Raw genomic sequence first — 60,948 nt, 5'->3', positions numbered from 1 at the left:
TCTAGAGTTTTACATGATTTAAAGTTGACATTTATGAGGCCTGAGGCTGATTGGAAATTATCTCAGGATGGAATTATCTTGCTTTCAGGTCTGTTGTGGGTTTGAGCCGCTGCTGCCATCTACTGGGAACATAAAAGACAATGTTGGAGTAATTTTCCTACACACAGGACAGAGTGTGTATTTTAATAATAAGGTGATACTTCTCTGCATGAGATCAAGAACTGGCAGGGATTCAGTGTCCCATTTATGACCAGAAAATGTTTGGTATTTTCACTTGAGAAATGATTTAAATGTCTAGACATGTCTCAAATCTCTTGTCCATTTAAAATACTGTCTTCTCATTCATATCATAATTTTCTGCACATGAAATGAAGCTCAAATCTCTTTTAACAACTTTAAACTGTTTGTGAAGACTGCCAGAAAATCAGATGATACATGGACCACCATGAGCAGACGTGTTAATAAAGCATCAGAATCACTGGAGATAAACAGATGCATGATTTTTAACATGATAACAAACATTGATTTTTAACAATACAGAACCTTTTAACTCCTTTCCTGACAACTTATCTGTTAACTGTCAGAGACAAATGAAGCACTGACGCATATTATTAAAATCAGCACAATTAGTGCAGCACCAACGACCACTTTATTCAGAGAGCCTTTCAATAAGAAAGACCTGTTGAATACAATAATAATAATATCTAATAATATATTAACAGTATTGCATTTATTTGTCTTTCCTCTTCAGAACATTAATGAAAGCATCTTTGGGGACGTCCACATTGCCGATACGCCTCATCTTCTTTTTGCCCTCTGCCTGTTTCTTCAGTAACTTCATCTTCCGTGTTATGTCACCTCCGTACTATCAAGAGAGAAATAAATAATTCATTTGGGCTTCAGTGGGAATTCAGAGGGTCTGTGGTATATTTTTAGATTTAAAACATTTGAGAGGAAAAAGAATTACTTACACATTTTGCAAGAACATTTTTTCTGTACGCCTTGATCCTGTAAAAGCCACACATGTCACTTATTTACACTGAACTGTATTTATTTAGCACATTTCACACATAAAGACAATTCAAAGCGCTTTATGTATTCATTGTGTTTTTTCATCTCATCACATTCTAACAAAGCCTTTAGCTCAGTGAAGATCTTGTACTTACGTCTCTCTTGCGATGACTTTACTTCCAATAGCTGCCTGTACAGCAATCTCAAACATCTGCCTTGGTATGGAATCTTTGAGTCGTTCACACATGGCTTTCCCTGAACTGTATGCACGGTCTCTGCAATGAAAACACGCCTGTCAGAACCAAACACAACTTTTAAACCACCACTGACTGAGTGGTGGGCACAAACTGCTCTTCTGTACCGTGAAGGAAAAAGACTGTTATCCATTAAATTACAGTACTCACATCACCTCAAAATACAGAAGTTAATGACATGTATATGTTTCATCCCCAAAAGATGCAGGTACCAATTCAGACAGTCAGTAACAAATACATGTTTCATCAAAGTGAGGTTGGAGGTGGAGTAAATATGGCTTTTTAAAGTAGTGTTAATTGATTGTTCGCTACTTGCGGACAGCACAACAAGCTGTTAACACAACACTGACTTATAAACTTTATCAGGTGATGATACATCAAACATATTAGCAAACAGTTTGTATTTACACATTATTCATTTGGAGTCATGTTTCTGGCCCTCTGTCAAATCTAAGTCCAATATTCACTATCAGCTCTGTTTTGGTCTCCACTAACTCCTGAAAGCTAGTCGCTAACTTTGTCTGTTGTTTGGTGCCAGTCAGGTAGCTAACAGTGTTTTTTTTCAGAGTTTTTTGGCTAAAAATAACTGCCTGCTGCAGCTGGAAATGAGCTTGGTGAGAACAGTAAAGTTGTGGGCCGTAAAACCAAAACAATGAGCTTAAAGATGCTAAAACGCTCCATAGAGCTGAGGGGAAATGCAGAGTGTGATGATAATTTCTCTGTGTTCATCAATCTTGATGACACCTTTCACATTACACATTGTTTATGTACATTGACCATGGTAGGTTCATGTTTGAAGGTCAGTAGAGGGCCACATTTTCCACTGAAGAAGACCTTTGCATGTTAACCAGTAGAACAACACACGAACACCAGATTTCTGGTCTCATTTCCTGCTGTGGACACCCACCACACGCACTGTAAGCCACTCTGGGTAAAATCCTTCATATCAACCAGGTGTAAGTGGCTTCTCTGCTTGACATGACATCCTTGTTTCATTTACCTCCGGTCACATACCATAAATTTCTGTCGCTCTGTATTGTATCTCTTGTTCAAGATATTCTGCTCTGTGATTGGCGTGTTGCCTTTAAAGAATAACAGACTAAAGCCACGCTCGGCTCAGCTCCAAGACGTACAGTATGAATGGTCAGAGAGTGGCCATCGTTGGTGAAGCGTAGCGCCCTTCAATTACCAAGGCCTGTACTGACTCCTGCACCGGCTTTGGTAAGTACATTAAACACATATCCGCCGTCCGTCATCACTTTTGGCCTGCGAAGTTAATCTATTGTCCTTGTCACAACTGAAATGAAGTCCTTGACCGGTGTGTAAAGTCATCGTAATAGATAATGTTAACACTGGCTGTCAAGAAGCCATTTTTTAATATTATCCTGGATGTTGAATATATTTCATGCTCCATAGGCTCAGAAGAATGACTCTGAGTAATAAAGGACCATGTAACCTTGAAATTATGTAAACTCGTAAGAATCTGCAAATTCTTTTCAGTAACAGTCATAATTTAGCTGTGGGAGACTGTAGTGACAAATAAGAAGCCTCTTAACTTCTTATCCAAAAAAAAAAGGAAAATTAAAAATCAATTACTTTTACTTTACAGCATCTAAACTCTATTATTTGAAACATACCTGTGCACAATTGTGGTGAGTTCTTCCACAGGGCGTCCATTCAGGAGAATGTCCATCTTTATCAAATCAGCAGCCTGGTAGCCCGCGTTCTCATAATCAAAACTATGGAAGTGAAGCAGTGAAAAGTGACAGAGTGTTTCATTTAAGACATTTCTCCAATACTGTTAAATGTAAGAGAAGGTGGATGTTTTCATTTACTAGATTCTTTGACAGTTTTTACCTAAGAATGTCTTTCATCCATTGACAGAGGATACAAATACATTTGACAACGAAAGTCAGTAGTTTCAAATCTACTTTAAAGCTGTGAGAATTCCCCTTTTGGCATTTTCAATGTAGTTCATGTAACTTTATTTTAATATGCTGCATATAAAGCTGCAAGGAGATCATTTCCACCAAAGTAATTAAGTATTTATGACTGACAGTGGACTATGATCTCACATGGTACCTGCTTAATTTTACCTGGCGTATCCAGAAGACAGCGATTTGAGGAGGTCGTAGAAATCCACAACAATTTCATTTAGAGGGAAGAGATACTTCATCATGACACGCTGGTCATCTATGTACACCATGTTCTTCTGGATGGCTCTGCGATTCTTTAAGAACACAAACAGCATGATATTATTGTTGCTTCCACCAGTCTTGCATGTATTAACTATACTAACTATTGAAGAAGGGCTCCTTTGGTTAGCTTCAGTTAATCAATGAATTGAAACTGAGGGGGACTTCTTGGAGATCTTGAGAAACATTTGGATGCCAAGGCACACTTCTGTTGTGTGAAAAAAGCCTGAACATGTAAAGTAGCTTTAGAAAAATAAAGACATTTACCAAACAAAAAAGATAATTTTCCATGTTTTTTTTTTAAATGTTTTGGCTCCAGACCAGTTTAGAAAAGGATGGATGGATGCACTCTAGTATCTCCTGTCAAACTCCATTTGCTGATAGGCTTGAGAATAAGGCCAACTCAAGTATTCAGAGACAGCGTCCCTCTCCGACATACAAAAAAACTTTTTAAACACAATGTTTCAAAGCCAGATATACACGTCAAATGTATACAAGCAAATGAAAATAAACTGCATATGTTGCAGAAAGTACAAATGCAATATAGACAAGATATACCAAGAAATTCTGTCCCTTCGTTTCCATTTTCCTCAGCTGTCAAAAACGTTGCTGAAACGAATCAATCAATCTTGTGATATAAGAGACAGTCTTACCAAGCAGAGACTCATAATCTTGCCAATGTAGGCGTCTGGGGCAAGAATGGTCCCCAGCACCATAGGCTCCAAATACTCTGACACAACTGATCTGTCAGGGAACTGAGCCGGGTTCACGATGGTTATCTCTTCACTGCCGTGCGCCTGTAAGAAGAACCGGTGAGATTTCAATCTGCACATGAAAAGTTAAGACTTTTATGAATTTAAAGGGATTCTCAGTTCCAGTCTTAACTGAGAAATAATGTACATCTTAATGATCCATCATAAAATAATCACCTAAAATCTTCACGTACAGATAGTCGCTGCCAGGAGTTGGGATGAGAAAGTGTTGTTTCCAAGAGAAACTCAACTTACGTCCATCATGCACTCAAATTGGCTGTGATTTTGCCTTTGCAACAGAACATTCTGATTGTCATTTCACAGGGAAGCACGCCAGCGATACCAGAGAGCCTCCATTTATCTTCAATTTCAGAGTCAGAAATTTGCTTTTTTTTTTTGCTGAAATTACAGTGTGAGCACGGCTCTACTGTAAGAACAGGACAATATATGAGCAGAAAAATGGCTCTTACTTTGATGAGTTTGGCTGAAGACAGAACAGCCTTGTAGGGCACGGTGGGCGCTGTTACAATAACAGAGGCATTATACTCCTGCTCCAGCCTCTGATTGAACACCTCCATATGAAGAAGTCCCAGGAAGCCAAGTCTGCAGAGGGGGGGGGGGGTCAAGAAGGTTCACTCAAGTTTCACAATTGCTAGTCAAGCTTCTAATTACAAAGAGCCTGTTTGGAAAGAGTTCAACAGTGAGTGAAACTCATTTATATTCCAGTGTCATCTCATACATCCATTTGATATGAGTAACTGCCACTAATAAAATAAAATTTACATCCACCGGACTCATAATATGACCTGCAACTCTTTCTTGGCTCCCGATTTTGGCGCCATACATTATTGTCCAAAGAGAGTTGTTTATTCACCTATCAATCATAAAATATGATGTCGAACGAGAGAACATGCACCTCGGAAAAAGAGGGTAACCGATCAACAACAGAAAATTAGTTGAAAAATGTCCAAACATTTTAAACTCCTGAGGGGGGTCTAAGTTTTGAGGTTGCACTGCTCAGCATCTTTAAAATCTTTAGTTTTTATTCGTTGCTACAGTGTTTGCAATGACGCCCTCCTCTGTTGGGGATTGTAAAGCCAGTTTTTTTTATTCTAATTTAAAGAAGTTTCCTGACCTCCAGCCTGCTCCCAGGGCCAGACTGCTGTCTCTCTGCACTGTGACACTTGAGTCATTCAGGGTCAGCCTCTCAATGGCGCTGCGAAGGCCTGGGTATTCTGACTGGTCCATTGGATACATGCCTGGGGGACGGAAACAAACAAACCAAAAAAAGCCAGAGTGCACATCAACAATCAGCAAACAGGATTCTTGAGCACTGACTGCAACTGACTGAGATTCAGCACACTGCGCTTACTGTACCAGTGAGTGGAACAAGGCATGCACTGGAGGGCTTTTATGTTCGACTACATGTCCAGTAATGCTGGAATATTCAAGGTCCGTGCTCTGTTATGTGCTGAGTAATTTATGTATGTATGTATTTATTGGGACCATGTACAGTGTTAAACATAAATGTCACTATTTGATGTACTGCACCAGACTTAGCTTATAGCTAACTTTCATCTGCAGTCCCTTCAGCAGGTCACAATTAAAACATGTAACAGCATAACAACTAACAGTACACAGCAAAAAACACACAGGACACATAATACAAAATAAAAAGCTACACACAACAGCACATCACATACACTCACAATGTCAACCAGAAATAACTAATGTAAGCTTGTCAAATTAAGATCAAATTAAGACTGAGTTCATGAGAAGAACATGAGATGAAATTTAGAGTCAATGGTTACAGAGCTGTGTAGTTTTTAGCAATTTTTTTAATTTAGTATTGAACGTACTGATGGAACTGCAGCTCTTCATATCATGTCACTGCTGTTAGGTGGTGTAATAGAAATACTGTATTCTCAGTTACAGTTTTTATTCTCTTTTTTCAGAGAGAGTTTTTAATTAAGAGCAAGATAATAAACAATAAGTGACAGCAGAGGAGGGTAGTTCTTACCAGCAAAGACCATGGCTTTGGCCGGTTTAAACCCTGGGAGAGCCTCCACCGGCTGCTCCAGGAGGTGAAGTGTGTCACCGATCTGGGCCTCCTTCACATCCTTCATGCCGGCTATGACGTAGCCCACCTGGCCTGCAAACCTACACAAACAGTCCATCTCAGAGAGTCACACTAATATAATGTAAACAAGCATCTCAATGGACAGTTGGACAAATGTTGACAGGATTCTGGTATTTATCTACTGTGTGGACCAGTGCTTATTAAAAGGAGGCCACACAACACACTTACAGACAAACAGAAGGCGGCTTATTGTGCAAACATGGCTGACGTCAGAATCTGATTGTTAATATATTTTACAAGTTCATTATAGTGCTGAAAATATCTATTATTGTCATTATCAAAGACAACCCAATTTTCAATAAATCAATTATTAAATTAAATGTTCAGTCTAGAAAATGTCTGAAAATGGTGAAAAATGTCATCATCACTTGCTAAAGCCCGAGGTGGCTTCTTCAAAAAGCAGCAAATCTTCATGTTTGGCATTTTTTTTTAAAGATAAACTATTAAGTTATTATTACTATTAAGGTCAAATTAAGTGACTACTAATTTTTGGTCAGTTAAAAAATGTATTTTAATTTGTATGATTCTTGTTCATACACCTGATTAAGATTGCATAAAATAAACCAGAATGCAAGAAAGCAAGACAGCTTTTTCTCAAAAACAGTAAACGTAAAATTTCGTAGAACACTTTCGGTGTGTCCAAACTTTTGACTGGTACTATATATGTATATATGTATATATGTATATGTGTGTGTGTATATATATATATATATATATATATATATATATATATATATATATATATATATATATATATATATATATATATATATATATATATATATATATATATATATATATATATATATATATGTGTGTGTGTGTGTGTGTGTGTGTGTATGTATATATATATATATATATATATATATATAGGCTATTATTAGGCCTCAACTAATTTTCATATAAAGCTGATGATTTTTCTCAATTTATCTTTTGGTCTTTGAATTGTCAGAAAATAATTAAACTGCCAGTCCAATTTTCCAAAAGCCAAAGGTGATGTCATTAAATGGCTTGTTTGTCTGACAAACTTAAACAAACCTAAAGATATTCAGTTTATTATTACATAATATATTTGCCATTTTTGCTTAAAAAAACAATTAATTAGTTGCAGAAAATGTATCTGTGGATTTACAAATTAATTAATTGACTAATTGTTTCATATCATATTAAGTGGACAAGATACCAAATAGGAGAAATGACATGAGATGATGACGAGTGCAGCATACAGTTTCTGTGTTGGATGCTCATCTGGCCGCAGGAGCCCCAGCTCGTTGACCTCGTAGGTTTTGCCGAGATGCGCTGACACGATCTTGTCCCCCTTTTTGACCTGACCTCCAAACACAGCGATGTTGGCCACCACTCCTCTGTAGTGGTCGAAATTGGAGTCAAACACCAGGGCTTTAAATGGGTCGTCTACACTTGCCGCAGGCCTGAAAATACAAGTACGGAAAAAAACAGCTTCAGTTTTGTGCCTCAGACATTGTCTCGTGTGAGAAATGAGACCAAATGTGCCTTCTTACGATGGAATTCTGTTCACAACAGCTTGGAGAACACTTTCAACATTTGTTCCAAGTTTAGCCGAAATCTGAAAAAAAGATGAGATCAGAAAATAAGACACATCTCTCAGAAATACAGAGCTTCTGTGGATCACAAGATACAGCTCACAAACGCTCCAACTCACCTTGATGCATTCCTCGCGTGGAATATCAAACACCTTTTCAATCTGTAGCTCCACTCTCTCTGGATCAGCATTTTTCAAATCGATCTGAGGGAGGAAATGTCAGAATAGAATTACCTGCCACGTCGCAGTCAAGTGGAAAAATAATGCATATGATTAAACCAAACACTGGCAGGTCTGAGTGTACCTTGTTGATGACAGGGATGATTGTCAGCTGAGCTTCAAAAGCCAGGTAGAAGTTAGCAACCGTCTGCGCCTGAACCCCCTTCACATGTCAAGAAAATATTAACGGTTGCAGTGCATGCTGCATCTGCAGCCACATTCACAAAGAACAGCAAGAATTCTGGTTTTTTACCTGGTTGGCATCGACAATCAACAGTACACCTTGGCATGCAGAGATCGATCGAGACACTTCATAACTGAAGTCAACGTGACCCTGAGAGACAGATGAAACAAAAGGTTAAAAAAGGTTGAGACACATGAGTAATGCAGCATGTAAACAAATGCAAGTATTTTAAAAAAAAAATCCTAAAAAGCATATTTATTTTTTCCCTTCACATAACAAGTCAGCTATTTTTTGCTTTTAAGATTTTGGTCTGATTTTTATTGCAATTATGAATTTAGACAAGAGAGCTGATGCTGTGCTAGAATCAGCGCATATTTCACATTATCAGTCTGTGTTTAAAGGATTCCTTCACATTTTTTCAAGTATGTCTTGAAACAATCCTCTCATGTTCAAGTGTTCTTATGCTCCTTCTGTCCGTCCCTGATACAAAAAGATTACGTCTTAAAGCAGTTACTAATAACTAATAACACATGTACATACGAGCATGTGGGTGTTGCTTTAAGACAGATTTTAGGCCTGAATTAATTAATCTGCTTGCATTAGACTGTGTTAATAATCTAATGGAAGTAGTAGTGACAACCAGGAGATGAGAAAACAAATGAGAACAGAAGAGGGCAGGATTAACTTACCTCATCATCAAGTCAGATACACTTTACAAGGCACATGCTTCCACCTAGTGATCCAGAAGCACGTTGCACCAAACTAAAGTAGTACCTTTTCATAATTCATGTTTAAAAACAAAACATTGGATGCCTCTCCTTTCAGACATCTCACCCAGCTGAGGACTTACTGGTGTGTCGATGAGGTTCAGGAGGTACTGCTGGCCCTGGTGGTTGTAAAACAATGAGGCTGTCTGGGCCTTCACTGTTATCCCTCTCTCTCGCTCCACCTGGAGTTTGTCCAGCACCTGTTTGTTCTTCTCCGTCTTTGCTATGGCACCTGTTTGTTAAGCAACACCTCGTGTCAGGCATTTTATTAACAGCCAATTCAGGTATAATACAGTTTACTCAGTCAGGACTATGTCTGAGCTTCAGTTGTGACCCAATCGTTAACATTATACGTGTGTGTGTGTGTGTGTGAGAGGCAGAGAAAGATGTACTCATTTTGATAGTAACAATGCTCCTGATTAATGCAGGGGGCATACAATCCAACTGCAGTGTTTCCCCTATAATTGTACAGACCTGGTGGGTCACCAGGCCAACGAGGGGCCCCACCGCGCCAAAAAAATCTTTTCTTTAATGCCAAAAATAATGCCAAATAGCCAATCATTTAGAAATCAATAATCATTTGCGTTTGGGAGCCTCTGTGCGGCGCTGTTCTGAAACGTGAATCAACCTCTGTGTTGTTGCCTGGGAAACTCTTGGCACGATGTGAGTGCCACAGCTGTCAGAGAGCCTTAAAATTACTGCAGAGTAAGAGTGCGAGCGTATGCAGGTTAGCTGATGGCGCCACCTAAAGAGAAAAAGCTCTAACACAGGGGACAAATATAACCAAATATATTAAAGTTTTTCTCCAAAACTCTGGAGCCAAGCAAAAATACTAATGAAGGGAAAGTGACAGAAGTGGGAGAATTGAGAGGGGCAGATGGGGCTCAAGCTTATTTTTATGCAATGAATGCAGCTTATTAAGTGATCCTCTCCTTGTGATCTGACCGCACGAATACGCCATCCTGCACGCCTCGTCTTTTGTTTTGGTGCGTACCACCTGGCCTGAAAACAATTCTAAGGGAAACACTGAACTGTATTTCATTATCAGTCCTTAACAGCAAAAGAAAGACTAGGACAGCACTCCAAATGGACTTTTTTAATTGACACATGGACGTTTCAGGCAAGACATCCTTCTTCAGCGTGTGTACTGGCAGTTTCACAATCAATAGACACAGGTGCAGTTAATTATAGATGTCCACAACTGACACAACAGGTCTGTCACAGCAGGGGGAGCCACAATCATATGATGTAGGTTACTAACATAAAACAATTTATAGAAAATAATGAATTAAAGATAAAGAACAAACAAAAAACAACACAAATTGCATTCACTTTATAAGAAACATGCAAATGAAATCTCCTCATTCAACCTATAGGGAATGAGATTATCAAGAGTGTATCCAACACGCCTCCCTCAGTTTATCTTTTGTTTTTTTTATCTTTAATTTATTATTTTCTATAAATTGTTTTATGTTAGTAACCTACATCATATGATTGTGGCTCCCCCTGCTGTGACAGACCTGTTGTGTCAGTTGTTGACATCTATAATTAACTGCACCTGTGTCTATTGATTGTGAAATTGCCAGTACACAAGCTGAAGAAGGGCGTCTTGCCCGAAACGACCATGTGGCAATTAAAACAGTCAGTTTGTGGATCTGTCCTAGTCGTTTATTTTCTATTTAGGCCTGATAATGAAATACAACTGGTTTGTATGCTTCCTGAATTAATCCAGAGCATTGTTACTGTGTCTTATTTTTCAGGCCTAATTGGAACCATTAAAATCAAACAACTTTTTTTTTTTTTAACACACAAATACACATATGGAAAAAGAACACTGATATAAACGAATTGTTACAAATAAAAGCAAAGTAAAATAAAATAAAATATACATAGAAAAGCTGGAGAGATAAAACAAAAATTAAACAGACAATACAGAGGGTTCGCCGCCACCAAATTGGATCTCTGAATATGTTTACACGCACACTAATATAATATTCCGCTTGGATATTCTGAAATAGGCCTTACTCCGAATGTAGCATTTTCCAATTAAGATGTGGGACATGCTGATATTATTCTGGTTTTAGGAGCATTCTTTGAACGTGTATACAGCACGTTCAGAATATGTGTCTCAGTTGGGGTTTTTACTGCAGTTTGCACACAGCCCTCTTGCCTGTTCACCCCTATGCAGCCAAAATGACATGTGCAAGAGCAGGAAGGCAGACATAGGAGAGGAACGAGAGGAGAGTGGAGAGCTGTTCAAGGCGGGCTGGAAAAGCAGAGCACTTCTTCTCCACGATGGGGACGGAGCAGATCTGTTATTATCCTGGCTGATGGTGACGACTCGATGTGATGCACCAAAAACACTCAGAAGTGTAGTAAACATCATGGGACAACCTTGGTACTGGATGTGCCTGTAACCTTAAATTTATAATATCAGTCATATCAATATAACTTATAAATATCAGGCAGCTGCTCACTAATGTTTACTTCACTGCCTGCAGAGATCTTGTGATTCTCGTTCCCACTGGAGCAGAAGGAAACCCTGTAAACCCTCTGCTTGTAAACGGAAATATTAGTGCAATATTCATTTTCATTAGCCATGTAAACAGCTTAGTAGGAATGTTGTCTTTTTTGGAGTAGGGATGGACAAAAATAATATTTTGTGCATGTAAACGTAGTCATTGAGCTACGGAGCAGTGGGACTCCATGAAGACAGAAACACCAAAGCAATACACCATAAACAAACAGATCAATTAACATTCACAAGATACAGTTCTGGCCTGACTCTGTAAACCTGATTGTGAAAATTCTATATTACAAATACATGTAAACCATAAAAAAGGAAAAATCCAGCATGATGAACAAACATACCTGTCATTTCCAGCAGCCTGTCAGCCAAAGTGCTTTTTCCATGGTCAATGTGAGCAATGATGCAAAAATTCCTGATTCTGTCCACAGGAAACTTGGCCAGGTCGATGGCGTCCTAAGAAAAGGAAAGGAGTTGTTATGTCTGTTTCTGAAGAACAGGACCAGAATTTTGAGCTTAATGAACTTGACATCTCATCCCTTTAATTGGCAGTTTAACTTTCAGGCTCCCAATCACAACAAATAAAGTGCATTCAGCCTTTACTTGTATCTGTTTTTGACTGAATCAAGCACTTTGACAACTAAAGGAAATATTACAGACTTATGAACGAGAAGCAGCACACACAGTGACAATAACTTGTCCTGACAGTGCAGCTAACATACCTTTCTGTTTTCAAACATGTTTCCTACCTTGTCTGTTTGTGTGCTCATCATGTTGACGCTGCAGGACAGAGCAGGCAGCCTCTTCATCCAGTGGTGTCTCAACATTGAGTAAGTCATGTTATAGTTTTGGATTTTCCTTCTGTGCATTTTGAACTGCAAAACATGCCTTAACCAAGGCGTTTCACAACACCGTCTGACTAAAGAAAACCACATGTTTTCGCAGGTAACCTCACAGCATGGTGGGAAGAGGATGAATCGCTAATATAGTGCAGGCTATTGTCACATTGGCAGACTATTGGTGGACTGTCAGGACGATCAAAAACTCACGAATCTTTAGAGTAAATGGTCTTAACCCCCGGTAACTGAGTTCCTAGGGTGCAGACATTTTGGGTGACAGGTCATTGGCAATGACTTCTGGGAAATGTGGTTGATTTTTTTTTTCGAAGCAGAGGTGATGTAAAAAAACAAAACAAACAAGATAAGTCCCTATAATGACTTCCGTTTTCGTTTACGCCAGCAGGATGTATAATAAGAGCATACCATGGATGTATTATAAGAGCATACATGGCGAAAAAGCGATAATAATGGACGTAGCCACCGTGACGTCACCCATTGCTGGGAGACGGTGGAGCTAACTCTAGCACTAGCGTTAGCTGCTAGCTTGGTTAGGACGGTGCATTTACACTCTATGGTTAACTGTGATATTGCTAATGCTAATGCTAATGCTAATTTTGGCTAGCGAAAAACAGGCTAAAAACAAAATGACTCAACTCACTTTTACTTTTAATGCTAATGAGATATGCAAAGCTAAATACATTACTGTACGCAGCCTTTATTTCCAGGGATTTTAAACTGAGAGTCATTGCAGCACAGGAGCCTCATGTCTACTGATAGTGTAGAAGGTAATTCAGTAAAGGACCAGCCAAATAGCATATAAGGGACAACAATTAGATTAATAGAATAATATACAGAATTTAAAAAATCAAAAAACGTGAAAGGGAGATAACTATCTTGTCAATAGTCATCTTTGGAAATACTTGCATAGCCGGAAGTCCCGCCTACTCAAGCTGTCAGATCAATGATAAAAATGGATATCAGTTGCTATGACAACGAAGCTGCCTCCTGCACAAGAATAGATGACTGCTTCTCCTCTTTGTACAACCAGAGATAATAAGCCTCTATTAGCCCCGGTTTCTGCCTGTCATGTAATCATCTGTTTTTTTCATTTGAGACTTTTTGCACTGAGGATTACAATCGAGTCACAGAGCTGCCATCTGTTTTCTTACAGATAATACACCCCTCACAGGTCTGTCTATTTAGGATTATTAATCAGTATATAAGCGTTTATAAATGGTTTATAACACACTATAATGTACTGTAGCTGACATATGCGTCTGTTAATGCATTTGTCAACAGCTATAACTCCTCCTGCATGTGGGCAGCCACAGGTGGATGCTGGTGTATAAACATTATGTATGACAGTTATAATAATATAAAATATGTCTTTGTAGGAGAATGTATAATTGCTGACAAATAGGCTACTAATAATAAACACTTACAAGGTTGTTATATATGCTTACAATTACATTATAGTGTGTTATAAACCATTTATTAAATGTATGTACTGCTTGTAAATGCTAAATAGGGGGACTTAAAGTGTTACCAACATTTTTACTAAATTTTCCAAGTTGTAATTTGTTTTTTAAACCAAAGATGGCAGCTGGAAATCTGTTTGTTTTATTCTATGCATAAAAATATGACTGTATTATAGTATACTTTGAGAAAATATGAAATAGTGAAAATTATCATTAACATAGATTAATGCTTCTAAGCATGAAACTATGGATTTGGGAGATTCTGGTGTCCAACATGAGCAAGAAGATGATCTGTCACTTCTGCATCTCTGTTCAGCTGAAAAAAAGAAATGAGAAACTTCAGAAATAGGTTAAAAAGTCAGGAAGTCTGGAGGAATCAGGAAATGTCCTAAATATCTGGCTTATATTTCAGAAAAATACATGCTCAGCCCTGTGACAACAAAAGTCTTGAATGTAAAACAGTGAGAGGCACAAACTGTGCATGTGCCTCTATTATCTCAAGTAGCTATTAAAATAATTCATTTTCACCTAAGAAACAGTTATTTATATTTGAATCCTTTAAACTTGCAGGAAACTCAAGATTTCAATTTTCTTTGCACTTCTTGCCATTAGGTCCTAGAAATGTCATCAACTGTTTATTACATCACTGTTTCAACACCAGTTTTGTAAAATCTTGATTTACTAGTTCAAAAGCTGAAGTCTGAATAGTTGTAAATAGTTTCGTCACATAAAGCTTCCAAATATGCTCTTTCCTTGGCACCTTCTTCACGTATTTACTTGTCATTGCAGGAACAGCATAGGTGTAAATAACAACAAGGGCTCTGCTACATGAACAGTCTCAGTTAGCCAAAAGCAGCTATCAGTTAATGTTATTAATTACACCTGTGCTGTTCCTGCTACTGTATGCTAATGCTAAAGGTCTAGTCATTAGACTTGAGAGGACGGCCCTTGTCAACCTGAACGTCAGACTAGTCATTGAACAGTTACCATGCTGAACACTATTTGTTAGTTTTTTTACTGTATTGCAAGTGACAGTGAAGGGGATATTTTTTATGTATTGAACATTTCATGCAGGAATCAATACAAAACCAACTTGTCTTGACAGTGCACAGGCATTTCCTGCATTACTGCAATCAAATAAATCTCATTTAGACAAAGACCTTTAAGTCACTGTCCAATTTAAACCAGTATAGCTTGAAGCATCGCAGATTAGATTTAAGGAAATTCTTGTACTTTTGTTTAAAAGTTGTCTGTGGTCACAGTTTTGAGTGCTGCAGTCTGACATTCTGAATAATTTTTAAATGATCCTCAATTATGACGATTTCTTGACATGTAAGCAGCTCTGCTGTGATGCTGCCAGGCCATCTACTGTAGATCCCTCACATCCATCAGTATTGATTTCTGTCAGCCGGGAGTGTTTGAGCGCATGAACGGGGTCGGCTGTGGATGGAGGAGATAGGGCTCAACGAGGAGAGGAGACCTCACACTGCACTGTATAGCGTGTGAGTGCTGGAGAGATCAGGCCAGAAAATGAAACTTCAGCGAGCTGTGCATCACAGCTCAGTGCCACAGGGCTTTTTGTGGGTTTAACCAACACGCTCATAAAGATAGTCCCTGGCAGCACTGGAGCATTGGTTGATAGCATCCTCCTTTGCTGAAGAAGACTATTGAGCTGCCTCAGTTATAGTCTGTACAGTAGTTCTGTAAACAGGTCTTGGAGTCAAAGATATCCTTGAAAAAGTAATATTATTGTTTTAGCTGGCGAGCTAACTATCTTATTTGATGGAAATATAAAACAGAGCCAAAAACCTGCCTGACTTGCTGGATAGCTTTGTTTCCACCAGCTTCTCCATCCTACATGTAAGCTGACAGTAGCTCCTATGTGTCCAACGTCATGGAAGCTCTTACTTCTGCAAATGTTAAAGTAATCATTTTATCCTGGCTTTATGACATGTAACTGTGCAGTAGAGATAACTCCGGTGTCTTGTTTCAGATTTTTAAAAAGACAGAAGGGAAATCCTTCATGGTGATAAACACTCACAGAGCGCTTTATTAGGAACACCTGTGCAGTCTAATACAATCCAATACAACAACTCTGCTATAAATTCTACTTTTACGAAGCTTATACATTTTCAGTTTTTGTTGACATTGTCAGAAAGGTGATAATTTTACTTTATGTAGAATGTTTTGAAAAGTGTTCCTAATATTTTGCCCCCCTCATGTACATTATTGGGGTGGACAAAATAGCAGGAACACTTTTCGATGTAATGCCTTCCAGTACACCAACATCACCCACTATGACCTCAATAATAAACATAAACTGGATTGGATTGCATTAGATTGCACAAGTGTTACTAATGGAGATCTATTACTATGATTAAATAATAAAGTTGAGTTGTTTATGTATCTGCTGTGGCAGCTAGATGAACAGTTGATGAAACAAGCCTGAAAACAGTGTACTTTTTTATCTTAAAGCCTAAATAGCTAATTAAACAAACAGCAGTTGTCAGAACCACCAACACACAGATTAGAGGTGGTGAAATAACTTCTTGTCAGGTGTCTGATTATTTGTATTTCAAGAGAGAAGTTGGGACTTTTTGAATAGTGAATAGAGTCATGTTTTCAGTACAGCATTTTCTTGGGTCTTTGCTATACAACCGATAACTCTAAACAAGAGCCTGATCATTACACCACCACCTGATAATACTGGCTGATTTAAGTTTATAACAGATTAATAGATGTTGGCATATATGCCAGCTGATAGGTAACAAGGAACTGCTATACAGAAATGTTTATGTAAAAGAGAGAATATCTCCTAATATATCATTATATGATTTTTAAAACTCACAACTATCGATATCAGTGTCAGCTTCAATACGTCCGGGTCAGTTGGTCTCTACTTCAAAAACATGGCACAAACTAGATATAAAGAATTGAGATGATATGTGTTTTATTAGAAACTGTGCACTGAACCTCGTGAACAATCATTTTATCTGGAATGTTTAAGATCATGATGTCGGAGAAAAACTGAATGAAAAATTATAGTATATTTGACAACATAATTTGTAAAAAAATAAATTAATAAAAAAAAAATGCTAGATTTCTACTTCATGCAAAGTTTGATTGAACAATCTAAATCAAAGTTTAAAATGTTGATGTAAAGAAAAAAAACATATCAAAATTAACATGTGGCTACTGATATGGGGCTGATTTGTCTCCTCAACATACAGCATCCATGGCAGAGATTGTGATATAACAACTTTATCTCATATAAATAAGTTTACATACCAATAATATGCTTTTCTAAGTGTGTTTCATAAAAGAAGCTACTACATTCCTGTACTGATGTTTGTTGTTTTACCACAATATCGCATGCTCATAAAGTATAATCATTGGTTGTCCCTGTTGTTTAACTGAGCAATGTATATGGCTTTTGAGTTAGTCCAAAGTTTTAGTGGATACAACAAAATTCCAAAAATCTGTGATCACATGACACAATAAGTAAGCCTATGACAAAAAATACACTGTATGCTAGCAAAACAATAACGTCCACATCCGATTCATGTAATTCATATCAGCACAATACAGATCTATGTTTACAATCCTATGGCTTTTATATCTGTAATTATATAAAAAAAAAAGCTTTTGGGACGTTGGCTATACTGTTTATAATCAGCTAAGATTGTAATGACAGACATGCTGATTGGTGCCACAGTGCTTCACACTAATGAATTATTACCACTCTTGGTAAGGCAATAAAAAGCTGTGATATACACATTTTAAACAAGTTTAGACCTGTTGTCACATTAAAGACTGGGTTTTGTGAGCATTTAAACCACAGCATTTATAGCAGTTAGGACAAAATTAAACCTTGACAAATAAATAAATAAATAAATACAGATATACAAAATAGCTCATTAGTGTGCAGCTTTCCTTTGCTTCTTCCTACATTACTTTTTCTTTCTGTAATTCTCCCGTTAAAGCCGTATTGATCCATTTTTTTAGTTAACACTGAATCAAATGACTGTGTTAATGTGAAAAGTGTAATGCTAGCTGGTAATGACAAACCCAGAGAGCATTAACACCCAACTCTACAGCTTTTCATAGCTTTTTTAGCCTCTTTTAGCTCATTCTTTTAATCTTATGAACATATATTTAGTCTCTAGTCTTTAGCACTCATGAAATTGTTTTCAGTGAAAAACCACTGACAAAAAGACTGCACGCTATATGCTCAGCACCAAATAGCAGGCAGAAAAAGTTGAGAAAACTGAGGAAAGTCAAACAGGTAACAGCTAAAGTCCCAGATATATTTGTCAGGAGTAGTTATAACTCAAATCAGAGCTAAAAGAAGAATGAATATTGGATTTATATTTGTAAGGTGGCCCGAAACACAACTCCAAAGGGATGATAATGTTTCTTGGTGTCTGCTGGACGTGTACATAGGTCTACTGTTTGCTAATAAAAAATGTATATCAAGCATTGACTAAACCTAATTGCTTGAGTTTTAGCTTTTAACACCTTTGAGTTTCTGTCTTTCTCAATATAATGTGTTCTTGTTAATTTTTGGGAGCCCCATACCAATAGTCACATATAATAAAACAACTGCTGCACCGTAACAATATTATACAAGTGTGTTTTTGCATTGGCTTGGACAGAAAAAAAAAGTCAGGCCACTTTTAGATGGCAAAAAGAATATTTGATATGATATAATCTTTCACTCAAAAGAAAAAGATATATTGTAATATTAAGAGAGTGGGCATTACCAGCAAAATTTAACACATTTAGAAGTAACTCTTAAATCAAACGTATGTGTTCATGTTCATGTGTTTACTCTTCGTTTGAATTGTATGTACAGTGGCCACATACTGTAACTGGAAACATACTTTCAAGGAAATATGCACTCTAATTGAAGTAATCACACAATATGTCACCATGAAACCATGAATATAAATATACATACACATTTACAAAAGCCGGGATTTTCAAAAGTGCTGCAGACGGTGTAGAAAACAGGCGGAGATAGAGGATCACACTGCAATCCAGGACTTCACTCTGCAAAGGTATGTATACACAGTTGCTGGAGGTATTTGGTTCGTCTCTTAGTCCCCAGACCAGAACCCATTAAAACTGGCCTCTAAGTAGAGGGGACCATGTCCTTTATAACAGGTTCTCTGTTTAAGTAGGTGGCCCAGTAGACAAGGTTGAAGCTGCCAAAGAGAACCGGAAACAAAATCCGTGACATCCTGTCAATTTTGCTGACGCTGTTGAATGTCTTCTTGCTGTCTTGGGCTTTGCCGTCTCCTTTGGGCTTGTTGGGATCTGATGCTCCACCTTTGGCAATAGTTGGAAGTGTGCTGGAGTCCTTGGTAATATTAGGCGCATAGTTGGCCACTGCTACAGCATAGGCGTTATTCTTCTTGACGACAGACGCCCTCTCTTTTTTCTGTTGAAAGACCCAAAAGATTAGGTGCGGCAGAGACAACCCTGAGACATGTCACTTGTCATCTATCCATGAATTTCAAATACATGTAAACAATGATGTGCTGTGGCAATGAATAGCTTCTGGTGATGGATCAGGAACATTTTGCAATGTCAGAATGAGGGCCAGCATAGCCCTAATATATATAAGGATGTACTGTAAATTTAGAAAGTTTTGTTTTTTAAACCTTCCAACACTTTCAAGGATGTCAGAAACTTACAGCATAAGTAGACTGATACTCATACACCTCCACTGACCAGGAGGAGGAAATACAGTCAGTCAAATAGCACATAATATTTGTGAGAACATTTAATAAAACACCATACTGGTGTGTTTAAATTAAGTGTAGTATTTCTCTCAGTGTGGAGATCCCTTTTTGGCTTGTCAAAAATAATCTGTCTGCATCTGTGATTTATACTTTATGCTTGGTTTCTACAGTATAAATATGTCTGACAGCTACATTATTAGACACAGAGTCACTCCACTGGAGCAGTTAAAGGGTTTTAAATAGTTAAAGTGCATTGATGTCACTTCCTCAGCTACTTTTAGGTTTGAAACAATTTTTTTCATGACAAATAACACAGAAACACTGTTGGACAAATTGAAGTTAAAGGTGAAAACATTTCTTCTATTGTGGAGCCAGAAAATCTCATTTGTCAAGTTAAACCTCCGTTGTCTGACATGTGACATGTTCTATCTCGGTAAGCTAGATATTATTTCTGCTGCCTTATCAACTATATGAACGATGGGATGAAAAATGAAGTCACTGATAGTTTGACCAGAGTTTGTCATTTACATTTGCCAGTTTGCTAACAAGTTCTCAAAAATAGTTGTAGCGTTTTGGCTCCACCTGTGGAGAAGTAAAGCAGCCAGTAATATTATCACTGCTTCAACAACCTTCTGCCTCCAACAAATGTTTTTAGCTCTGAACAGCGAGCGCTGCCTTCTTCAACATTATAGCACAGCACTAATGAGTTCTCTTTGAAAATGGATCTTGTCAAAGGACATATTCTTCTCCTCATTACCTTGTCAGTCACAACACTCTTCCCATCCCAAGCCCAGCCGCGCTTTGTGAAGTAATTGACGGTGGCAAACTCAATCAGAGCGGAGAAGACGAAGGCATAGCAGACGGCGATGAACCAGTCCATGGCAGTGGCGTAGGCCACCTTGGGAAGGGAGTTCCGCGCACTTATGCTCAGTGTTGTCATCGTGAGAACAGTCGTCACACCTGGAAACACACAAAAAGAGAATAACATTTAATTTGACAGTCAGATCTTATGAGACTCATAAGGAAAGGGTTGTTTTATTACACACACATATTACATATAATATACATAATACTGCAGAGAAGCAGGCAGAAGTGTTTTATGAATGATAATCAAATAAAAGCAATATAATAATTCAGTTTTAGTCATTTTACAAACTGTGTCTTGTTACTTTTGTTCTTATGAAAGAATGTGACCTGCTGTTTTGCCCATTAGGAATAAGTGTAAGTCATTACTGTCCTTTGTGTCTTTAAAGTCTAAGGTTACTGTTACTACACAACTGCTGACCTCCAGTAATGCTTTAACTGTTAAGCAGAGTTGTTTGCCCAGTGGACACAGTTTATTCTTGACTTCTGTGCCTGTTTTTTTTCCCTTGAGCTAACCACTCTTAGGCCACTCTTATTAGTTCCACTTGGCTTACAAACAAGTCCAACTGGATTGAAAAAGCACTGAAGCATCTAAGACATGTCTCCTCTTTTCTCTTTATCCTCTCTCCGGCGCTGCCCATTTGTCATCAACTTTCAGCCATTTGTTGTGTTCCTCCTCCCACGCTGTCAGAGGTGATTTTGAGTGAGTCCCACATGCGTGTTGAGATCCAACATTCATAACACTGGACCCAAATTACATCAGTTCCGTTGGGAATTTCAATAAGATACAATTTTGTTGCCTATTTGAAATTTAGTTTTGTATGAAAGAATGAGAATCAGAAGAAGGTTGTCCGTGACAAAGGCAGACACTCACCAAATACAGTCCTAGCTGGCACTGATTCTCTATTCAACCAGAAAGACACTTGGGAAAGAATGACTGTCATGATACACGGGAGGTACGTCTGGATGACAAAATAGCCAATCTTCCTCTTCAGATGGAAATGAGCTGTCATCACCGTGTATTCACCTGTGGAGACAAGAATCAGGGTCAGTTTAAAGCCTCACGACTGCTGCTACGCCTGGTACCATTAATAATTTGACATTTAACTATTTTAAATGAACTAATGCATTTATTTTAATGCACAGATATATAATCTCTGTACATAAAGTTAATAGTTTACATCATATCACTCAGATCTCTCTTATATAACCTTTACTTGAAATCTAATTTGTAACCAATTCATAATGCTTGAAGAGGACATGATCAACAAACATTTAAAATGGACTTCTATTTCTTCTCATCTTTCTGTCATAAATTAATGCAAATCTGCTGTTAGAGTTCTACTTTAAAGGTCATGACTGTGGTTTAATTTGAATGAAAATAAAATATTTTTTTCTACATTTGTCACCCCAGTTTAGTACAGCCAATAACTCTGTACTGTGGTCCATGTCACTCCTACACTACTACATTATAAAAAATGTGCAGTCAATATTTGAACAAGCCATTAAGCCATTTTCCTCATCTACACTACACACACACACACATATTTACTGCTCCACTGCTGTCACAAATTATATTTTATCACAGGAAGAGTACAAATTGGTTTTCTTGGTTTAGTATTCATAAAATCAATGAGTTGTTGCTAATTTAAGTCTTTTATAAGCCTGAATTACTCATATTTTACTTAAAATGAATGGCAACACTGTTGTCGTTAGTGGAAACTCTACTTCCCTCAAACTTGCTTGTTCTAAAAACCTGACAACCTAAAACAGGCTGAATACACAAGTATGTGTTTACTCTGCATTTCTGATTTCAACATGTACATATGATTCATGATTTATTTAAAATGATCAAGAACAAATGTGATGGCTGTGTGCTGCGTCCTTCTGTCTACCAGTCCTAGCTAACTATGCTAGTGTGACGTCACTCCTCCCTTTGTGCTGCTCACTTATGCGATTGCCACCAGTAGAACATTATAATTTTATATGAGGAGAGAATGTAGCTTTACGATGCCAAAGCAGTCTTAGACATATATTAGACAGCCTACATCGGCTGTTGAGAGAGCACATTTGATATAATAATCCATCCATACATAGAAAAGTAGGCTGTATGATTTCCTAGCCACCGAGCAAAGCCCTAATAGCTGACAAGGCCGTGAAACACTGCCAATGCTGCAGTAGCAGGCAGGCCTTCCAAATGGAAGATATCTCAAAGAGAAGCCAAGATTAGACATGAGAAGAAAAAGATGTGTTACCCATGGCAACAGAACAGAGAAACATAGCTCATTTGCTGCGATTCTGAAATGAAGGCCTTGATACACACTGCCACTTGGCAAGAGGAAAGTCCTTTTCAGCAGTGGGAAGGGGGGAGGGGGTGTCAATTCCAAGGACTAATCCCAAAAGATTTTTTATTCTCTCTCTCTTTTTTTTTTTTTATAGGACTGTTGTTGTATTGCCTGCATTTCTAGCAGTTATGTGAGGACTAATTCTCTCTCTGTCACCATACACACAAACACACAAACACACACACACACACACACACACACACACACACACACACACTCAGACACTGGAATTTAGAGGAGCTGAGTGTACTCTCAGTACCCTATGGAGCTCTATATCTTCTGTAATTTAATTTGCATGCCAGCCCCGATGCCTGTGTTGTGGTTGGGGGAGGAGGGTGTACATGCAAGGAATCCACTGGATGTGGCAGAATGTTTCTCTCCAGAGAAGCCTGTGATTGCTTCACTGAGAGGGAAGACAGTAATTATAGCATGAAGATGATAATCGCGTCATGTTTCCAACAGATGACGGAAACAAGGTCCCCTGCAAACACCACTGGAAGACCTCACTCATACAGGACACACTGTCGGACAGAGGGCACAGACCACCAGACACCAGACAACAAGCTGACAATGAGACTTCATGTGGATTATCTCTCAGAGATGCCACCAACAATGGCTGCTTAATCCTGTTCTATGTTTTTACATGTGTTTTTGACATAAACTGCTGTAATTGTCTATATCATATGAGGAACAGAGTGAACCCTGTGGGTTGACTTTAAAATACATATATTTGAAAGGTTACAAGTCCCAACTATCGGTAAATATCCCCAAACTCTTCAACTTAATAGTATCTTTTGTTAGACCATCCCTGCCTGAAAAAAAAACCATGTCTTTCAAAGTCAGCGCCCCCAGTTTGTAACACAGACTTTCTGTTAAAAATCTGAAGTCTCAAGCCCAAGCAGCGACAACCCTGATGACATCATCAAGGGTTTTTTTTCTCAAACCTGACAAAGCTCCTCCAGACCCACAGAAGACATTAAACATCTGTTTTCACTGGTTGAGTATTGCTCAGTATTGTGTAAAATTGGTGGCGCTTCCCTTTAACAGACCGTTATTTAAAGCTGCATGTATAAATTTTTGGCCACTAGGGGGCCCAACAAAACAATCTGACGTTGCTAGCTTATAATGTTGGTGTGGCTAACATGTTAGCAAACAATTGCCTATTTGCACATGTAGCAGATACAAAGCAACATAATCCATTATCCAAAGACCTGATGCCGGCCACACCAGCTGTTCATAAGTTCAAACTTAAACTAATTATAACATCAGTGTACTAACCAGAGATTTATGCATCATTAAGTTCAAATCGGTTGTACCACATAAACTAGTTCTTAAATAGAGATTATTTATTTACTCCTACTTTAGATCAACTGACAAAGCTAACGTTAGCATGCTAATATCTGACCTGACACTTTAAATATCTCAGAAAAAACACACTAAACCTCAAATTACAAAACTTTATGCCAATTTACACTAAATATCAGTTAGCTTAGCATAATCAGATATTTGCCTCTCACTGTAAACAGCATGAATATTACTAATTATATAACACGCATATTTCTGCAGATAGAAATAAAACGTCAGACCTACATTCATAAAGGGTTGGCAGTTAAGTTTATTTTATCTTTTTGCTCCTATAACTTATTTTTGGAAGTTATGTTACAGCTTGTGATTCTCAGTTTTTAATGCTGCAACTTCATTTAGTAAATCACTAGTTTGACAACTTAGGAAGGACTTTACGCACAAACTTAGAGACAGATTTAGCAAGAGCTGGTGCAACCCTGTCCAACTCCCTGTAATTCCAGCACAGTAATTTGATTCAATACTGATAAAAACAACATTGGTTAATACAGGTTAAACTTGTAATGTAGACCTTTATAGAACATTCTTAGCCTCCAAAAAACAATTTCTGTCAAAAAATTATGTTTAAATGTAAAATTATCTGAGTTTAACTACTTAATGTGTAAATTGATATGTAAATACTACATCACCTTTTTCACAGCAGACATTTGGACTTGTCATAGTAGGAAACACACAGGTGTTACTAATAACATTAATGATTGCTCTCAAGTGCCCCAGTAAGCTAGCATGTGCAATACCAGGACTCTGAGACAGAAGCAGCTAAATGGAATTCAGCCATCATTAATTTTATTATTTTCACTAGAGCTGCAACTAATAATTATTCTCATTGTTGATTAAGCCTGTTATTTTTAATTGTTTAGTTTATGAAATATTAAAAAATAGTGACCCCGTTTCTCAGAGGCCATACTGATGTCTTCAGTTTTCTTGTTTTGTCTGACTAACAGTCTCAAATGTTAAGATATTAAATTAATTGTCATATATGAAAAGGAAAAACAGCAAATATTAACATTTAAGAAGCTCAACTATTTGGTATTTTTGCTCAAAAAAAATTACTAAAATAATAAAACGATTAATTTTCTGACAAATGACTCATCGATTAATCAAGTTATCATTGCAGCTCTAATTTACACCTGTGTTTTTCCCACTGAGGCTTATGTTACAAAAAAGCTGCATGAACTAGTAAAGATGCAGTGACGTTACTAGATTCATACATACATACATACACATAGACACATACATTAGTTCTGTTCAGATTCAGATTTTTGCGTGTAATATATGCTGCTGCACAAAAACAAACGACATGTAACTGCTTTAAAGTAACAAGCCCGACATGACTGTGTGACAAACAAATGTATGGCTGAATTGGGGGATTTTTGTAGCAGTGTGTTGATATGTTCATGGGCTTATGCAAGATGTCCGTCCCAGTGAAGCCTGAGAGCACATTCATTCGTGCCAAATGACCTAGTTTGCAAGTACGCTACACCAAACACTGACACACTAGTAATGAATGATTAATCTAAAGTCAGCCAATCAGATAATGTGGAGTGACTAGTTAAACAAGAGAAACAGTCACTGGCAGGCATTCTGCCTCCTATTGAAGCATCATACACCACTTAACCTAGATAGGAGCATTTAGTGCATGAAAGGATATTCTTGCTCAATGAAACTGAAGCAGGGATTCCCTTGATAGTGGCATGCAGTCACTGGGGAAATACTCTATACTGGTAACTGATACCTATAGGGAGTAGTGGTGGAGCACTTGGCTCAGGGACACAGTTATAAAGTCTGTTATTTTCTGTGTTAGATGCATTTTCAATCTGTAACACAAAGTTGCTGTTATAATTTCAACCTATTTACATGGTATAGAGATCATTTCAGATCTAATGGTTAAAATTCTGGTGAATGTGATTATCAGGTTAAGGATCCTATTTATGCTACTTGGCAGTCACACATGATTTAACTGGTAATTGTCTTTGATTGTGATATAAGAAAACAACTCTAGATTTGACACATAGTGTTTCACACCATGTTTTATGCTTTCACCCACACTACCCTGAAATACCTTGCAAAAAAAGTTCCAAGAATGAAAATTGGAGCAGCTTGTGAGAAAAACTGGACTCACTGTACATGCTCAGGCACATAGGGAAGGCAGCTAACTCCACAGCGATGCTTTGCAAACCACCCACTCCTCCCTCTACTTTACAGTCAAAGTCTGGAGGCAACATAACCCCGAGGTCAATATCCTCCACCAGGAACAAACTTCTCAAACTCTTTCACGATCATCAAATGCGACTCATTCTTTGGAGCCTCATAAACCGTGATGCTCTTAATTCACATTTCCACCCTGGATCTGCCCTTCTTAAAGGTCTTAAAGGCCCAAAGCAAGTGTCTAAAAGTTGATTTTCATACTGTACTAACTGACAAATCTTCCTGCCGCATTTATCAATCTAAAAAGATGGAGTGAGCGTTGAAGATGGTTTTGCCATTTAGACAAAATAGACTAAAACATGCAAAATCACTGGTCTCCCACTAATTACACATTTCTCACCATTATCATCATCACTATTATCATAGTCCTGCAAGAATTGTAATTCAAAAGCTCTTTCCATCATGTTTTCCTCAACTAAGTAGTATTGCTAAAATTAGATCAGTGCTGTCTCTCAGTGACACAGAAAATCGTACATGCTTTCAGATCTCTCACCTGCCACAACACCAACAGTAGCATTGTTGCAGGCAGTGTAAGATGCTGAAAGAAGGAGGTTTGCCATTATTGTTATTAGTTTTTTTGGGTGTTCTTTGAATCAGAGGTTCCCAAACAGTTAAAATGGAGCAGTGCCTTGCTACCCCTCGTCACAAGTCGCGTATGTCCATGTGCTGTTTGTTTCAGCTCTGTTTGTACACACCCTGGAGGGCGTTTATTTCTAAGTTAATGACCATTGGGGGATTATTTGCAATGCTCCCTGCATGTTATTTATTACTGTGCTGTGTATTTGATTCTGCTATGCCATATTGCCTCAGCAGGGAGCCTTACAGCGAGGAGAACCATACTGCTGCATCAATTTGTACATCCGTTTTTAATTGCTACGTGACATGGTTGTTCCTGACAAAATTAAACTTAGTGACAAAAGACAAGGTGGATGTGAAATACAGTACGGTGTCTCCTCACTGTAAGTTTTGTGTGTATCACCTCAATAAATAGTCCCGAAATCAGGTATTTCCTTTCCTTCCCTGTCCTCACATGTGCATCATTCTATAGTCTGGTCTGACTCCCTCTCCAGTGGCAAAGGTATGTATTGATTACAATGACTGATTTCTAACTTACAACATACTATACATATTGCAAACATCAGTGATTTGCCTACTGCCATTATATAGTTTCCAGTCACTGGGTGTAAGTGTACTTGTCAGTCCCAGCATGTGAAAGAAAACAGCTGTCAACCCTCTCTTGCCCTACTAGAAGATGCCTGCTGGCCTCCCAGCTTCTCAGTATTCAAATCTAGACTCAAGGCTCATTTCTGTGCTGCAGCTCAGTTTTTCCTTTTATCTCAAATCATTCCAGCTATTTCTCTGCACTCTCTACTTCCTGGACAGTAATCATGTCTCTCAGCCTTCTCATCTTCACACGCACAGAAACACTTATAAATTTGTGTATGCACACTCAAGTTCTGGCCCCGTTTCTTGTCGTCTGTGTTATCATGTTTGCATGAAATGTAAAAGTTCTATTTTTAGTCCTCATTATCTCCATCTTTTATACTATAGCCTATTTTTCTATGTATTTGTGCTCTTTGTTTTCTCCATGTTGGTAAACAATACGCTTGTTTAAAGTGTTTTATAAATAACTTAAACTTGACAACTGATTGTCTTAGATAGAGCATATTTCTATTTCTGTACAGGCCCCTGACAGGGCAGGCAGCACACCGGTCCTATGGAATTTGTGTCTGCAACATTTCTCACAGCTTTAAAAACAAGCCTAAATATCTTCCACTCACATGAATTCTAGTAATTATAAGAACAATTTGACATTTCTGGAAATACACTTTCTTTCTGGTGCTTAGAAGATCAATACCACACTCTTCTCTGTATATTAAAAATTTGCATATTTAAAATTATGAAGCTTTAATCAGGAGATACGTAGCTTAGCATAAAGGCTAAAAGACTGAAAGCGTGGCTTTGTTCAGGGGTTAAAGCTCACTAATTAACACGTTAGAGGATCTGGTAGGCAGATTTGCTTTATCTTTGGACAGAGACAGGCTAGTTATTGCTAGTTGTCTCTTTATGCTATGCTAAGCTAACCATCTTATGGCAGCAGCTTCACATTTAAAGGACCAGTGTGTAAGATTTAGGAGGATATATTGGCAGAAATGGAATATAATATTCATAAGTATGTTTTAATTAGTGTATAATCACCTGAAAATAAGAATTGTTGTGTTTCTGTGACCTTAGAATGAGCCCTTTATATCTAGAGAGGGAGTGGGTCCTCTTCCACGGAGCCCACCATGTTGCACCGCCATGTTCCTACAGTAGCCCAGAACAGACAAACCAAACACTGGCTCTAGAGAGGGCCTTTCATGTTTTTCGTGAGTTTTGCGACCACCATAGGTTCTTCTACACACTTGGAAGGTTGGTTGCAATCTGCTAGATGCCACTAAATCCCACACACTGGTCCTTTAACAGACAGATGTGAGAGTGGTATTAACTGTTTAATTTAACTCTTGGCAAGAAAGTGAATAAGCACATTGCTCAAAATGTTGGATTTTTTTAATGAGGGAGAAAGAAAATTTAATTTTAAGAACTTTTAACAAGGCGATTTTTGTGGAAAAAACATATCAGACACAAATGATTATTCAAAGTAGTATATTTTTATATGTTTTAAAACATGTCGGGAGAGGGTCTTTATACTAGGAAAAATTTAAATAAATTAAAAAAAAAATCTGCCTTCAAAATATTTTTGACTAGCTTCATTTTATGTACTTTGTATTTCCTCCTTTTTGCCTTATTTTTTTTTTTAAACTCTGGACTTAACCTGACTTAATTATCCTGTCCACTAATGAGCTTTTCACTGTTGGATTCACTTGCTAATGTCCCCTGCAGCCCCATTTGAGTGAAATGCCCCATTTTATATGCACACCGAGTTATTCACTTTCTGGGCCCAGAACATAGATTTTCTTTGTCATTTCATGCATGGTCGCACTTTTGTGAGACATCCTTGTGTCTTTGGGCACCGACATAAGACACTAAAATCAGTGAAGTACACAGCAGCCGTTCTTTTCTCCCAGAGCAACCTCTGTTAGTGTCCCGACAGCTACAACAGACAGATGTGCTCCCCTTTTTGTCCAGTTCTGCATCAGCATCTCTCATCTGTTTTTACTGACATCCAAAAAAAACGTAACTGCACCTAAATGTCTGCCCCCATTGTTCTCCAAAGGGAGCTTTATTAAGAGAAAAGGTTTGTCGCAGCAGCAGCTCACCTGTCATGCTGCTTTTGGGTCTCCAGGCCATGCTAAATGCAGATTAACAAAATACAGAACAAAGTAGGGAATTCAAGATGCATGAATTCCAAATCCCTGTTTTGTCCAATCTTTGTCATGCAGAGGATGCCAGAACAAATGTTTCTCTACATTTTTAAAGCCAAATAAAGTGAGTACCAAAAAGACAAAACTTAGTAAGCGTTTCACAGCAAGCTACGGCCGCCTCCTGCAACATGTAGGAGGTGGACAAGTTCAACATCCACCCAAACAAGCACATAATCTTCACAGTTAGATATTCACACTGAAACTGTTTGGAACTGATATAATAAAGATATTTAGATTCCTTTTGCCACAAAACAAAGGAGGTGGAAGTGATAGGTCATCACAGCTTTCAGTTTAATGCTGCGTTTGCAGGTTTTGTCACCAAAAGGTTTATTAGAAACAGCTACTACTGTAAGAATCCACATTTTACTGCACAAAAGCTGAAAAAAGACACAAGAGCTGCGTCATTTTGCAGGCATTCTTTCCTTTTCTCTGAGGCAGTTTTAAGGTGGGGGAACATTCACTGCAGAGGACAGCGGTCAGTAGGAGGTGAGGGAGTCATGAGGTGGATTTAATTCCCTCTAGACTTCGCCTCATCTCCGCAACAGCTCACCTGTACTTGATTTGATAGTTTCTTGTCCGACTGTTTGCCCAAGCAGGTCATACTGGTTCAGGCGGGAGCTTTCTCCTTCCACCACCACAGAGTCTGAGGCGTTCCGAGTCCAAGCGTAAGTCACTTCTGAGATTGTGTAGGCATCTGAAAAAAAGACGAGAGGATAAACCCACAGGGAATAAATCTGGGGCAGCCCTGGCTATTGATGATTTTCGAGAAATAATTTCAGTGACCCAAATGAAAAACCCCACTATAATTTGTGTTTGATGCAGGAAAAATGTCAACAGTAGAGAGAGAAAAAAAACCTCATTGGTTGAAGATGTCATTTGTAAAACACCAACAAGCAATCGATGCACGGTGACATTTGCCCTTTTCAATCAGTCACAGCATACATTGACTATGGAATTTGAAAGCTCATCTACTAACCCAGGAATGAAATAGAAAAACTGTTTTTTCTTCATGTTTCCCTCAATATATGCAATAAATGAAATATTTTCTGCCTATTGTTATAACAGTATGGCAAATGAGCAAACAAGATTAATTTGAAATACTCTAAACCATCACATGAATGCATTTAAAGTAAGTGGGACATTAGTTTAGTGAGAAGTCAAGGCATTTCAGACATGACCCATCATGACCTGATGCTCTGATACTTAATCTCTTGTTTTTAAACCAATATCTTAAAAGCAGCAAAAAGCAAAACATCTTCATCCAAATATAAAGAAGCCATGGCAATAAAATAGCAATTAAAACTGATTTTAATTCAGAAAATAAAATATTTGGATGAGTTTATTTTCCCCATATTTCCTAGTGACATTCCCACTCAGTCATATATCTACATGTCATTCTGTATCTGTTTAATTGCTGATACATATTTCTGTTAAAATTTGTAGGTCCACTGCCAGAAAACTGAGCCATGCATTCCAACTTCACTCGGTTCTTTAGATTGCTCTCTTGCCAAAGAACCAGTGAGGAGAAAAAAAAAAGAAAAAGAAAATAGCATTTAACTTAAAGTTCCCTCAGGCGCTATCATCATCAGAGTTACTCACAGCTGCCAAATTTTAGCGGACAGGAATGAAAGTCCATGGGGAAATCCTCCAGATGCATTGGGCACTCTGCATGCACAGTTAACCTGCATCCAATTCACAGAAAATTAAGAAGACTTTGCAAATGCAGGAAAAGTAAACAGCACAGATTAGGCATAGTCTCAAAAAAAAAACCCAAAACAAAACCAAAACAACTCACAAGCCTCATGCACTATTCAAGACACTTCCCATCTGTAATGCCTTGAAACGAAAATAATTCATCTTCACTGTAATCAGCAGAGCAAAGTAAACAAGGTAGTGCAGAGACCAGCAGAAATCAAAAGGCTGTATTATGAGTGAGACTGTAGGTTAGTTATTTGATAAGGAACTGCATTGTATGCAACTGTACTATTATAAAACGTTCTTGCAATATTTTATCATATAAATTGATTTTCTTGAAATGCATGGTGACAAAAGGATATTAAGTTGCATAAAATACGATGCATGAAGGAAACCTTTTGGACAGATGAGATTCTGTGTCACCACTGGATGTATTTCTGTAAGGTTATCACATGCTTTAGCAAGGTGTTACGTTCAAGTCAATCCTCTTAAAGGAATGGCTCTACATTTTGAAAAATCTATTGGCTTTCTTGCCAAGCATTAGTTGAGAAGATTGATATCAGTTTAGCTCAGCACAAAGACTGGAAACAGGGAGAAAAAGGTCACCTGGCTCTGTTAGCAGTCCAAAGTTATCAAAGAAAAATTATTTAACATGTTAGCTGAGAAGATTGACACTGTTGTCATGTCTGTATAGTAAATATGAAGCTTATTAGTCTGACACTTAATGTAAAACCACAACGTGTCATTTTTACACCTGATAGGTGGATTTTGTAACCGTTGGACAGTGGCCGGCCCGCTGTTTCCCCGTTTCCAGTCTTTATGCTAAGATAAGCTGCTAAACTGGCCATCATATTTATAGTACAGACATGAAAGTGTTATTAAAGCAAATAAGTGTATTTTCCAAAATGTTCATCTCAGGACATTAAGCGAAGATACAACTTTGTGCCTTTTTCTTTAGACGTGTTTCCGCGACTTGAATTACCTCATGGTGTACAGCAATGTCCCGTCATCTTTGATCCTCAACAGTTTATTAGGCATGGTCATATTATGAGCCACAGATTTTTTCCCGTTGTGGAAGAAGGTGTCCGGGGTCCAGATTTTACTTGCCATCAGGTTGTTGAGTGGCAGAATATTCATGGGTCCATGAAATTTCAACCTCTCGTCCTTCCAGCTTTGCCGGAAGAAAACATCTATGGTGTACTCCTGAGGGCAGAGAAGATGGATCAAACTTTACAGTCAAACTGTTTTTATTTATGACTCTTTTTAAGTTGTAATGTACGAAACTGACTCCCATTTTTGGTCAAAAAATGTCAAATAAAACACTGCAATTTCCACTGCTGTGTTTTATTGGAGCATACAAGCAGCAGTTCTTCACTGACTTCACCGGCCACTTTAAAACCTGGACAGTGTATGTCCACTGTATGGCTTTTTCTATTTGTCAAAGCTCCATCAAGGTGAGGCTCACACTCTCCGTGTTCCTCGTAGCTCTCTAAGCCGGTGTTTTCCTAAGCTGGCTCTGGGGCAAAGACAACCCCTTGACCTACAATCCTCTGTTGTCAAAAGAAACCACACACAAGAAAGGATTTAGGGCAGAAAGCGCTGCACTGTGAAATGTGTGTTTGTGTGTGTGTGTGTGTGTGTGTATGTGTGTGATTCACACACAGCGAGTAAGAGATAATATCCTCCAGAGCTTTTTTTTTTCCTTGTTACAGTTGAAAAGCCTTTGACATTTAGATCTTGGGACCCTGAAACTGTCCACTGAAACCAAGACTCATTAAATTATTTTAGGGTATAGCAGCTATTTAAAGGATCAGTTCAGATTATTAAAAATGTGGTCTTGTTATTGTAGTTTTGGATGTCATTTCTACTTATTATGATAAAATTGTAATCGCTGGGATCTGGGAACGCAGCAACATCACCACGACAACGTCTGCCGGGGCAAGAAACACGAGCAGTCAGAGGATGAGTTTTGTCAAGACGATGTAAATCACTTCATTTTGAGATAAAAAGATGAAAATGAGAACTGTGCACACACAACTATGGCAAGCACAATAGGTCAATGTTGAACCTAGAAACTGGCCTGTAACCTATGATAAATGTGTAAAATAGACAGTCTGGATTATAACTTTACCAATTTCCTTTGGTTTCTCTTCCAAACTAATTTGGCTAACCTGGAGCTTTGTTTAAAGGATGAAGCTGCCAATATTCTATATTTTTCTTACTGACAACAAATGGCATGAAAATACAAAACAGAAAACCAATAAAAATCATCCTACTAAAACATATTGTCTGTGTTTTTAAACTACAAAAAAAAGAAAAAAAAGACCCAAGTTGTGATAAACCAGAATGATCTTTGAAGGCATGATGTCGCCACAAACACCACAACTGGGCCCATTTATAAAACTGCAGCCAAACTGAGTGAACCTTTCTGGGTTTAAATATACCTCTGGCCTCTTTGTTAATGACTGATACTTTGGCTAATTCTCTTTCAAAGGTAAATATGTTTGCACATTATGTGTTTTTCCTTCTTCTTCTTCTCCTAATTATTTTCTTTCATTGGCCAGCTTTGGCTCTCAGTAGACTTCCCATAAATCTTAGAAAGCAGCCACCTCAGTAATCAGTCGAATTGCTTTACAGTATCTGAATAAATCAATCAGGTCAGAGGAGAATATTCCAGGCTGTTGCTCATTTTTATGAGACATCGGTCTATGCACGAGCAGCTCCTGAAATAAATCATATATTTTCATTCCAGTGCCAGATTTTGCTATACCATATGCTCATTTTACTCATGAGTAAATTATAATTTTCTAAACCTGATTTATACATTGAGATGATTTTACCCTATGGGTATTCTGACATATTGGGGGCTTACTTCTCAGGTTATACACTCTACTGCCTCTTACTGAAGTACTCAGTGATGACCTCTGATGTTTTAATCCCTGTCAGCTGTTTGTCTGTGTGTCCATCTGTTTATTTGCAAAATATTTTGAAAAAGGAACATCAGGAATGATTTGGCTGAAATTTAGTGGACAGATCTCCCTCGGGCTAGTTAGTTGATCAGATGTGGGCGGTGATCTGAATCTTGGATTTCTGCCATAAAACGCTTTTTATTTTTTAACCTTAGCGATTTATCATCTCAGTGTCTGAGACGTGTTCTCCATATGTGGTGGTTTATGTTCCACTGAGTGCTTTCTAGTTTACATATCATTCAGAGGCCACTGCATTGAACTCCAGCGTCATAGCTGTTATATCAATGGATCAATCACTTGGAAAATGGGTCTTCAACAATAGAAGGGACGCTGATGATATGATGTGAAGGTGGGCGCATGTTTCAGAATGATAAACAGGAAAGCCCAGGATAAACAAAGGAGTGACTTGAATAACAAGAGGACTTTCAATAATTTATAAGATGAAAATTGTCAGATGAATAGACATCGTGTTGTAGTGAGGAACACTCGTCCCACTTCAGTATGTGTGTGAAGAGAGAGAGATGATTATAAAAGGAAGGGAAGCCGGTAAAAAAAAAAACTAAAAATAAAGCAAAAAAAAAAAAAAAGCATTTCTTCCTTAAAGTATGAGCAGTGAGTACAAGGCCGACCTCTGGAGTGTTCATACAACAGCAAAGATCTGGGTGAATAATGAAGCACAACGAATAAATGTCTAATATCTCACCATGTCTGTGTCTGAAACTGGTCCAAAGCTGGTGACATAGATGTTTGTCTTCACCTCAGTTACCCTGTCTGAATAAGAGACAACAATTAGCGGCTTCAAGTGACAGCAAAAAGTGTAAAACAAAGTGAAATTGCTGTAAAAAGAAGAGAGTTAAAAAGCCTTCAATATGGGATTCTTCCATATTATTTTTCTCTGAACTGTCATAAATTTTTATTAATCAAACTTAGTACAGGCCAGTTAAAGGAATAGTTTGACAATTTTGGAAATGCACTTATTAGCTTTCTTGCCAAGAATTAGAAAAGAAAATCCGTATCACTCTCATATCTGTCTATTTAATATGACGCTGGAGCAAGTGAGCTTAGCTTAGCACCAACAGGAAACAGGAGAAAAAAGCTAGCTTGGCCCTGTCTGACATACCTGCCAACACTCCCGATTTTCGCGGGAGTCTCCCTATTTTTAACCCTTTCTCTCGCTGTGCTCCTGATTGGTAATTTCTCCCGTTAATCTCCCAATTTCAAATTGATACAAATCAAATGAGTGTTTCTCAGTTTCTGTTCGGGGTATGTGTTGTGGTACGGCTGTGGTTGTGTAAAACATACCAGTGGTGGATGAGACACTGTGGGCAAAGCAGTTGAAAATATCGCTTTTCTACATGTTTATGCTTGTTGAACAGGTGGTTTGATGAAGTAATTATTGGCTTTTTACTGGCAATGGTTTTGTTGCTCTTACTGAGTGTAATTGTCATCAACTCAAGTAAAATCACTTCATCAACCACCCCCAACCCCCGCTGAAAAAACCTCCAACATTTTGAAACCTAAATGGTGGCAGGTATGATTTCAAGATAACAAAATCCACCTCCCAGCTCCTCTTAGACTCAATAATTATCACTTTATATCTCATTTGTTTTTCTGCATAAAAATCGTAGTGTAAAAACAACAAGTTGTGGTTTTTTGAGGTTGTTTTTATGCTGGACCTTTTCTTAGCAGTGACTTCCTGGAACGTCTGCTGGTTTGCAGTGGCAATAAGACTCTTTGTTTTTTTGTGCAGATTAAACAAAAAGATGTGAATGATTTTAATTAGTAAGCTTTAGAGGTGCTGGTAGGCAGATTTTGTCACCTTTGAATAGAGTCAGGCTAGCTGCTTCCGCCTGTTTCCAGTCTTTATGCTAAGCTAAGCTAATTAGCTAACTGGCTTCAACCTCATACTAAACAGACAGATATGAGAGTGGTATCAATCCTCTCATCTAACTCTCATCAAGAAAACGAAAAAAATGTATTTCCCAAAATGTAGACTTACTCCTTTAAGCTGCCAGGACATGTAGTGTGAAAAAGCTTTATTTTTATTGTTTAATTTAGAGAGAAAACAAAGGCATTTGGGGTCGGCTAATGCTATGGGTTGTAATGGACTTAAACAAAATGCCCCTGTAAATTCAATGGAATTGATAAATGTACATTAATACATGTTGTGCTTTGGATATCCACCTAGCCTTTAAACATATTCAAAGATGTCATATTTTATTAAAACTAATCACTTTCCAATACAATGATACATAAAGATCCAATTCAACTGTTGCTGACCTCATAAATCCATGTTATTGTTTCCACTACTCAGATGAAGCTAAATTGTGTACAAACTCGGTTCACCTGTATGTGACCCCTACAAACCAATTTAAAAAGCGACTCTAACAGGACTAAATTTAGTGAGCCGGCGACATGCAAGCTATGATTTTAAGCGTACAAAATTTGTCCTAAATGTTCACACTGATGTGACAGATAGGAAGAGCAAAGCCTCATATGCTTCCTATTCAAGTGATAATGTGCTACTGCATCTGCGCCGCTGCATCAGGTCCATTTGCTTTCTCTACACTCTGTCTCTTTCAATAATTACTGAAGCTCGATCTCTCATGCTCGGTCAATTCAAAAAGCTTTCACTTTTTACTCTACACTCAGCAAACAGCATCTCACGTACAATCTAACAAGATCATTACTCCTGAGTAAAGTGCTCTCATGCATGGCAAGGCAAGCCGCCATCCATGTCCCTCTAACAAGACATATTATGGAAATGCTTTCTTATTTATAAGGTAATGTAAATCAAGAGGAATTGGCAGGTTGCAGAGTAATAGGTGCGATCCATTTAGCAAGACATACGATGGGGCGCATTTATTTATGTAAAGCAGGCTTTTGTGTGTAAATCAGGCTGATTTAAAATGATCAGATTTTTACTGCGGCTCACAGAGGCCTCCATTAGTTGGATTTATTTAAAGAGAAATCTGCTTTATGGAGACACACATGAAACACCATCTCAGTAAAATCCATGTTTGAAGCATTAAACGCAGCTGTATTGCACTACTATCTCTTGTAAAAAGACACAATGTGGTGCATTTAATTATTGGGGTGTACTGTACCTTAATGCTCTGAACGTCTCAGTGGCTGTGTCTGAAATCGTTCAGAGTCAAGTCTGCCATTTTGTTGTATTGTCCGAATGTTTTGTCATAATTATCTAAAATAATGAACTCAAATTATCCCACATTATAATCTAAAAAGTAGTGTACAATCGATGGTCACCAACCAAGAGCTAACTATCACCATTCATCGCAAAGACAGATAAAACCCGAGTACTGTGTGAAATCTGTTTACCACTGACATATATGACTCTATGTAGACATATACATATATATCCATATATTCCCTATATACTGAGTGACTACATGCACAATTTCAGACATGGCCAAAGATTTATGCCTTTACACAGGAATGAAAAGATCAGCTATTGTTTTTGCACTTTTTCTCTTCATGATCAATGTTGTATTAAACCACAACATACAGAAAACGTCCTTTGCACACTTGTCACTCTATTGATCGTTAGTATTTGCTAGGAGTCTGGTTATTGTGAGCTTTTTGTGTAAATTTTTGTTGGGGGCATTTTATGGCCTTTTTAGATAGCATCAGTGGAGAGATGACAGGAAATGAGGGAGACAGATCCAATAAAGGTTCCCAGCTGGACTTGGGGGGGATGTTAACCCCTAAGCCACAGGGGCAAAAAATAATGATGATAATAATAATATGATAATTTAAAAATATATTATTTAGTGTCTTGTGGTTTGCTTTGTCAGACCCAGACAGATTTTCTTTTTTCTTCACTGGATTATTGACCTACTTATTATCATTATGAGAATCAAGGTTTTCTATATTGTGTTGTTTCCAGTGCATTACTTCACTTTTTTAAAATACATTTTTGATGTTATTCTTGTGCTGTTTTCTATTTATTCTGCTTATTTAAACCACATTCACTTGTATGAGGTGTCTTTTACTGTTTTTGGATGTTTACTGTTATGGTTGTTGATCATATTTTGTTCTTGTTTGGGGTTTGTTGACATTACCTACGGATAATTATCTCTAAAATTCTCTTGGGTATGTTATGGGGAATAAACCTGTATAGGCCTCAGGGTCTGTTGTATTCTGTGCAGATTGTAAAGACCCCTGAGGCAAATTTGTGATTGTGATATTGAGCTATATAAATAAAGATAGACTTATATTGCTCAAGACTTGCTCCCTGCTCCTTCCCAGGTGTTATTTTTTTATGGTTGGCTGATTTACCATCAGTTCTCACAGTGTACAAGAGTTGATTTTTGTTAGTATTATATTACATCATTAAAAAACTAAATCTCAACTCTATACCAATATAGAGAGAAACCAAATCCACCACCAAATGACAACTCTAGTGCATTTACATTGCATGAGTGGAGCAAATTCACAAGCAAAACTAATCATATTTGTACAAACGACGCTTCCTTGCAGTAGCAAACCTAGTAGAGCACAGCCCTTGGGGAAAATACGAGTTTACTATTTAAAAATATCCAGAGTGCATTTAATGCCTGAGGACGTCAGGACACTTATTTATAGGAACAAGGACAATACCTAAAGTCGATTCATTCAGAACAGTCATAAACACGTATAATTTGAATCATTTGGTACAGATGGGGCTGATGAACCATGTTGAATTGGTCAGACGAAACCTGCCTGTGTTAAGGGACTGTGCATCCTGCTGTGCAACTATCCAAATGTCAACTTAACTCTTGCCAGTTGAATTAAAGAGCATCAGCAAAAACCCAATATTGCTCTTTATGATGGGTCAGAGGAGGGAGTAACATCAGCTCAGGAAGATGCCATCTTCATAAGTCAAGCCCGATTTGATTGTATTGATCAAATTGTCATAGATTTTGATTGAAACACTTAAATTAACAATCAGTAAAACTGCCGCCTTGGTCTCTGTACTGCTGATTAATCCAACACAACAGTGATTAAAGAAAGTTCAGTACAGCTTTTCAATTCATTGTTTTTAACACCTGATGTCTGGTACTATAATTAAAGTGGTGTGTTTAATGTTTCTAGTTAACATCAGCAGCTACTCAAGCTAAGAAGACATTGTTGCTTTTGCAGTTAGCATGAGCAGCAATATTCACCTTGGCACTAAGATCACCAGTTACAGAATCAACCAGAATCCAACCAGAAGACGTCATAGTATCACCCCACAGTGCAAGCAGGGCACAAATGTTCAACAATATCCATTTCAAAAAGGGAAATATGTCTTTTTAGCTGGAGGTCAGATCAGAGCGCCATGGTGAATATTAGAGGTGCTTTCAACATTTCCATGAAAACAGCGTAGTTTTAAAGCTGCATTAATCAATTTTCAGGTCACTTTGGGGCAGACCTTTACAATAAACTACACATCATGTTCTTAACGTATTATGGCCGTCAAAAGTTAATAACGTTAGCCATTTGGATTTAGACCCTTTTCACATTACACATATACATGTGACCCATTGTTCTATTACTATTACTACTATTAAATAGTACAGCTGTGGGCATGGAGTCGTAGTTAGATGACTAATTTTGGGTGGAAAACAAATTAGTAGCAGAAGTGTGAATATGAACAGAAGTGAGCTGCCTCGCAGTCACACTAATGATGATGTGGGAGCAACTGTGCTTTCTGCATTCACTCTCTGCAGCCTGGCTTGATTTCAGTGAAAGAAACCAATTGCTGCATTTTAAAAGAGCTTGGTATTGCTTCAACACTTGAAACAGATGGCAAGTATGGAAAATAAATTCAGGATTTAAGCAGTTAGGATTACAATTTAGTCCACAGTAGTTACACTATATGCTATATATTAGAGAAAAAATAGCTGTTTTCGCTTCTGAATGCAATAGTCTCGTTTAGCCATCAAACAGCTGTGGTTATATTGCATTAGCTATAAATAAATTCAAGAGAAATGTGTGCAGCCTAAACCCACAATTCAGTCATTGTTGAAACGATTACAGTTGTTTTTTTTTTCTCTCCCCTGAAACCCTCTAGTAGCCCCAAGGGGACATGTGGGTTCATCTTGAAAACCTCTGTCCTAGATTCCTCTTTTCCATCTTTATCGTTTGATTATCAGTGGAAACTGTAAAATGTTTCAATTCACATCTCCTGTTCACCGCAATAAGACACAGGAGAGCGTTTATTGGGATAGATTTAACTGCTCCACAGTTTAGTAAAAACATCTGAACAATAACTCTGTCTGAGGGTGACTTTCTTAACTCATGTTGTCCATGAAGGGATTTGAAAAATATTTTAAACCTATTGATATTGAAGAGTAAAATACAGTAAAATACAGACACATGGGACAGGAAATCTAGCAGGGAAAATAATATGTCATGTATGTATGTGATGATGCTGTAAATAAATGATTGATTGATTGAATGAATGAGAAAGAGAGCACACACACACACACACAGACATATGTATATATATATATATATACATATATATATGCATACTGCATGTATGAATGAACACACTCATGCAGCTGTGATGAGGCTCTTGTTAAGACATTATAAATGTGTTATAAACCAAAGTCCATTGAAGTGTTAACATATTTTTCCCACAGATGAGACATACAGATTTAATGTGTCTACAATGTGGAAAATTCCATCTGATGTCATTTTTCTCCTTTCAGACTGAATCCTGCTTCATGATGTCAGCTCTGTGTACATTACTGGCTACAGTACTCTACTACACTTTAAGCATTGGGGGTTTGGCTCCCAAATGGGCCAAAACTGATAAAAATGTATGTGCTCAGGGTGCTGTGAGACACTTCGGATGAAAGCATCTAAATTAAGTGTGAATGTTTTGTTGGAATGTTTTATCACAGATCAAGTCTGTCTTTAACAGGATCAATTCTTCATCATGATGTAATATCAGTCAGATTAGGTTTCTTTGCACTTATTAATTGGTAGTTGATGTAATTTTTCAGTCAAAATCAATATAGTGATATATGAGTCAAACCCAATGTCAAGAAATGTAGCGTTTACATCTTTCTATTTTCTAGGGAGCATAAAGTAGAAATGTTGGTGCATAAATCATATACTGTATAACAGAACATGTCATGAAATATGATCATTAAGGTTATATAAGTAATATACACGTGGTAATAGGCCATACATTTGTTCTCCTCATAAACAATAAATAAGCTCGCAGCGCTATTACTGTAGGTCCAGTTGTACAGGCTGAGCGCTGCCTAGCTAAAGGAGGTCTGTTCCCCATATGGCAGCTCCTGGGCTGGGCTGATGGCCCCAGGAATTTGAATTTCAAATGGCACCAAATCCTGAGGGAGGAGCTCAGCTTTGGGGTGAGGGGCCAGCTGGAAATGAGATGCCAGACATGGAGGATGATGGGAGAGGTGAGGATAGAGAGAGAAGCACTGTAACACACTGAGGCTACAGGAGAACTAACAAAATGTATTGTCTTTTGCTTCCTCTGCGGATTGGGAGGTGAAAAATAATATTGAAGCCTGTCATGAAGTTCAAGAAATTCTCTTTTTAAAGGCAGATAGAAAAAAAAAATCTTTATACTATATATGATTGTATCATATTATGAATACTTCATGGTAAAGCATAAACAATGCATTATTTAAGAAGAAATGTATCAATCAATGAAAACATCACTGAGTACAATATAGACTTTCCGAGTCACAAGCCATATTACTTTTTGTCACATCTGTCAACACAGTGTACTTTTGTGCACTGTACAGTCCTTCATTATCTGATGAATTCAGCAGGCAATTTCAAGAGAAACTCTAGCGAGAATAAAGCCCTCTGCAAGGTTAAATGTGGCCAGTTTGGCTGCTGTTACTTTCCAGGAAGTGGAGTGTTATATAACCTAAAAGTTGTGTGCACAGAGAGTGTTTGTCAGTTTATTCTTGAGGGGACTGCTGCCAAAGGTTATCGGTACTACAAAAGCTGATGTTAAATGAAGTGTTTTCACTCCAAATGAGCCATCAACCGCTTAAAGAAAGAGAGCCGTGCTGTTTTATAACAAACGGGAGCACAAAACATTTAAATGAGTTACTAATGTTGTATCATCTCAAATATACAGATACATCCAATGATAGTACATTATTTTCTTACCCCCAAGACCAGGCCGTAGACGGTTATCATATCCATCCAGCAGTCTGTCAAGGATCCGTGTGAACAGGGTGATGTTGGTTTTAAAGGCATCAGATGTGGCGTCAGCATTCACTGATCTGGTCAACACACACACACGATAACAACATGACCAGCTGAGGGGACACTTCAAAAACAAGAATCTGATGAAATTAGAAATGTATTTACACTCTGTTTTCCTCAGAGGCCTGATTTTTGAAAAGAAAAGGGGTCATTATTATCTGGCAGAGACTCCATACATGCCCACACAGACACACACACACATATACACATTGTTCCTCATCCACATGGATGACCCAGTTCAAGGCAGAACATTTGTGAGCCATCTGATCTTGGAGCCAAAACACAACTGAATATGCAAATGTAATCAGAGCCAGAGATTCATGGTAAATAAATTCAGATAAGGTCCTACATTAAAGCTCAACATAATCACCACTGTCAGCAGCTTTGGTGTAACAGCCTCAGGTTATGGGCATATTTTACTTTATGCAGGCAATGAGAATGTATACAATATTAATCATTTTCACATCTGGGTATTTTCTGTTTGGACCACATTCCTCTAATTACCATCAGAACGTGTTGGATTAATGTAGCCTAGTTACTGACGTTATAACCTAATAGACTGGGAATATTCTGTCTCTTATTTCTGGTCTTCTCCATTATAGCAACAACATTTTGCCACATTTTAAATCACACCTGCATTAGATCAGCATTAAATCATCAACAAACCTGTATTATGGTATTAACAGTAACTTAAACTTAGAAACATAAATTAATTAACATCTATTCACCTAACTACATTTTTAATGTTTTATTTGCTTGTTAACTAACTAGCTAGCTAGTTTTCAAGGGTTGCTAGGTAACTAGACAGCTAGTATGTAGCTAAAAATTTTATTGTTTTTATGGTTTTCTGACACCAAAAGTTATATGAGATATTTTCACATTTATATCAGCTTGTTTAAAATGATTGCAGATATGAAATGCAGTTTAAAGTCTAAAGTCTACTGTAAAGTGTTCACACTGCCATCTAAACTGTTCACGCTACTCCCCTAGCTGTAACGTTAGCTAACTCAAGTTAGAGATATCATGAATTTATTATCATGAACTACAATATACAATTTATAGTTTTACAATTTACAATTTCATTTAGCAGATGCTTTTATCCAAAGTAATGTACATCTGAGAGCTGATACAACACAACACAATGTTTCCCATTTGGTGAAAAGAACTGTGGAGGAGTCAAAAGGGGTGAAAAGCCACCATAGCTGGTGGTTACAGCTTAATAAAATCCAATTTTAACACTGATACAGTCAATTCAGCCAATTAAAAAATAGCAATACACTGTTTAAATCTGGTGTCACTACAAATATGTAATACTATAAAATGGCTGCTTTTAGTTTACATGTCTCTGTTGTGGCTAGAGCTTGATAGGTAACCATCTTGGAATAATGCTCTCAAGTCGGAATAACAGGCGGTTTTCCAGTTCTTCCCATTCTGCCAACATGCCACAAATACAGACACTCAGTAGATGATGGTACGGACAATTTGGTCTTCCAAGACAAGCTTTCACAATCTGTATGTCACTGGCATCATAATGGAGCCTGGAGAGGAATTCAATGGCCTTATTTAAATGGCCTCTTGTGCTTCTGATACTGGTTGTTTTTTTTTCTTCTGTCAACTGTCCTCCAGTGTGAGCAGTCAAATGACCTGAACTGTCACTCTATCCGATATCAAAAAGCACCTTCACACATGATAATATGAGATGTCTAGTGGTCGCATTGCCTTAGTAAAAATGAAACTGTAAAACAGGTTAGACGTGTCAGACATCAATTTAAAGTAATAAGGCTTAGTTGTTTGCTGCATTCTTCTTAAAAAAAGAACAGTTTCACCACAATTTTGCTTTTCAAAGTATTGACACAATAATACTGGCTGTATTATTCTAAATTTAAAAAGGCTATTAAAACACCAACTAATGGCTTGATGTTGTGGAATAATGCAAATAGGTATTTTTATTGTGTTTTTCTATCACAGATGGAAAAATTAATTGCATTTCTGAGTAGTTAAAACCACTATAATTAGTCTTTGAATTTTTATAACACCAAATAACCTTGGAAACAAGAATTATGTAGGCCTTCAACTACAATACATTTTCCACAAGGCATCACTACCTCCCAGCTGGCTAATTACCAGCATGCCCTCCAGGTTATTTTTATGGTCAGACTGAGGATGCTGAAGGCGGTAAACTGTCTCTCCTCCTGCGCATTGTGTGTGTGTGTGTGTGTGTGTGTGTGTGTGTGTGTGTGTGTGTGTGTGTGTGTGTGTGTGTGTGTGTGTGTGTGTCCGGTGTGATAAAGAGAAGATAAATAGAGAGCCTGCGGTCCGTCCCCAGAGACACAGTGAGTGATCCTCGGCCCCACAGCTCATATCATCGCTTCAATGCGTCTCCCATTCAAAAGACTCACCTGGTTTTCCAGAGAGCTGTGAGCGCCAGGCAGATGAGAAGTAGAGAAGCGCTCTCCCTGCTCCACATGGCTGCTTCTACACCTACACACAGACAACAGGACAGCCACTGTAATGAATGGAGGGCTGCCTTTAACCGGCTTGACATGCCACTGGATTTATATGTGACCTATACAGTCATTATATCCATCACTTATTTCTGGGGATTCCCTTTAGGGAGCGAAAAAAAGACGAAGAAGCAACTGACAGTAATTAGTATTCACTGACACGTCCCACGCCTCCACTCACTGAACATTACTGTTGCCAAAAATATAAGATCAAGTCAATCCATCGAGCCCAATATAGACGATAAAAAAACATGAACATCCAATATTAACAGAAAATGTGGAAGAGAGGCTTCTCTCCCACGCTTTCCAGCATCTCCTTAAATAATAATAATACATAATATTGAAATGTCCATTGTGTCTGAAAGTGGGCTGAAAAACAGACTCACCTCAAGTGCAGAAAGTACCTGCTGCAGCTGGAATCGTCGAAGATGCAAGAAAGTTAAGGACAATTCACGGCTCTGTCCTGTTTTGATGAGACTGGATGAGTGCAAGTCTGTCATGAGAACAAAGCTGCGAGCATTGATAAATCATAGTCCCAGCCAGCAGGAATGCACCCGGAATGCATTGGCTTTCATTGTGTCCCCAAAATAAAAAAATAAAAAATAAAATAAAAATAAAAACAATGAAATTAAATTTTAAAAACAAAAAAAATTAAAAACAAGCAGTTTGTGGGGCTGCTCCTGGCTTCAAATTGCCCTGTTCAGCATCCTCCTCAGCTGGTAGAAGCTCGATGTGAATCGTGATAAGCAAGAAGCACATCTCAGTCTCCCTCATCTCCACACAAAAACTACAAAGGCTGAGGAGGAGACGCACTGGGTCCTAGAGGTAGTTTGGTATTCACTTCCTGCAGCCTGCAGCCGAGACCTTGGAATGTGAAGGTGTTAATGAAAGATGTTTCCACTCCCAGTCAATATATGGTGACATATTGATTATGCAGAACAGTCCAGCTTGGTTGCACTGGTGTGACATGTTGGGAAATAGAGTATATGGGTTTAACCAGTGTGGATAATTTAGATAGTACTCACAAAGTCTTGGTTTTCTTTGAATTTTTCAGGCTAACACACTAAAAACGAAGTATTTAAGCTGGACCTGTATACTTACTGGAATGGAAAAGCCTTCAACACAGCAATTAGACAAGGGGAAAAATCTGCCCACTGAAAGGCTGATTAATGACTTTGTTTACATGGATAAGCAGCTCTTGAAAGCAGGGTGAGCCATCACTTCTTGTCAATAGTAAGGAGTACATGACTTTATATTAAGGATTTATTAATTGATTGATTAAGAACATCACTGATTGTTTATGTATATTCATGGTTACTCCGGACGCTGCTTTACCAATATATAACATTTAAAGAAATGACCAATATTGAACTGTATCACAAAACAAAGATATCGGTCTAACCATAAATTGGATTTCTTTGTTGTGTGTGTGTGTGTGTGTGTGTGTGTGTGGGAGACAGAGAGAATGAATGGCCCTCTTGACACTTTGTTGTTGCTAGGACTGAGTATTGTGGTAGAAATTATTGCCAACCTTTTCACAGCATCTATTGTAGTTCCAATGCTTTTTCCCCCCTCTGGTTTACCTCAAATCAGAAACCTACTGATAAAATAAATAAATAAATAATATTGAATAAATAAAACATCATAAAAAAACATTTAGAAGAGCAAAAATGATATTTGTGCAATTTGAGTCCATAATACTGTTTCGAATTGTGCCACACAGTCTATCGAGCTTTGGGAGCTGTTCTTTCAGCACCACACTGTACACAGATGAGCATGTTTCTACTGACCAAATGAAACTGTTCAGTGTCTGTACTCACTTATCTTTCACAGGGTCACAGGGGGCTGGAGCCTCTCTCAGCTGGAACTGGGTGAGAACATGTAAGTACATACTTCTGAAGCCAGTGTCCAAGTCATTTTGCTGCACTCAAGTGTGTTTAAAATGATGTGTAATTTGTATTTTCGTGTACATTGATGAAAGGAGGAAATCTGAGGAAATCAGAAACATGTTTATTGCCAAGTAGTAAAGTAAAACCAAATACAACTACCAGAAAAGACAGGTGAACATAAATAATATGAATAAAAATGTACAATAAAAAAATAAGTAAACAATATATTCTAAGTGACAAGAGCTGTTAAGTGTTTTAAAAAGTTTAACCTGTTGTTTTCTCAGAATTACTGTAATAAAGAGTTACATTTAAGACAAGTTCAAGTTGACTGTTCATTTCAGCAATATTATGCTTATTATGTCAATCACACTATCTCATATTTTTGATTTTAGAAAATCAAGTAAACAGCTGTGTTAAAATGAAAACAAATAGACACTTCAGGTAGAGGTGTTTAGTATGTGTGTCTTCAACAGCGAATCTTCAAACTGCTGAAACAGAATCATCTTTGTTGCTTAATGAATCAGTAGCTTTTAGCAGTGGAGGTCCTCTCACTGGTGACTGAAAACAATGTTGTCAGCTCAACTGTTTTCCTGGTTAAAAGTTTACTGAAAGACTGAAAAAGTCACAGAAACAATCATGATGAGATAATTCTGTTGCAAATAGTTGTCTGCTGAGCTTTTATCCTTATGAACAGTGCTTATTGGCCTTGTTTTGTACTGAAGTTGAACCAGGAACAGAGTGAACGTGCAACTGAAGTGAAGACACAATGATGCGTTCACTCACTGATGTTCGTATTGGAGTCTATTTGAATGGTGATGTCATTGCTTTGAAAAAAACAGAACAAACTACTCAGTATCTGAATGTGAATCTTTGAACTGAATTGAACAAAATGATTCAAATCAGCAAAGTGATTGGTAATAACTCACCTCTAGTTTCAGGCCTGGTTTGAAGTCATTATAAGTAATGAAATAATCTGTTGTAAATCAAATAACTGTGGCTGATACCTGCACAGGTTGACAATGAAAACAGCACAAAGGAGCATTAAGGAGACCTGGTGATTGATAACCCAGCACATACCCTGATTCAAGAAGCAGCACAGGAACTGAGCACTCATACTCTCACATGGATCAAAACAAACCGCTGGACCTCAGGGGTCGGACGATTATCAAGCACAGTCGCTGCCTCTCTTTGCTATACTTCAGACTAGAGGGCTGTTCCATTGATCTTTGCTCTAATCCATACCTGTGACAGGTGATCGATGAGGCAGGTCATCTCAATAAAGGTGACCCTCTGGCCTGTCATCCGTCCAACAAAGCAGGTAGGAAGGAAGCAGCCAGCCGAGAGAAAAAGAAAAAGCATTTAGAAAAGAAACAAACCTTCATTCAGAACGTATTAAACCGTGTTTGCGTGTGTTTCTTTTTCCTCTAAACTTGAGTTTTATTTGCGCTGGTAGCCTCTGGGTTACATACTCTTACAGCACATTATTTATTGCAAGATGTTGCATCATACTCAGCCTACTGCCAGGCTTGAGTGTGTCCTAGTTGGGCACAATGAGTGACAATGCATATTGATCAAGTCTATGTTTGGAAGAAGGTGAGCAAATCTTTTCAGGTTGAAAGGTAGCCGCAGATGTTTTATTAAAACAATCATTTACATTCACATGACTGTCATGCACAGTTTCAGGTGTCTCAGGAGCAGCTGTGTTGTTGGCGTCTGGAGAATCCTTACATATGATGAGATGGGAAATGGCAGATGGTAAATGTTAAAACACACATTTGTCCTAACAATACTGTGGTTTATGTCACTATGATTAAAGTCACATACTAAATATGAATGATGCAATCAAAATATGCAAAGTTATTTGTTATCAGTATGATTAACGGAGAGCAGAGTAACTTCAATCTGTTTTTCTGCTCATAACCCAGGCTTGTCCATTAACCCTTTGTTACATGTTACAGCTTCTAGTTTCCAATAGAAGGATTACCTATAAACAGCAGTAACACCAAGGGAGCAATACAAATGCAGATTCAGACAGGCAGAGAATTGACTGATGTGCTTTCAGTCTGTGGGGCAGCAGCTCAATAATGATCTGGTCAATCAGAAGAAAAAAAACAGATAATTGAATTATTTTCCTTATCAAATGACTATGAAACAAATAGATGTATCTAAAAATAGTCACTAATTCTTGTTTACACACACACATACACACATGCACACACACACTGTCCTCTGCTGGAGAAACACAGTTACTCACTCCACAGAGATTTGGAAAGAGATGTAAAAAAAAAAAGTGTGGCAGCATACAAGAGCATTTCCATCACCAGGGTTGATTTTCTGCTCCGACAGCTCAAAGCAGTGCTGTCACACACAGCTCAGTTTGCTGCGTTCGTCATCATGACGAGCAGCTTAACATAATATCAAGTATGCTACCTTTGATATGATCCCCACATGAGAGTATAGCACCAGGTGGTTGTAGGTTTGTATGACATTTTTGGGGAAGAAAATACCTGAGCCAGACATACAGTGTGTTGTTGTCAGTTGCATGTCAGCGTGAGTTGATTCACCAGGCAATGCTGGAAATGCTAAACCATTCTCAGGCCTGTTACCTCGGCAACAAGCCATGCATGGCAGAAGAAAGATGTTGTGAGAGAAAAAAAGATGAGGAGCCCATCGAGGGGCTCTGACACTCTTAAAGTGATATGTCACCCTCAAAAATCCTTTGTTGAACTGCGCTGGCTTCATACACGTTACATGCTCAGAGCTACATGGTAATATAGAACCAGCTGCTCTCCTGCACAGCTGACATGAAGCACTGTGTTCACGCTGCGTTCATGATGGCAAATAAATGTTCATAAACCACCATCAGGTCACTGAGATGCTGCTGTGCTCCATTTAAGGTTCAACATGCCAAATAAATATTAATATTTTGAGTGTAACGGTACTGCGCCTGTGCCTGAAACAGGAAATCATTTACTGATACGCCTCTTTGAGTGTCTTCAAATTTGATTGGACTGGGTGGATCAAACTCTGAAAACACAATGATTCACTTCAGGCATTTACACTCAGAATTTTTTTATTAATTTTTTAAAATGTACAGCATCACATGATCTTGCAGTACCTATTGTGGCCACTACACCAAGATTGCCTCACAAAACCAGAACTGAAACAACTAAATGGTATGCAGCCATTATTGATGTGATGGTTAAGGAGGTTTTTATATAGCATTGTCTATATAGCTGGCACTATAGAGTGTAATGTTTTCCTTTGGAATACAGCTTTTACAGTAAGTTATACATGTTTACTGTACTTCTGTGTTTAGAGTAAAGATTTCTTGATATAGACCCTTTTCACAGCAGACATTTGACTTGTGAAAGCAGAAAAAGACACAGGTGGAATAAATAACATTCATGATGGCAGCGTTGCATTTAGATGAGCCAGTTCCACTCACTGACATGTCTTACTAAGACAATTAATTGACTGAGCCGTCGTTAATGTTATTATCAACACCTGTGCTTTTCCTGCTTTGATAAGTCAAACTGTTGAAGGAAAAATACATCACATTCAGTATAAGACACAAATAGAAATGGAGTGCATATTTTGAGTGTGAAAACTCTTTTTGAAGAATATATTGAGGAATCGGCAAGAAAAACATTGTGTAGCTGAATCAGTTTATGGAGAAACTCCATCACAGAATAATCCGTGTAAGCATCAAATGAGTATTAAAACAAATGTGCAGTAAAAATAAGTTTGTAGGTTAGATAAAGACTGTAAAACTTGGAAAACAAAAACAAGTTATATTCATTTGTCATAACAACAATAAAAAAACCTTTCAGAACCAGGGTGTAAAATTAGCAAAATATGAGACAGAATATAAAAACAGCAAGACAAAAAACAAAATACCTAAAGTGTAATGAGTTCTGCATATAGCAGAAAAAAAGAATAAAACAAATGTGAGATAACTGGCTTTATATGTGTGTCCTTATATGAACTAGCTGTGTGTTGAATGCTGTGTGAGAAGCTGTTGTTCATTCTGTGAGTGTCGGACTTTTGCTTTTACTTTAAATGACAACAGCCAAGAGGACATTTAATTTCAAATCCATAATCACAGCTGATATAACAATGAAATCAAAATTAATTTTGTTGCGTGTACCTATAATTAGGATTTTGTTCTAACCCAAACATTCCCAGCACATTAAAGGAAATGATGTATTTTCCATTTTGTTCCATTTTGAACATGATAAAAGGAGGACTGGGGTCACAGCCACAGCTACCGTGCATCAGCAGACCACAACAGTGCCACCTACAGAAACTTCATCAGCAGAAATGTGAGCACGCTTCAGTGTTTGATTGACAGGTGCGGTGCAGAAACACCTCTGAGCCCCGAGCAACACAGATGGAGACAAATAAGTTCATGTGGAGTTCATGTTATCGGCTGCCAGATGATCTCACAGATACAAAATGCTACGGCTATATTCTCTGCATCCTATTGTTTCTGCCTCTTCTTGTATCTTATATAACTTAATAGATGAATCACAGGCACACTATCTTATAAAAATTAAAAAGGTCACTTTCATGACCTTGCCAATGCTATTTATGTATCAGGAGTTTTCTGCACTCACTGTTGCTAATTTCCCTCAGGTTACCAAGGAAACTAAAACGAGTGCAGTTCAACAGTCCTCCGTGTTTTGCTGGTCATACTGCATCTGCCATCTTCAGCTCCAGAGTTTCTACAATAATTCCCTTTTTATCCATGGCTAAATTTAACCGCTGAGTGTGTGTACAAACAGCAGAGAGATAAACCATGAGCTCTACAGCCTGCTGGGAAACATCTCAGTATCACATAAAAACAGGAATAATTCCTTTATAAGGAAAACTGATATTTTAGATTTGGGACCAATATGTAGGAGGGCAGTTTTATATTTGTCATCAGTCATTAAATAATACAAAGCTGATAGAGCAGTATTGTTTGGTTTGAATAAAAGAATAATGTGTGTACTGCACTTTACTTGATGAATAGTATGAAAATATAGGGTGGCCCGTATGTCTTGTAGTCTATATCACAGTACATATTGATGTATCATTTATTTTTGGGGAGAAACTCATTGACATAAAATATACTGAAGAAAAAATCCTGAAATTCATGAATTAATTTCTGAAAATGGTTCGATTTCTCTTCCTCTGATTTTAACATCCTGATTCAGAAGTTTTCAGTAAAAAACATCACTAACACTGAGGACACTGTAGTCATCTCCTGTATTTTTTTCTGTGAACGTTGTTGTTTGTTGTGGAATTTATATTCCACAGTTATAATCTCAGACATGGTGAGTATTTTACAGGCTAATCCCAGTTTTTTTTTTTTTATATATATATATGTATATATACTCAATATACTTAACCATACCTATATGAAATAAGAAAGATTATTTGTGTCTTATATGTCATTATTGTTGTTGTTTTGTTTTGTTTTGTTTTTTACAAAAAAAAGTTCAATTATTTTGTTTAAAGGCTTGAAATGACATTTCCTTTTTCTCCCTAATTGAAAAATCAAGAATCAATGAATATGAAAATATTCTTCATTTCTAAAGTTTAACTGCTGGACACAAGACGTCTCCTGCTTCACTGTAAAGTTCGTTCTCAGTGTTTGTGCACTGGAGGCTTCAAGTCTCCACATCACAATTGTGTAAGTTGAATATTGGACCAGAAGTGTCTGCAAATTAGATATGACGTCACAAATCCTGCTAGTATGTAAACGCCTTAAATATGTTTTGAGGTGAGCACAGAGAAACTTTCCACTTTCAGCAGATAAATGTGAAAACAGCCTTCTAGTGTCAAACTGCAAACACATCATTCTGCACAGTGAAGCTCAAACATCCAACTGAAGGAACAAGAAGAAAAACACGTTTTGAGTGGAGGAGGACTTTAATTTTGATTACTTAACAAAAAATAAATCAGTAAAGAACTACAGGCCTTGGTATTGGTGCCTATATGATGTCTTATTTTAGGGGAATATAAACATGTTTTCACTCTTTTCATCATTTACCAAAATAAATCAAACTGCCTGATGGACTGAACAGAGTGTAATGTGCTGTTTACTGTTGCTGCTGTACATTACAAACAGCCACTAGGTGGCACTGAAAGTCTAAATAATTAGTTCTCTGCTCCTGTGTCAGTGAGTACAGAGAGTTCCTTGAGATATATTTTGTGAGCATCTTAAAAATCCCCTCCAGACATGTTTTAAGATGCATATAAAATATTCTACTTTGAATAATAATTTGTGTCAGATATAGTTTGTCCACAAAAAAGTTAAAATCCTTAAAATGACATTGCCTCCTTCTTCCTCATTAAAAAGTCCAGAATCTATAAATATGCAAATATGTTTCATTTCAGAAGTTTAACAGCTGGACAAGATGTCTCCTACTTTAATGTAAAGAAGAACATATTTTTGAGTGGAGGAGGACTTTAAATGTTTTCTTTAAACTCTTCCTCTCACCTCTGACCAAATGGTCACAAGGATTCTTGTTGGATGAGATTGATGCTTCACCAGATGCCACTAATATAATTTATAATTCACTCATATGTTTTTTTCTTACAGAAATGGAGCAGTGATTAAACTTCTGACATGTTATGTAATCCAGGTGGACCAATGACATCATGTTATTTACATTTTTTCCTCCTCTGTGTAACTTTTCACAGCGCTCTCTGTGTGCTGTATTATTGTTTTACTCTCACTGGTACAATGAAAACAATTATTACTGCCTTGTAAATGTAAATGTACATTTGTTGTTCCTTCATCATAATAAAATATTCAAATGAATGCAAGCAAAACAGTATAAAATGGAAGCAGTTGTTATATTTTATATATATTTTAGCCATTACTGTATATTGCAGCATTACTGTCTTTTTAGAATAGTAAAAGAAAACAATAACCATGAATATTTTTAATTAAAGTCTGTTTTTTGTCAGTGAGTGATATCTCCATTATTTCACAATTGCATCTTAGGGGGCTTAATCAGTTATTGTCTTTATGAGCAGCATCAATTCCTCTCAACTGCAAACACATGTGTATCTGCATAAAGACTTTTTGTTATTGTTTAGTTAACAGTGTTAAAGTTAGTCACATGAGGAAAGATTAGTTTCTATCAGTTTAGTTTTTACACGTGTGATGGAGGAGACAACAGCTGCATATTTTATTATGTATATGTGCTCCAATTAAAATCACTTGACTTACAAACTACAAACAAAAAACACAATAAATCAAAACCAAAATTGTCTATTTGGTTTTCTCATGTAGATAAAATTTAAAACTGCAGCAGTTATAGACCCTCTGGTATTTGAGATGGACAGATGAGGACTTTAAATTGAATCTAACAATTAAAATGATCACAGGAGGCATATATTAAAGCTAGGAAGGATTCATTTCTCAACATTTTTTTTCTTTTTTTTTTGTTAGCAGATTGCCAACAGTAGTCACCAGCCATGGCCTGTGACACAAAACTGGCAACCTAACTTTTTCCAGCATTTACATGGGGGAAAGGGTAAGTGGAGCGTTGTGTTTAATATACATAATGTCTTTCCATATTTACATGTTGTTCAGTACTGCTGATATTGTTTGCTGAGCTCATGTGTTATCTGTGTCGTAGTGATTGGCTGTCAGTTGATTTAGAAGTTATTAGAAGGTTATGCTTTCAATGATGCTGAAGTTGGCTTGTATTCAGAAGTTACAGGGGAAATTAGTTGAAGTAAATGATGGTATTGAGCGCACGACTCTATTTATCTCTCTCTAACTCTGAATCTCTGTCATTGTAATAGTAGTAGCAGTTTAGAGGGAAAAATCACTATTTGGTGGAGCTGTGAACAACTCAAAGACATCTGAAATGTGACCCTGACTACACACTGCTTTGTAAGACGTCAGAAAGGTTGGAAACCACTGGTTTCATCTTGCTTGTTGTTGCTTGTAAAGCATGCACATTATCCATTGTGTCAACTCTTCATCTGAAAAGTAACTAAAGCTGTCAAATAAATGTGGTGGAGTAGAAAGTACAATATTTCCCTCTGAAATGTAGTGGAGTGGAAGTATAAAGTAGCATCAAATGGAAATACTCAAGTAAACTACAAGTACCTCAAAATTGTACTTTAAGTATAGTACTTGAGTAACTGTTCTTAGTTACTTTTCACCACTGATGCCTTTCACACTAAGACCACTTGAGTCAGGCAATCATTTTAAAAAAATGTTTCTTCCTGTCAACCCAGTCAACATCTGCACTTGTTGCTCCCTATGTGAGCTTATCAGATTAGTTCTCTATCTAGCCAGTAATGCTTTTAGCTAAATGCAGCAAGCATCTTATGTGGCGGTTGTTCTTGGCAAGCGAATAGTTTAATGTAATCATTATATCATGACACGGAGCTTCCAGCAGTCAATCCACCATCACCAGCACATTTACAGACATTAGAGCTAAGACAGTTCTGCTGAGACAGTTTTGAATAATGGAGGTTGAAGATTTATATTGTTGAAATTCACCTGCTTCATTTTTGTCAGGCCAATTCATTTCTTCAGTTTTCAATGATGATTTGATGTGATATTATCTAAGGTGTCAACTTCAAAGCTGCATTAATTAATATCTTATATAAACAATGAGTAAAATGACTGTGCGTAATGTGACCAAAGTCACTTGTAGTGATAAACTTACAGAAAATTATTACTCGACTTGATAGTTCGCCTCAGAGCTATGGATTGTTTTTTCAGCTCATTGTCTTGGTTTGGCAGCTTTACTGTTTTGGTTCAGTCTCACTGCTCTCATCAGTCTCATTTCATACAGGAGGTAATTGTTTTAATCACTGAAAGCTCTGATAATCTCACCCTGATAATCAGACTGAATTGCCATTTTGTTTCACTTAATTCATTATTCCAATTTGAATTGCTGAATATGAATGCTAATGTTATTCTCTATCTGCTGGATGTGTAAATAGGAGACTGTTTGCTAACATGTTCCTTTATAAGGTGATGGTATCTCAATACTGTATTTACAGGTTGTTCCACTGCCCTCCAGTGGTACAAACTAATAATAAACTGGTTCTTCTTTAAGAGCAAATAAGCTTGTTGCTCACCTGGTAAATGTCCACCAGTATAAGTGTGCTCTTGGCTAATTACCAATTTTAATACAAGTGGAAACCTTTCTCATCTTGCTTGTGTCACATGTATCTCACACAGTACTTTTGTTGCCAGTTTACTAAACAAAGTCATGTACACCAAGCAGCAGGAATGTGTCTAACATGTTTAATGTTGTTTCTTCAAAACAGTGCATTGGGTAAGGACTAACAAAGGAAACATTAGTTCAAAAAATATGTTTTTTTATCAGCATAGTGACTGTAACAACTTGAGATGACAAACAAGTTAAAGTTGGGATAATATACAGTACCATAGTTTGTCACTGCGGCATCAGTGCTAAGTACACAAGTCCATTTCATTCAGGCAATGCTGCAGAAAATCATCTGCAAACTGGTGCATTTAAAGGAGCAAAATGGTTCCTTCCTTTTGTTAAAATATTACAACTGGAGGGTGTGTTACTTTTTGATTATGAGTTGAATTAATTAAAATATTTATCTTAAGCTCTTACATAATGGAAAAGCACTGTAATGAGTCCTTTGGTGCAGCATTAGTTTATGTAAAGAAGCAATTTAAAGTTGTGTACACATGTCATGTTCTATGCTTTCATTAACATTATTGCTGTCTGTGTGTGGCTTATCTAATAGTCTAAATATTGCTTCAAGTGGTGCTCCTACTATTGAGTATTACTGTTATTATCATAGAGGGTTTCATCAAGATCATGTCTGTAGAAATCATTGTTCCATATCATCGGTGTACAAAAGGTGACGACTTTTAGGCTCTTCAGTTTCTGTGAGTAAATGTTGTGACACAACAAATGGTGGGTGGCATTCCTTCCTTCTTCACCAGGAAGATTAATAACCCCCAAAATGACTTGCACTTGTGCTAGAAAGTATAATACAAATTAGAATGTATTATCCTCTTAACTACCAAGGGCCTACACACTAATTATCTTGGCCTATGGCATTCCAAAAACTGGGTTAAGTGAGGTCTTATTACACATGAAACCACTCGCATACACAGGCTGCATGAGAAATGTGCTATTGAAAAAAGACTGTAGTGAATTTAAATCTTTTCACATGTGACAAATAGTGTCATACAAAAATGAAACAATGGGAAAATATCAGTCATTACACAATCTGTAAGCAAAATGTATGATCAAGATATACCCGAGCTGCCATGGAGATACTCCTAGCAGGTTTTCAGACACCAGCGATGGGAGCTCAGGGTTCAGTGTCTAGCAAGCAATAACCAAATTCAAGAAATAAAGTTGAGGCCCATTTATTGAAGTTTTTGTTGCTAAAGCATCCCTATAATCCCTGAAGGAAACCCATCTATGAAGATAGATGAGTGATAATAATACCTACGTTGTCACTGTGCTAACCTCTAGTGCTAACCTCTAGAGAGTGACATGCTCATAAATTTAAACTGTTCCTCATTTTGCTGAAGACCCTGGATCCCCCACTCTCAGAGCATGAACATTTTTTAACACACAAAAAAGCCATTGATACATATTTTAATGCAGAATCAAAAAAATATAACATAAAATTAGCAGCAGAACCATGTCTGAAGAAAATAACACAAGTTTACTCCCTCTAGTGGTTCATCTAACCCAAGATGTAATGAATCAAAACTCAAAAGACCTGAAGCTTATTTTATTTGCAGGTAGTTAATGTTTTCTAATTCTACTGGATTAGTACTATTACTATTGGGCTACTAATTAACCCAGTTTATATTACAGCTCACCACTATGTTAATTGTACTGAACAGTTATCACTTACAGTGCAGGATTTCAGGATATATGCCACTGTATATAAAGTACACATGTTTCAAAGTCACCCTGTTATGAGGGTGAGGTTTTATTCTTTGCTTGTGAAACAAGATGATTCAGAACACTTTTCTTTCTTGTCCTTAAATCCCATATAAAGATCATTTAAATTGGCTTTGCTTTGTCAGCAGGAAAACAAGCCTTTGAATCTCCATTAAATGTTGTTTCAGTGGTCTGTTTTGAAATGTTGTAATTTACTTCATACAAAGCAAAGGAGGTCAGGTCTCCTACTGGCAGTTAGAATCCTCAAATTTTATGTTTCATTTCTTTTTTCACTGTTATATATATTTGTTTGCTTTCCAGTGGACTCAACCATATGCAAAAGTGTCTTGAGTTTACTCTCTACATTGTACATATTAATCTTGTACTTACTGTAAATCTAATTTCTAACTCTGACCTGACTTTAACAGTTCTGGTAGCCAGTCAGCTTTACAAGTAAAGCAGATGCAAAGTAAAATTCACATCATTCTGTTAAATAATAAACCTGAATGGCTACCAGCAGGATGCTGTCCTTGCTCCAACATTCAACTCCTGCCAGTTCAAAATGAATGGAAGAACACATCCTCATGATAAAAAGAGGGGTCAGTTGAGCCACTAGAGGGAGCATTACGCCATGTTTTACATCAAAAGTGCTCTAAACCCACAATGAATGCCCCATTTTACCCAGCCATCTGCACTTTCTGGTGTTTGAAAAAGCTATTTTGATGCTGCTTGAACTATTTAAACAGCTGAAGTGACAATGATTAATGAGCGCTTGATCTCAGGATGCTGGTGAACTTTCCACAAACCTGCACTGTGTCAGCTTTCAAAATGGCAAAGTGAGCGTGTGGAGCATCTTTAACTATCTGTCTGTCATCTAGAACAACATGTTGGGAAAAAAAAAAGAAAAAGAAAACCCACAACCTGGCGTTGGCAGCTCCATCAATCATGCACACATTTAGAGCAGGAAAAGCATCACATAAACACTGAACATCAATCTGTTGTTGACAAGGTTCTCATTAGTACATGGATGTTCTGTGTTTTTATGATGAGATCTATTTTGTACAATGTTGTGAGAGACAGACAGAGCAGGAGAAAGTGAGAGAGGAGAGACCAACAGGGAGGTAATAAGGGCAAAATCAATTTCACACATGACTGCGTTTAGGAGAGGTGAGTGGCGGCGGGCATCTTGATCTGTCCATCAGCCTGCGTGCCTCTTGCTGCTGTGGCAGCATCATAACTCCTGTTAGACTAACCGATCAACAAGGGCCATAAGTACATGGATGATATGGCTATTAGACCGAGAAACTAGGCACCCACTACATCATGAATCTCCACCGTATCCGTATGACATCTCTGTCTGCAGAGGCACACAGAGGGGCTGAGCTCATCCACTGACTGTTTAACCTTCAACTTCTAAACAGTCTCCACTGGATAAAGCAGATGGAAACGAGACCATGAGGAAATATATTCTATTAGTCGAGCATGATTAAATGAATCCACTATCAAAATATAGTCTTGTATATATCTTGTAAATTAGGAGTCTAAATATTTGCAAAAACTGTAATTTTGTGATGGTCCTCTTTGTACTTACATACAGCAAGTAATTACTGAAAATCTTACTCTGTCCAGATAAAGCTGGACTCAATGACAACCGTTTAACCTCTACAGGCAGTAACAGGACAGAACAGTAAGAGGACAGTACATTATGTTGTATGGTATCTTGGCAATGACATTCTTCACAGATTCAAAGATTAAAAGTTACTACAAGGAACATTCATTTTGTGTTTTTTGACAGCCCCTGTGGACAAAAGTGGGACTTTCCCGGAATGAAGACTGCATTTCCCATGAGCACCACCGCCGTGTGTAGTAAAGATCTTGATCTGGCTAGTGCGTTTTGGAAGTGAGTGAAAGAAAAACGCAACTTATTTTTAATACTATTTTTATTTTTAAACACAGCTGTTTGCAGGATGTATAGCAATGAGGTAATGTGTCTATTTGTGGCTATGTAAGATTAATAATTGTAATATGACGATAATGAAACAACGTAAACTTTGTGTTAGTACCGTTCATACACCCTGGTTACATGTAAGGCTTAAAATCTGGCAATGCAGTACCTTCCTGCAGGGTTGTGCGGAGGTGTGGGCGTCTTTATTTGTGCTTTAGAATGTAACTGCTGTGAAACAATCAGAAAATAACGTTTTATTTCTCTGATTCACTGCTTTGTTCTCATTACACCACCGCTCGCTCACTTCGTTCACTCTCTAGCTTGCTCGACCACCACCGCTCTCTCTCTCATGCTCTCAGCTCACTCGTACTCTCTCTTTTTCTCTCATCTTTTTTTAAATGAATTGGGAAACCGACAAAGTCTAACTTTACTGTTAACGTTATCAAACAAAGAGAAATGTCCTCCCTTGTCCTAACTTTGTACTCCCTCATTTACAGTGCTACATGTGATGTAAATGTAAGCTCGTCTAGTCTGTGTGCCATAGATCGTTTCGTCTGATTTCGCAGGGAATCTGATCCAGCAGCAGGCATTTAGAATAACTATATAGAAGTAGCCAGTCTTCTTGCTGATGGTCTTGTTTGTTTATGTCGGTCAAATAGAGGCATCAGTATTAAATTGAGACTGTTTCAAAACCAGTTAAAAGTTTCTTGTAGTTGCTTTAAATGATCAGATATGTCTTTCTCTCTGGGGGTCACCAGAGTGCGAAAACGCACAAGATCCTGATCCTGATCATCAGTGTTGTGACTGAAATCTTTTCTGGGCTGTTTTTGCATTAGTATGAGGAAAAAACTGAAAGTTGGACTCACAGCAGAAAGGCATCTGACTATATGTTACGGTTGATATTTATTTGTTTTTTGTGGCCACGGACATCACGGGATTTCAATCAAGGAATAGTTTGACATTTTGGG

The 60,948-nt window shown here is 37.6% G+C and overlaps 2 protein-coding genes across 2 annotated transcripts; both read right to left on the bottom strand.

Moving 5' to 3' along the window:
* Positions 1-713: 713 nt before the first annotated feature.
* On the bottom strand, positions 714-12,774 carry guf1 (GTP binding elongation factor GUF1). The gene is made up of 17 exons (XM_067598642.1): positions 12,360-12,774; positions 11,955-12,066; positions 9,167-9,315; positions 8,386-8,466; positions 8,218-8,295; positions 8,034-8,117; positions 7,873-7,937; positions 7,579-7,782; positions 6,233-6,372; positions 5,348-5,471; positions 4,683-4,815; positions 4,114-4,257; positions 3,362-3,495; positions 2,903-3,004; positions 1,167-1,286; positions 972-1,008; positions 714-865 (listed from the first exon to the last, which is right to left on the bottom strand). The coding sequence occupies exons 1-17, from the start codon at positions 12,543-12,545 to the stop codon at positions 731-733; spliced, it is 2,028 nt and encodes a 675-aa protein (XP_067454743.1). The 5' UTR covers positions 12,546-12,774; the 3' UTR covers positions 714-730.
* Positions 12,775-16,860: 4,086 nt separating this feature from the next.
* LOC137189016 (gamma-aminobutyric acid receptor subunit alpha-2) lies at positions 16,861-46,125 on the bottom strand. The gene is made up of 10 exons (XM_067598641.1): positions 45,620-46,125; positions 45,129-45,210; positions 42,631-42,746; positions 35,186-35,253; positions 32,496-32,716; positions 31,418-31,500; positions 30,369-30,512; positions 21,413-21,565; positions 20,432-20,634; positions 16,861-19,370 (listed from the first exon to the last, which is right to left on the bottom strand). The coding sequence occupies exons 2-10, from the start codon at positions 45,194-45,196 to the stop codon at positions 19,062-19,064; spliced, it is 1,365 nt and encodes a 454-aa protein (XP_067454742.1). The 5' UTR covers positions 45,197-45,210; positions 45,620-46,125; the 3' UTR covers positions 16,861-19,061.
* Between the last annotated feature and the right edge of the window lie 14,823 nt (positions 46,126-60,948).

Source organism: Thunnus thynnus, chromosome 9, assembly GCF_963924715.1.
Source record: "Thunnus thynnus chromosome 9, fThuThy2.1, whole genome shotgun sequence".
NCBI classification, from domain to species: Eukaryota; Metazoa; Chordata; class Actinopteri; order Scombriformes; family Scombridae; genus Thunnus; species Thunnus thynnus.
This window is presented reverse-complemented; position numbering and strand designations above follow the sequence as displayed.

What these genes read in the sequence shown, in the direction of transcription:
- LOC137189016 (XM_067598641.1), bottom strand. Translation starts at nt 45,196, where the DNA reads ATGTGGAGCAGGGAGAGCGCTTCTCTACTTCTCATCTGCCTGGCGCTC. An exon ending in CAGTTTCAGACACAGACATG is followed by an intron (nt 32,717 to 35,185) that starts GTGAGATATTAG and finishes CTCTGCCCTCAG; the next exon opens with GAGTACACCATAGATGTTTT. An exon ending in GCCAGCTAGGACTGTATTTG is followed by an intron (nt 20,635 to 21,412) that starts GTGAGTGTCTGC and finishes GTGTGTTTCCAG; the next exon opens with GTGTGACGACTGTTCTCACG.
- guf1 (XM_067598642.1), bottom strand. Translation starts at nt 12,545, where the DNA reads ATGTGGTTTTCTTTAGTCAGACGGTGTTGTGAAACGCCTTGGTTAAGG. An exon ending in TGAACCTCATCGACACACCA is followed by an intron (nt 8,467 to 9,166) that starts GTAAGTCCTCAG and finishes TCTGTCTCTCAG; the next exon opens with GGTCACGTTGACTTCAGTTA. An exon ending in GCCCTGGGAGCAGGCTGGAG is followed by an intron (nt 4,816 to 5,347) that starts GTCAGGAAACTT and finishes CCCCCTCTGCAG; the next exon opens with ACTTGGCTTCCTGGGACTTC.